Source organism: Capsicum annuum, chromosome 1 (assembly GCF_002878395.1).
Source record: "Capsicum annuum cultivar UCD-10X-F1 chromosome 1, UCD10Xv1.1, whole genome shotgun sequence".
Lineage (NCBI taxonomy): Eukaryota > Viridiplantae > Streptophyta > Magnoliopsida > Solanales > Solanaceae > Capsicum > Capsicum annuum.
In genome coordinates, this window is record NC_061111.1 from 176,046,233 (window position 1) to 176,118,321 (window position 72,089).

A 72,089-nucleotide genomic window follows, 5' to 3' on the forward strand; every position below is an offset into this window, starting at 1 on the left:
TATAAAAAAATCACTATGGGTACAAACATCTACTCTACAAATAAATCAACAAGTTAAACCATGGAGGATAGGTTATTATATTGACGGACTCAAGTTATAAAGATCTGATCAATGTGGACAAGTTGTTCTTCATCTGGTGCTATGAAATTTGGTTTTGGTCGTCGTGGATCTTTAACGCCGGTTGCGTACAACTTCTGAGCTTTCGTTTCTCCATATTTCAATAAAAGAGCAGCATATCTTTTGCGGAGTAATTCGGCATCAAGTCCATCATTTGGTACTTGTAATCCATTCGCTCAAATACTCGGCATAGGTGGCAACAAAAGGACCGCAATCCCTGCGTTATAAAAAAATAGATAATTCATATCTTGCAGTTCATGCAAGTGTTGTGAAATTTGTGAAATAAAACTAAATCATGACACTTAAACTTACAGTCTACCAATGGTTTGTTGATAAATTCCGTCAATATATTGTACATCAAATGGATTAGCCATTTTATCCCGATATGCTTCAATCGTCGACCAATCAGTATGAACCTTTTGGTCCAAAAAGCCACTCATATAAAGGTAAGTAGGAAATATTTTGGCCAGATTTTGTATCTCAGATGATGGCCCAAAACATCTCCTTCGTGACATAGAGTCATAAACTCGGATGCGCCTCTCTTTTAGACGACGACAACCAACACCCAATGAATTTCATCACCACAATTAATTGAGATGTATACTTTGTCGACCAAATTCTAAGTTAAGCCAGCCAGAACGCTAAAAACTTTGATGATGTTGATTAAGTATTCCTCATTTCGGAAAACTTCTGGCTGCTGTTGCAACACCTATCGTAGGCATTATTGATGTAAACTTTGTACAAATAATTATCTGTTCTGTATTTGTATTGTTCTTGTATTTGTAACTTGGCCTTCTTTCAGAGGTAATAAAAAATAACATCGATGTGCTGCACATATTATCAAATATTTTGAATTACGTGATAAAAAAATCAATACACAGATGTAATTAAATAAAGTATTAATTAATAGTAATATGTATGACATTTAAACCTTATCATTCCAGCAAGTTTGGGGCTGTGACATCAAATAGAACTAATTCTTCATTTCGGGATGTGCAACAACAAAGTCGAACATATCAAAACTAAGACTCGATTTGTTCACTTTGTAGGGCTCGTCATTTTGTTTTCTACATGTTGATTTATATGTGTTAATGTCAGGTTCTTACAACAAGAATTGTATAAACCAATATCTATAAAATTAATTTATGTACCTGCCGGTATGATGTTTTAACAACCCATCGGCAATCCATTCTGAATAGTTATTGATCAACTGTGTTAGTTTTTTTAGAGCCTCATCCGAGATGTTGAACCCTTCAAATGGGTAATTCTTTCGTTCTCCCAAACTGATAGGATCCACTTTTTCTTCATATTTGGAAGCAGTTTATGGATTATCAACTATGATATTATGCTTTTTGGCAGTAGCTGTGACATCCACCTGGAAAGCTAGAATTGTCAATGCTAAGTAGAGATATACAACAGATTTTCCATCTATTGCAATAGATGAGTCTTATGTTGCATCAGATGGATTATCTGTTGGATAAATTCAAACAGGTAAATCAGAGCAGTACAATAATTTTGAACAGATGACGCATCTGTTGCAATATAAGACTCATCTGTTGAAACAACTAACGAATCTGATGCAACAGGTTAGATAACAGTTGCAATAGATGTATATATCTGTTTGATAATTTTTAGCAGATGTATCATCTATTGAAACAGGTATGTGCCTGTTTATTTTTTAGAACAGATGATATACATTCACTTTCTTCAGTTCATGCTACTCTCCTGTGGCCTTTGCACACTGAACATCGGTGCAAGACAAAGACAAAGGCGTTGCAATCTTGTTTTTTTTATGATTAATGATGCCTTGGAAGTGTCTTTCCTTCTCCTCTTAGCCGCCTTGATCTCTAGTGGAGTGTCTGGATATGAAATCCTCTTTGATGGAATGACACCCCTCTTAGATGTTATTTTCTTTTCAGAAGCAGTTAGTGCATTAATAGCATTAATCACTCCATCGTATTTTGCCTTGCAGTCTTGACATTTGCATGCAGAATATTCGCTAGATGCGGAAAAATATGGAGAAAAATCTGTACAACCATTATGATCATAATCATAATGGCTTGTTATTTCAAAAACTGTAACAGGAGCATCATTAGCCCCACCCTTCAAAATCATTTTTCTTATGATGGTTGTTGCTCTAAACAATTCCATTTTTATTCCATCAACGATCTTAGGGTCCGATAAAGTTTGCACAGACCGTAAAGTAAGAAAAAATGGCATCTTCAACTCTCGGTTGGTCAGAATAAGCCACGGATAGATAATCTAAAATAAATTAGTACATATATTAAGAATGATGATGAAATCATTTAATCATTAATTAAAACAAAAACTTGATTAGAATTGAACTTACTGCTTTCTTGGGGGAATTGAAAAGATCAAGAAATTTTACATTTTTAGCGGTTTTGGCCGACAACCATCTCAGAATTCTTGGACAGAAAACTTCTTCCAGGTAGTTCACTTGTTGTCTCAAATAAGGAATGACTTCAAATGCCCAATCCTACAACATAACGCCAATAAATCAAAAGCATTATTGAATAAAAAAATGATGAATCATATCATGATAAAAGAAATATTTACCATGAAGGCCCATGGAAAGCCATATAAGTTGACTGTTTTTGGCATTAACGAAGTCAACAAATATTCGACAATCATTTTGAACCTTTTATAACCCCAAAGATAGCTGTTAAATGCCTTAAGATCCTCGAAAAGATTTATTAAACCGAGGTTTATGTTGTTGTTAATGTCTCTACCCAAAGAACATTATGTACAAACCAAACCAAGAACAATGATTGTTTGTGCTTCTTTGAAAATCCTTTACCTTTCAATGCTTCTATCAGATTTTTGTTTTTGATGCTTGGACCAACAATGGACACGAGATCATCGTGATCACTCGACTTGCCTTTTCCTTTTTTGGGTGTGTGGGGTGCTCTTTTTTGGGTCAGAGTAGGTATAACTTGAGAAGGAGAAGGAGGATAACATTTTAGTTTGGTAACTATGGCAAACTCCTTCCAACCAAAACAAACAGACATGCCACAATAATTTATCCACACTCCATTTATTTTATCTTTGTTTTCATATATAAACCTGTGCTTGAGAAGATCATATACCATTTTCATCTGTAAACGAGCATTGTTGTCCTTCGGCAAATCAAGATATTGCCCAAAGCAGCTTTCCCTGAAATAAGAATCCAATTTTTATTCTCGAAGTATTTTTCTGAAGACGTCGAAAGATTTTTCCATGACTGACTTAACCACGAGATCACCTATTAAATCTGTGGCATCATTGCACTGCATTCTTACAGGATAACAATCAATGCTGAAGGTTTTGACCAACTCTTCAGCGGAAGGGCTATTAGCATTTAGATCTTCTCTTTTGAAAGATTTCTTCTCCCCATGTTCATTATGTTCTGCTCCTGATTGAGATAACGCTTGTAAAGTAAGCTCATAGAGTGGTGGATATAGCTAAGCTACTGCACTTGTTCCTTTACTTGGACTTGATTCAATTTTTTTCTTTTGGGAGCCATGTTATCTTAAATTAACAGGAACATAACATAGATTATAATTGATTCATGCATAACCGTAATATAACAGTTCCAACAGACAACTAATCTGTTGCAACATATAACCGACCTGTTACAATGAATGAGTAATCCGTGGGAACCATAAAAACAACACTAATCTATTGCACCTAGTATTTTATCTAATGCAACATATAATCAACCCGTTGCAACGGATGAGTAATCCATTGGAAACCATAAAAATAGATCACTAATTTGTTGCACCAGGTATTTTATCTGTTACAACATATAACCGACCTGCTTCAATGGATGAGTAAACCATTGGAAAGAATAAATATGGATCACTAATCTGTTGCACCAGGTATGTTATCTGTTGCAACATATATCCGATCTGTTGCAATGGATAATAAATCATTGGAAAAAATAAAAACAGTCACTAATCTGTTGCAAAATAAAGAGTAAACCATTGGAAAGAATAAAATTAGATCACTAATCAGTTATCTGTTGGATCAATATTGTTTAGATTTCTTCCAAACAGAAGAGTCGTCTGTCGCAATAGATGAATGATCTGTTAGATTGTTCACCTGTTGCATCAGATTTTTATAGTTACATTAAATTTTCATCTGTTGTATCAAATTTGCATCTGTTGCATCATATGTTTCATCTGTTAAATCAGATATTTCATCTGTTGTAATACCATTTTTACCAAGACAAACAACAAATCAATCCAACAAAACCAACACATCACACACACACACACATACTAAGAACATCAACTGTGACAAAAAATTACCAATAAATTCAAATCAACAGTACGACAACAAGAAGAAGAAATATCAGAAATTAGGATTTTATTCAGTCCACATTTCAATACTAGAAGAGTAGTTGGCTCAAGTTTCTCTGTTTCTTCATAATTTTTTACTTATGAAAAAAGAAATAGGATGACGAAGAACTCAAATTTGTTGTCGCTGGAGAAGTCTTCATGTATATTGACGATTGAAAGTCAAAAAGAAACTCGCCCGGATATTTATCATCGGAGGTTGAAGGGAGAAATTTTACAGAACTGTTGGTTGGGAGAGAGTTGAGAGAAGCTGGAGAGAGAGAGAAAATGGTTGATTTGGATTGAAGAGGGGTGTGGGTTGAGTTGATTTGTATTTTTGAAAAGATTAAAAAGTTTTAAAAATATTAATCAAGTCCACAATTAACTTAATCAAGTTTCCTAATGATGTTTGACCCTTTAAGTTGGTCAATGTCACCAATCCTTCATTCAAGACTTAAAAGACACCTTTTCTTCAATTTTCTCTAGTTACAACCTCTCTTAATTTCATCTTACTTCTAATGTGCTCTGTATAGACCCTTTTTTTTCATTTCTAATGTTGCTCTATTAAATGTCTTTGCAACTTCTAGATTTTTAATGTCACTTTTCTAGTTCTATATACTAAATTAGGGTACGTGTGTTGTGTGTTTCACATCAATCAATAAAATTTTATACATAATAATAATAATAATAATAATAATATAAAGTACGTAACAATTGACGTTAAAATAAAGAAAAAATTACAATGCATAAAAACAACGAGGCCATAATTACAAAGCATAGCTATTGTTCAACAAAATTACCTAACAACTATATGTATGGTTTATAGCAACTCCTCTCTCTCCCCATCTCTCCTTCTCTCATTCATAACTCTCTTTCTCTCTATCTCTTTCTCTCTCGCTTTCATCTCTCTGCCCTCATTTGCTCACCTTTTATTCCTTAATCTTGTCCCTTCTCTCACTGTCTCTCCCTCTCTCTCTCTTTCTCTCTCTCTCTCTCTCTCTCTCTCTCTCTCTATATATATATATATCTTAGTCGGAGAGTTGTATATGTATATATCTATTGTATATGTATCAGATTTAGAATTCTATTAAATTTCGATCTCCAATAATTTCTCTGAATATATTTTAGAATTGTTTAATTTTTCAATAATTAATAAATAATTAGAGAAAATAAGTAAAAATACAATTTTATCTATTGTGGAGACTTTTAATGTACAAAAAATTCGAATCTCTTTTCTAAGGGTCTTCACACTTTTAATATATAGTAGATGTACCATTCTTTTACTCTTTCCGTTTCAATTTATAATGCATAGTTGTAATTTTGAGAATTGCTAACAATTTTTTCTTTTAACCAAAATTTATTTCTATATCTATTAAATATAATACATAAACATGCCCTTTAACTTGGCGTCAAATCACATCTATGACCTCCAGCTTTGAGTGTGCACAAGTAGACACTTAAACTTGTATAAAGTTGAATACGTAAACACATATGTCCTATGTGGCGTCCTACGTGGCTAATTTTTGTCCTACATGGCGTCCTAAGTGTATCAAGCCACATAGAACGTGTATGTTTACTTGTTCAACTTTATACAAGTTTAAGTGCCTACTTGTGCACATCCAAAGTTGGTGGTCATAGATATGATTTGATGTCAAGTTAAAAGGCATAATTATGTATTATACCTTTAAATTATTCATTATTGTGGTTTATAATAGTATAATATAACTTTTAAATGTATAAATTTTATTTCAAGAAAAAGTTAAAGCTTCTATGCCTGAATTCATAGTCAAAGTTTAGGGGCCAGTTTGGAAAACCACCCTAGAAATTGAATTTGGTGTAATTATATAGTTTGACATGTTTGGTTGAGTAGATAATTACTTGGTCACCAGTAGGGGTGGCAAAATGGGTTTAAAAAATGGATATCCATCCAATCAATCCATTTAAAATGGGCTAGATATCCAATCCATTCAAAATAGATTTAAAATGGGCTGATCCGTATTATCCACCCAAAATATGGATAATTGATCAGATAAAATGGGTAAATAAACCCTAAAACCCATCTGTGTTTCATTTTCTAATGTAAAAACTATGAAACTTTCTATTTCAATTGCTATTTTTATACATTTAGATCTGCAGGAACTTCAAGTTTCCTTTACTGTTGACAGTTCAAGTGAGAAGTCAAATATTTTCATCCATATGGATAGCCTTTAATTCTGAAGCTGATCTTTTTCCATCTTCTTAAATTATAAACTATTTTCTATAGTTTAGTTCCTTTTATGGTCAAACTGAAACCAGAAAAAAGACAGAAGTATTTGTAACTGAACACAGTTCTTTATTCTCTCAATTTTGTGTCACTCCCAGATTTCTCATCCCTCTTTTGTTCTTATGACTTTATGTTCTTCCTAAAAGAGTAGAGATAAATGAATGACGTAATAACTTCATCCATTATCTATTTAATGACATTGTGGTTCTGTAAACTACGTAATGGTAATAGAAGTAGTAAGAACTGATTCAAAAAATTCTGAGGCATAACTTCAAAAATTGTCTTGGAAACAAGAAATTAAGTTGGTCTAAACTGCCACATGGCTTTGGGCAATTCCAATCAGGTTCCATGACCAACGTTTTGTTGTTAGTTTTAGAAGATGAAAAGACTACAAATGAGAAAACTGGGTTGGAGTTTGCACATGCCAATAGGCAGTTGATAACTAAGCATTAATATTCTGCGGAACATGATGGCTATGGATCATATGGATATCCATATATATCATCCAATAGGTTTATCCATTTTTATCCATATCAAATATGAGTCGGATTGGATAATCTATCCATTTTTACTTGACCCATTTTTTATCCGCCCATATCCGGCTCGACCTGCCCGTTTGCCACCCCTTGTCACCAGATAATTGGGTGTATTGGCCCCGGTAACTACACTCCAATTCACGAGGGGAGGAAGATTTGTGAATTGTTGGTAATTATATGATGTAATTACAAACTGATTACTTTTCAATTTCTTCCTTTTATTTTTATTTTTTTTATTTTAATTTATTTTTATTATTTTAATTTTGTTTATTTTTATAATTATAATAATTTTTAAAATATATTTTTATTTTATATTATTTATGTCTCATTTTCTTCTCATTTCCCAACCTTTACTTCTAGTATTATGTTACCTCTTTTTACTATAAAACAAAGCATTTAGTGACACGCACTATTCGTCGCTATCATATGAAAATTCATCGCTAAATAGAAATAGCAATGGAATAGCAATAAATTGTCTTTTGTCGCTATATTACTCGTTGCTAGCCTCATAGCGACGAAAAATTAATTTTCATCGCAAAATATGTGACCCCTTAGCAACGACATATTTCGATTGTTTCTGTTATCGACGAAATATTCCGTCGCTATTACCAAAATTTATTTTTGTCGTGGCTAAATTTACGATTGAATATTTTATTGTTGATCTATTGCAACATAGTTTGGTCGACTGAGTAGCCATCTTTAGTGATCAAATTTATCCATCGCTAAAGTTATTCAGTAGCAACGACAAAAGGTAGTCGCTAATTTTTTGTTGCTAATAACAACTATTTTTAGCAACTAAATTTATCTGTCCCTAAAGTTTTTCAGTAGCAATGACAAATGTTAATCACTAATTTTTTGTTGCTAATGATTTTGTAAGAAAATAATTGAAACACTTAAATTATAGAATAATTAAAATAAACTAATGTCAAACCAACATCCATCAAAATTAATTAGTATTTGTTACTACATAAATGTTTTGTAATTTCAAACAAAATAGTCTATCAAAAACGCAACGATCAAGGACTATGAGTACTATGAAGCTAGGAATCAACGTCGTCATCATCATCATTAGTAGGAGAAGGATCAAGTACGACCCTTTCTTGTACCCTAATACCACCAACACGCTCAATAACTACCAGAAGAACATGAGTAGTAAGTGTCGAAATCAATTGCTTCACAAACTCCTCCAAACTTGTTGTCGGTAAAGAAACCAAAGGTGGTACTGATGATGTGGAGGCATTATAGGCATAAATTTTTTCCCCATAGTAACTTTCAGCTTTAGACGCAAGACCAAATAATCTTTTCTTCTTTGCTCCTCCCGTAGCTTCATAATATGATTCCAATTGATCAATTTCAGATTCACGCTCTAGTTTTTTTCCATACAATTTCTTCATACTTTTCCTATAACAAGTAGATTTATTAAAATAGACCCAAGTTCATGTCAATAAAAAAGAAAAATAAGATAGTTTAAATGTCTATCCGAAGACTAAGATAGTTTAAAAATAAGATAGTTTTTACTTACTCAAGACTGTCGTGGGGAAAACTTTTCAAGTCTCAAATGTCTATCCGAAAACTAAGATAGTTTAAATATTTAATTTTTCTTACTTCCTTCACGATCTTATGTTTTGCATCTATGTTTTTAGTATAATTTAGCTTAAGACCTGGAAAATTTTACTAGTTTATGGAGTCTTTTGATTTCTAGTAGTACAATTCTCTCTATATAAGCATACCTTGTTTGTTTTAATAATCCTAAGTTATTTACATTGTGAGGTCTCCAAAGCTGCTTTTGTTTTGTTCATTTCATTCTGCCCTTGTCTAATTAGAGCAAACAATGAAGGAACAAAATGTTGGGCTATCAGCCGGGCCGGCCTTGTTGGGGTAAAGGGTATATGAACTTTTGGGTAAAGTCAATCGTGAGTGGTGTTTAAATTATGTCCTAATATTTGCTGTAGTTCTTCTCTTAGTTGGTGATTTTCATGAGCAATAGGCTTGTATTCAAGCTTTCTATTCTCTTATTATTCTTATTATATCACTTATGATTGATATCACTTATGGTTGTGTATTGTATCGAGGTCAGGCCTAGCCCCCCTCTACCCCTTTTTGCTAATAAATACGACTCAGAGCTCATCTGGATAATTGATTTTTTTTAAAAGCAAGACTACTTCTAGCACTCAGGTGCCTGTAATTGTACACAAATTTATGCCATCTATACCGGCCCATAAAACCTGAGACAAGTCTTTCATAAAACAATATATCTATATGTGTAAATTATAATATGATGTATATGCATGCTGACTGAATCTAACTAAAGTTAATATGTTCTTGTGCTCAATCGCCAAACAATACTGAATTTTGTGCATGAATTGTATGCATAGACTACATAATGATCTATTACATAGACATATTTGCAATCAAGGCTATAGTCCAGTGTGCGTGTGTTTGTATAAAGCTTAAAAAAAAATGAAGTACACTGGTGCTAAGGAAGGAAATTGAAATCTCTCAATATAGAGCTAATTAGTTTAGTTGAAGTTTCCCTTAATCATGATTTGTTCTGTATTAATACTAGACCAGTACATATGTTGTTCCACCTAAAGCTAATCTTGGGCTGTGACTTTGGATTTAGTCCATTAACTAGCTAGACACAATAAAGTCATCATAGTTGTGACTCAGATCTTATAGTTGAATTCGACATAGCGGACAAAAGTTTTAGCGAAATCCCTTTTTTCCCTCCGTTCTAAGTTCTGTACTAAGAGATAAAGTTTTGGCCATTCAAAGTGATCATCCATGGAAGAGCAATTCAGAAATATCATCCCCTTCATTCAACATTCATCCAAACAATTCAAAAGAGAGATGATGTGTTGTTTTTCAATCTGCTTTTTTTAAACCATTAATCCTTTTGTATTTTCCAACTTTCACCAGATGGGTTGGGGGTGTTGTCTTGAACTAGTAATTAATTTGATCTGAATTTGACCCAACCTAATCCGTCTCCTATGTAATTAACAACTAGTATAACTACTACAGCCCTATATTAACCCACAATACACACAACTATAACGTGTATGGACACATTAAACAAAGACAAAACCAAGGACATACACAAAAACCCAGGAAAACAACATGCAATAGAATAGAAAACTAAATCAAAGATACCATAACATACAACGAATAACAAGAATCAGAAAAGAAACAGAGAGAGAGAACGAGGTTTTGCTTTCGCGGTTACAAGTTGGTGGCTACTAAAGTTTATGGTCCGCATGATACTATTTTCTTGCAGAAGAAATAGAATCAATTTATCAGAAAGCAGCTACTTGACTACAGTTCACAATGAGGAACAAAGCACTAGCTTAAAATGTAGTTCAAAAGGGTTCACTAAGTACAACAATGCACGTGAATTCAAATGATGAGGCAGTAAATGAATACAGAAGATTGTTTTTGTAGATAAATAAAGGTGAAAAGATGATTCATTAATCTAAAATTTTAAGCTTCCAAGCAATGTAATTCGCCTTCCTATCAAGAGAAAAAATTTTGATCCTGGATTACAAAAAATTTGTAAATAGAGGAAGAACTTTATAGATAACATCAGTCTATCACTATTAACATTACTTTCCTTTTAGAGCTAGCCCTTCTCTTTTTATACAAAAAATCTTTGTTCAACTTGGAAATATCAAAGACAAAAGCAGATTCCACCAATAATCATTTCGTGTATTTTACCTCTTTTCATATGGGTCGTCCTTTGACATTTGACAAACAGAATTTTATCACCGGTCAACTGTCTAATCTCAAATTCTATCCAAAAGGTAACATAGCTATAGACCTAACAATGTTGAGCATGCACTTGCCTATCTTCTACATGCAACAAATTAGGAACGTTGAGGAACCCATGTAGCTTCCCTTAATTTCATTTGATACACAGATTCTCTCTCTTGAGAAATAGGAATATTCAGATAAGTTAGCCACAAATTGTTGAGAGTTGTGACATAAAAACAAGAACAAAAAGCAAGGTTCAGCTGTGCTTTTATAGCTCATGTGTGCTTGCAAATTAATATGAAAAAGAGAGATCAACTCTAAAAGTCGTCAAGGCACCATTACTTTGGCCTTTAAATGCCCCAAATGGTAATTTTCTCCACTGAAAATAGAAACAAAATATTTGGGCACACGTTGATCATGTCCAAGTTATTGTTTAGCACTTCTCAATCCGTAAGCCGGGAGTGTACATCACTTGTTCTTACTTTCAATTCCAAGCTAAGACAACTACTGAATATGTTCCTTAAATTATTTAAATAAGACTTGAAGAAAACATAGTCAGCTTTAAAGGGGTGCAAGAGTGCAAAAAAACAAAAGGAATACATGGTGTTCCACCATCCCACTCAACATTGTTTTTGTATAATGTAAAGAAATAATTATCATACTTTAAAGGAATTAGGAAGTTGGTGCACAGGTTCAAATACTTTGACAGATATAGTCTTACATATAGCTGATGAGTGATTTCATTAACTAACAGGTAGAGAAGGTAGACGAGCAAACATATACTTGTTTAACCAACAACAACAACGTACCCAATATAATCTCACTCAGTGGGGTCTGAGGAGGATAAAATGTATGCAGTTGGCCTTCCTTACCACTAACTCGGAGGTAAGGTAAAGAGGTTGTACCCTATAGACACCCGACTCAAGATAGAAACAATCTAGATAAAGACATAATATAAGAACAAGAAGTAGCAGGAAGTAGCTAAGAACCTAAAAAGTATGTTTATATAATCTGCCCTGGGATTAGTAAGGCGAATGAGACCACCCAGCCTACTGAGAGATCTAACATAAGTTATCGACAAGATACGCTCTGCTGGAAAGATTTTAATTGAAAACAAACCACATCTTATCTAGTTGAACTATCACCCCTAGCCACGCAAGACAATCTTATTTTTTGCCACATACGTGAGTTCAGTCTTCCATGACATGTCAGAGTTCTGTGCTCAGCGAAAATACAAAATTGTGATACTTGCTAATATTTATCATAAGCGCCATTAAAATTTTGAAATTCTCTGAATCCTAACAGTTAACTATCCTAGCCCCAAATAAACCTTAGCCCTAAATGCTTCTATGAACCCTAACCCCAACCGATTGCATGCATCCAAAACCATGTAAAGTAAGGTAAAATCACAAGATTCACCCATTGTAAAGTAAAATCATGGACAAATATCAAAACCAAACTGTTTCTTGAAGAAATTGATAAGTTAAAACTAATTCAAGCTTCAATTTGAATAGAGAGTGAACAATAATTTAAAATCGACTCAAAAAATTAAAGAAAACACAAATTTCAATTCGGATAAAGAGTGTACAGTGGAAGCAAATACCTTTGAATGCTTCAAATCGGTAAACCAGTGTAAGATTGACCTCCAATACATGCAGAAATGCCTTCAATTCATGTAAAAATTCATTCAAATCAGGCAAAAGGGCCTTGAAATCGTGAACATGGTTCTTGAGAGAGAAAGAGTAAAAAGAGAGTGGGGCGAAATGAATCAAAACCCTAGAAGCCCCCTTTTTCTATACTTTATTATGAATTAAAAAAGTAAAATGAATATTTTACGACGGAAAAGTTGGTCACTAAATAAAGCAATTTTTTAAAAAAGAAGTTGAAGCGTGCCGATGAATATTATGTTCCTAAATCCGTTGCTACAAAATAATTAACATAGCGACAAATATTTTGTTGCTAATCCGTCACTAAATTTAGGCGCTAATTTTTGCCTCTATTATTTTGCGACAGAATCGTAATTCGGTCACTGATTCGTTGATAATAGCATACATAAAAATTAAATTGCTATGTATGCAACCAAATTGATTGTTCTGTTGCTAATCCGTCGCTATATAGTGACGAAAAATGATCTGTCAGTAAATCTTGTCGCTAAACACAGTTTTTTTATAGTGTTTATTTCGAGTTTTGAACTTATGTTATATTTTTATTTTTAATTTATTTATTTATTTTATTAGTATTGACTTGATATTTTACATTGCAAGTTATTCATCTTTTTAAGTAGAATTGATAGATTATCTTTTGGTCAAATGTTTTAGTAATTTTATGACATTATATTTAGGAAAAAGACATAAAATCCTCCCGAACTTGTATGCTTAACTTATTTTAACCCTTTAAATTTATGTATAATTATTTACCCCCCTAAACAACTTTCAAGTGAATTAAATACGGCCTTAATTGTATAATACCGGTCTCATTGTAGAAAGTGCATTACATGCGCTTCATGGTGTTGACACGTTAAGGCCACGTCAATAACTACTTTAAAAAAGGTGCCCATTAAAGTGTATACTATTTAATAAATTTAAAAAAATAAAATCCACCCCACCCCCCGCCTACCCCTCGCCTTACCCCTTGAAAGAATAGTAGAGACTTCACAATGTAAAACAATTCGAAAGATTTTAATAACACCGAAATTCAACTAATTTCTTTGTTTTCTTAGCCGAAACTGTCATAGTTTTTGTGCTCTTGACAATTTTCTTTACCGGAGTTTTCTTCACTTCAACAACTACAAATTTTTCCATCAGAGTTTTCTTTGATTTCATTGGAGCAATCACCGCTTCTTCACTTTCGTTGCTAGTATCTCTGCTACTACTTAGGATTTCTTCACTACGACTTTCTTCCTCTTTGGGGTCACTGCTTTTGCCTTTGCACAACCAACTCCGATTATGGCGACGATGATGGATTTCTTTTTGACAGCTTTGCGATGGTGACAAGTTTCATAAAAGGGCCGACTTTATAATTGCCCTTTATTTTAGTGAGTTTGTCTAAAGCAACAAAGTTTTTCAATTGAACTAATTAACATGAGTTTCTTAAAGTTTGAAGGCAAATTCTTTTGTTTTTCCTCTATGAACTTGAAGGTTTGAAGGTGAAGAAAGGGGCCAGGGGTTGAAGAGAAAGGGTGACATGGTGTTTTTCTTTTTTCTTTTTTAATTATATTTAAATATAATATTAGTGAGACCATTTTAAATAAAAAATTACACGCTTTTATTTAATTTTTATGACTGTCAGTATTAGAGGGTGATATTAATTCATTTGAAAGTTGTTTAGGGTGTAAATAATTGTTCACAATGTTAAAGTGTTTAAAGGTAAGTTAAGCGGTCAAGTTTAGGATTTTTTTTTAATGTTTTTCCCTTATATTTACAATATTATTTTTTTTGTCAAATATGTATTTCATGATATTCTTAAAAATCATGCACTTTTAATTTTTATGATTAATTTAATTAAAATATACTAATTTGAAAAATATATACCAATTAAAATATACTAATCTCACGTGCCTCGTACGTGTAACGTTTGATTATTTAAAATTAAATAATTTTATTTATTGCGGAGATTTTTAATGAAGTATAAAAGTTTATATCATTTTTCAAAGATTCTTCACACTTTAATATATTAATGTAAACGTAAATATATATTTTAGTGTAAGCACATATTTTACCATAAATATATTTAATTAATTCTCAACTCTTAAATATTAAAAAATAGTGAAAAGACGATGTTAATAGAGAAAAGAAAACACCACCTCAAATAATTTTATCATCATCGAATAGAAATCTTCAGTTTGTCATACTTAAAATGTTTCTATAATTAAGAAAATCTTAATATTTAGAATTATAAAACCAATTAACACTTTACATTATATAATTTTTTCCTTAATTAAAAAATCAAAAAACCTATATCCCACATAGAATAATTGGTTAGTACTAAATACGAACATTAGATTAGTACATTGAGTTCAAATTATTGTTTTATTCTGATCACTTCTTCCTTAATTCTGATGACTTCTAATAAGGAAAGATTTTATTAATTCTGATGACTTTTAATAAGAAAAAGTTTTATCATTAGCATATTTAATTATTTTTCAATTTATTGAATTCTCATGACTACTAATAAGGAAAGGTTTTATTAATTCCGACGACTTCTAATAAGAAAAGGTTTTACCATAAATATATTTAATTATTTCTCAACTCTTAAATATTAAAAAAAAAAAAAAATGAAAAGACGATTTTGTCTAAAGCAAATACTTTTAATGAAGGGCAAAAAGTTCAAACAATATTTTTAAGGTCCTTCACATTTCTAATATATTATACATTATACATACATTATAGATATAGATAGATAGATTAAATATTTAATTGAGAAAATAGCCAATTATCCTCCTGAACTATACCCAAAAAGGCTATGACACACCTCAACTTAAAGGGGGTCTTATTGCCCCTGAACTAATTAAAAATGTAATTTTGACACCCTTAGTGCCTACGTGGCACATACATGGCACACACGTGTGCCTATATGGACACTTCAGTATTTTGTGCCACGTATGTGCCACGTAGGAACTAAGGGTGTCAAAATTACACTTTTAATTAGTTCAGGGGTAATAGAATCCCCTTTAAGTTGAGGTGTGTCGCCTTTTTTAATATAGTTCAGGGGGGTAACTGTGTATTATCTCTATTTAATTTAATATCATTTATAAAGGCTCTTACTTGTCTAATATAAAATTTTTGCTTTTGATAATTAAATTTTATTTAAAAATTTAATATGACCATATAATTAGACTTGTACAATCAAACAGTACTCTTGTAATTACATTGTGACAAACAAACATGTCATGATAATTACCCGGTTGTGTAATTACTAACCTATTAATTATACTAATTCTAATTATCAGACGACTTTTCAAACAGAATCTAGAAATTTTAATTTTAAAATTTTTAACTATGCCACATAAATTCAAATAAAAAAATCTAATATTATACCAAAAACAAAGATTTGACAATAACACAAGTAATTTTTTTTTAAATTCCTCTTTTTAACAACTAACACAACATTCAATCCGAAATAAATAAATATCATGAATCTAAATCAATTAATAGTGTCCTAACAAAAGATAAAATTTTAAAAAAAAACTTACGAATCAGAATCTGTTCCATTCCAAAACACACGTGTTGTGTTTAACAACGACTACTTAATTAAAGCCCTTCTGTCAATTCCAGAACTCTTGCAAGATAAGGATCAAAGTAATTTTAATTTCTTGATAATAGCCAAAATTTGAAAATACGAACATAGTGTACGTGTTTTGTACATATATCTCGCATTAATTAATAAAATTATATATAAAAATAATTTAATCAATTTTGTGCATTATTATCCTTTCACTCTAATTTTTTGTCAATAATGTAGAGATATTACATAACTCTTCAATAGATATATATATATCTATTGAAATTTTGACACTTTTAAAATAAGTTGAGAACAATAAGATAATTAATATTCAGTTCATTCACAAATTTACCATATCAAATCTTACAATCTAACAAAATTAGTAAGGTGTAATTAATATAAATATTAAAGATTAATTAATGATATATACTTTAAGGGGGAAAGGTAAAAACACACATATTTTTATACTTTTGAATCAAACGTTTATCTAATCTGAGAAAATTTAATACTTTTTGTCTAACCAAGAAAATGAACTTTTAAGTGTCCGTTAAAGCAGTTAATTTTTAAGATTTTTATAAATGAACAAATAAATATGATTATATATCTAATTTCTATAATTAGTATGATGTAGCGGATATAATATATAAACATTCATAATAAAGATAATGATAAACAAACCTAATGTAATAAAAAAGAAAATCTAAAATCTAAAAATTACAAAATTATGTTGAAGATTCAATAACGAAAGTTACTTCAAACATAAAAAGTTGTTTTGTTGTTCTTGATAGATATAACCAATGTAATAGAAAAGGAAATCTGAACCTAAAAATTAAATTAAAAAGTTACGTTAGAGACTCAGTAACAAACGCTGCTTACGAACAAAAAATTGGATATAGATATAGATTATAGATAATCTTCAATTAATTTTTAATTAATTGGATAAACATCATCTAAGAAAGCTGAAATTCTTATCTTTTTAAACTAAAAATAAGGTAATTAATTGTCTTTGTATGTCTTTTAATGTGCATAAAATACATATATACAAGTTATTGATAATTATAAAACTGTTATTATAAAATGCCTAATTATGAACTTAAATTTGCTATTTCTGAATTTTTTCCTATTTAAAATGTTAAAAATTAAAGAATCAACCTAATTTTTTCTAGTTAAACCTCATTGATAGCATCTCTTGTATGGTCGACCCATTTTAAGAGGATCAAATAAAGAACTGAGTGAACTTTTAAGGAATTATTGATTTTGATTTTGAAATATTGTTTTTCTAGACGTTTATAGATGTATCAGAAAACGGACCACGATAGCTAACTAAGCAAATTCAATTGACCATAAAAACTAAAACTCTTGAAAGACGATAAAATTGAGTGCTTTAATTTGGTGATCAACCTAGGAGCATCACTTTGACGCTAGGAGCTTTCTTTCTTCCCCTTGTTAGCAATCCTCTTTGGTTTCTTACATGACAGCTTTCGAAGCAAGTTAGTCAAGCTATAACAGCAGAATCAAGGAATGGTACGGGAAGAGCCACCCTTTTCCTAATTTCTATAAATAGAGAGACCATACTCCCTTCAAGAGAAAAGCCAATCACAAGGATGTCAAAGGTCGCTTGGTACATGAAATAAATAAACTTTGAAATTAACTTAATTCCATATTTGCTATACGACTATTGTATCTCATCATTTATACTGAAATGATGGAAGTACCATCTCATATTGAAGGTGGCATAACATAATTCTATGGGATATCCAATCGATGGAATATCTCTACTTATCCCATCCCTTGTACAAAAGGGCTCCTTATAGAATAACCACAAGAGCCCGCCCTCAGTACCCTTAGAAACAAGTGTAGGGCTTTAAACTCTTAAGAAACTGAAGGTGATAGAATTAGTAGGAGAGCACAAAGAGAAGGTAACATACAGGTGACAAAAATGAAAACCAGAACACTATTATCAATCATAATACATGAGAACCAAGACATGACGCGAAAAATCAGACCAGTTAGCCAAATAGGCTTTAACTTGACAAGATTAAAATCTTCAGTATACAAAGGGAAAGAAAGAAATCACGCTACAGCAGAATCGACTGGTGTTTGGACCAACCATGACTTTTGAGACACCTAAAATGAGAATTATTTGAGCACCTACTACACATATTGTAGGCACACTCCTTCTCCTCATCCAGCCTAGGTTAAAGGTCATTTTGCTCAGAAACAGAACATGAGTGATCGACAAAAGCATTCCTGGACTATATGCACTTTGGAAATAGAACTAATACTTTACCAATAGGAACTGCTAAAAAATGATGGCAATTTCATTATAAATTGCCACACAGCATCAAATATGTGGCTTGCACTTAATATATCCTTTGCTTCACTCTTCTTCCATTCACATCAGTGCCATCTAGAATGTGCCCACCATGTACATAAGAGATGATTGAATGTTCATTCATCCCAGCAACATACTTCAGCAATTCCGTGATGACCGAAGGGCAACTCTCCTTCAAGTGATCAAATCCCTCCGATTGCATCACAGCTGATAACAAATTAAAGAAAAAGAGTCAGATTCAACTAACAGGTTCTATGATCATTCAACAGGACAAAAAGCTGAAGTGCAGACAGATAACATCTAGCCAAAAGTTTGTGTTGACAGCAGTGTAAACAAGATTTTCACACCAAAGGGTCCAACCAGGAAAAAGAACTTCTGACAGCCCATTCAAAAAAAAATTCACTTTTTCCACAGTATAATTTCAAGGTCCAGCTGCAGAAAAATGAAAAAAATGACGATACTGCAAGCTAAAACGAAACTAGTCTGAAAATTAAGAGATATTAGCAAGCACAAGATCACCAATAGATGAGTACAATTCTCAGTAGAGGAAAATATTGAAAATATTTTGCTTGGTGGATGACAAAAATGTGGTCAGAACAAGCAAGATCATTCATACAACAACCAAGCTGAAACAAACCTTTCACATCAAGCCAAAATGAAGAGGTCACAAAGAAATCAATGTTCTCCTCAAAGTACTTCCAGTGATTAAATGGTCGTTCAATTATGAAATTGATAAAAGAGTATTTTTCCAATTAATAGGCGTCCAGTATGTCACCTTTCAAATTTTCAGGCATCGCAATGAACTTAAGGCACACAGATTTCAGTTGGACACAATGATGCTGATCTGCCAATGCTAAAGTTGTAGCAACAGTATTGATTGTAACATCCTCGCAAAGTTTAGCCTCACAAAGTGCTCTCAATCTCTCAAGACCATACTGATCAGCTGCAGCAAGCAGATGCTGAGCCATTAAAGCAACTGCCCATTTTGTATCGAGACCCACAAGCTCTTGTAAATCAGGGAGGGCATCCCAATAGATGAAGTGGAGCAACGCCTGAAAAGAGAACCAAAAAAAAAGAAGAAAAATTCTATCAGATGCCAAAATTCTTTTTTCCTTTTTATAAAACCAAAAATCACAGATGCCAAGTTCACTATGATCGAACCTAGAAATATAAGTGTAAGAAAGAGCAAGAGCTACTTGATGAAAAAATCTGCAGAGATATCTGAATGCATAAAGATAGTAATATAACGTAAGGCATAGCAAAGCATAAACAGAAAAAAGTCATTAGCCTGATGAACTCTAAAGAGGAAAAACAATATGGAGATACTTTGCATAGCCAAAAAACTAGAGCCAAAAGTGCCATAGCCAACATAAAAATCACGAGGGAATATAACAGGAGACAACCAATATTCTGATGTTTGAGCTCAACTCCAGTATAGCAAGCCAAGATAGTCTCAAATACCACTAAGATTAACCAGTCTTGAGCTCGATGTGTACAATTAAAACACTTGAGCTTGATTTCATTTGGCCAGCCTCCCTTCTTTGGTCTCAAATTATGTTAATCTAAAAGATATGTAATATTTTCTGGTCTGAGAACTAAAGAGAGCTTGAGGCATTCAAGTTAGGGTCCTAATGTGTATGCTCAACGTGAGTTTGAGAAGCCCATATAATAAATAACACAATGTTCCCCACTGGCTCCAACAATTTGTGGTTCTAACCTTACTGCTGCTAGTAAGGAACAGCAAAATGGACCTCTCTCTATCTCTCACACTCTTTCCAGATTTTAGGGAGCCATTACCTGCTTTACATGTAATTTCGTGAGAATAAATAGAAAATATGAGAGAGGGGGTCAGCTCCTGTTCTTTCAGTTTATTAAAGATAACTGTAGTTGTGTCAAAGGCTCATTAGATGCACCTTAAGCCTCAAAGTGCAATAAAACCAGGTTATGCGCTTTGCCTCACTTAGTTGGCATTATAGGATATAGGCGCGAAGCAGCACTGTCAAGCTCATTTAAAGGTGGCACGCTTAAGCCTTGAAGCTCAGAAAAGGTCAGGGAGGGTGCTTCGTAGGCATGTGCCTCATTGCCTAGGAGTCATATATCTTGAATCTAGCAGTACAAAACAGCAAATATGATCAGCAAATAAGCGTATCATCAGTTGCTGATCATATTTGACAATAGCAGCACTAAGGTTCTACGGCACATCATAGCGGTTCTAGACAATAGATATAATTGGCAAATCAATATGTTAATTGTGAAGAAACTATATAAACAAATATTTAGTGATTAAGAGATTAGAAAACTAGCTCCAAAAAGAAAAAAGAACATCTTACCTAAATCAGAAATTTAAATTGTTTCTAACTTAACTGACACGATTTTACGGCATCGATTTCTCTTAATTGGACATATTTCAATTCTTTAGTCCTAATAGTATTGTTGTGCCTATTAGTTCCTTTTCCTTGCATTACATGTATTTGTTATTATTCCTTTATCACCTTTTTGTGGTTGGACAACCACATTTTAATTCACTTTGAACTTAAACCCGTGATTGAGGTTGGCGCTTTCTGCTTCTGACTACTATGGCTAACAATATACTAGTTTCTGAAAATTCAACCCAACGCCCATTACATAAACCCGGATGAGCATAAGCACGGCTATAAGACTACAAATAATCGTACGATTCCAACTTATCTTAGTAAACAAGACTAAGACTAATTGGATTCCAACATGTCTTGGTAAAGTTAACTTTCTCCCCCCCTGAACCCTACATACATGAAGCACATCCTATGAACTGCAAAAAATTAATGACATACTTGCACGTAGAATAGACCCATAGTTACCCTGATATGCATCATCATTTGTCTGTTAACTTGCGCAACTTCCCAAACAATTTCATGAGTTATGATGGTAAGCGTCCACTAAAAGGGTACAAAAACCTTCACCAGTACTTTTTAAGGAGTAGAATGGCACAGATCTAACATCCAATAACTATTATGGTCCCAGAATAATGCATGCAAAAACCATATACCCCACTGTTGATGGCTATTTTCGTTGGGAGTAGCAGCATTTTTCTTTGGAATCTAGTAACATTATTGGGAGTAGCAGTATACAGAACACTTTAATGCCTTGTTGATATATTTTTTCAAGTGCCTAACTATTGTTAAGCCAACTCCAAATTTCAGCACCAATATTACTCCCTCCATCCCATTTTATGTGAAATTAGTCCATCCGTTCCAATTTATGTGACATTGTTTGAATCAGCACGGAATTCACGAAAGAAATGAAGAGTTTTGAAACTAGTAGTCTAAAACATGCGTAGCATTTGTGCGGCCAACTTTTGAAACTTGTGGTCCTAAACTTGAACATTTGTGTGGTCATTATAGAAAATTTTTCATCAAGGATAAAATGGAAGTGTAAACTTAATTGTTTCCAAATTCAGAAGTATTTTAAGAACAGACAAAAAAGAAAATAGTCACTTAAACTGGAACAAAGAGCAAGACGGAAAACAGACTTCTAAAACTTGTGGTCTACGTTTCAAAGCCATAAAATCACATCAAAAAGGGTAAATGGAAAGTTCAAAGTTAAATAGTTTCTAAATATACGACGGTATCTTCTTTTAGGGACACTGACAAATGAAAGTATCCACGTAAAAATGAGATAGGAGTAACATACAACACAAATCAAATGCTTATACATAGTTTCACTAGGATAGCAGATTAAAAGGTTGTGGAAATACAATCTCCAAAATCTGCTGATAAAAAATGTAAACCCTGCATATTTATCTGAAAAAGTAATAATAATAATTATCTCAAAAAAATATAACCCCAGCATATTGTAGCGATAGCAACAAACGTTGTTCAGGAAGGGAAGTGGAAACAATCAAGTACATGTGAATCTATCAGCATAAAAGACATAAAATTGTGAACCAAAAAAAAACCATAATAGTTATTCATTGTACAGACATGCCATGTGTATTACTATAATAGCTATTCGTTGCACAACCATGCCAGGTGCATTTACCAGCATTATTTTGTTTTTAGATTGGAACACACAACACTTAGAATACTCTAATGGGAAAAATACTTCCCTTCATAAAGAATAATACAACAGAAGGGTCAACAAACATGCGAAAGAAAGAGAAGATCTCAGACCTTGAATACTGGAGCCTGTATTTCTTCAACTTTAATACTTTGTATGTTCTCTTCCTTCAATGGACCAAAGAGTTGTGCTCGAAGCACAGGGGAGCGGGCAGCAAGAACCAACTTGTGTGCAGCAAAGACTTCACCTTCAACTTCAAACTTTATATCAGCTCCCTCTCCACTCTCAAGGAGCTGCCCAAAATGAAGCCCAATGTCTGACGGTGGCACAGGCAGGGAGAAAGTCTTCGGTGTTTCATTGTATGATCTAACAACACCAACAGTACACTGGATCAAGAGACAATCATCTTTAAGATAGTCTGATGTTTCCAATAATATTCTCCTGAAAAAGCGTTTATAGCCCCTACAAAGGCAACCATGGAACTGGAAGGGTCAATACATATACTGATGGAAAAAGTAATACAAGAGTACATGTACCATAGAAGTAAAATTTTCCAAAAATGACAATAAGCTAATAAAAAGAGTTTGCTGCATATCCCTATCATAGATATGGCTAGTCCAAAAAAGAAAGTACAGTTTTGCAACAAGAAAGTTCTTTCACGCATTACTTCCAGCAAAGCAAAAGTGTTGTTTTATATTGTAAACACCCCCCCACCCCAAAAAAAAGAAAAAACAAAAACCAAAACCAAAACCAAAACTCCTCCCCAGAAAAACAATAGTTTCTTTTCCTATTCCCCCTCTTGGTAAATCGATCACAATCATAGTTGGAGTGTAGGACTATTTGCACCACCAGCCGATCACTCTACTCTCGCAATGAAGCAAATGTTGAGCACTATCACTCAAGCGTGTCTTAGGACCTCAATGAACTCATGTGGACAACCCTCAACCAAGAAAATCATTGAAATAAAAGTTAAAGATGTCGTTGATCCATTTTTCTTTTTCTTATTTTCTTTTTCTATCAAATGAAATATTCAAGTTGCAATAAGGTATTTACAGGTGCATGCAAGTAAAGAACACTTCCAAATAAATACTAATCCAAACAGAATGCATAATCCTAAGAGTGACACTCACTTTTGCTCTTTTGAAGAGGACAAAACCACATTAAGGGCGACTCGAGGACAATGTGATTTAGAGGCTGGTCCTAATATTGCGCCTACAATAGGAGGGGTCCAGTTTGGGAAGCCGTATGGGACGATGAAATACAAGGTGGCCTTAATTAATGACATGCCCAAGGTGGCATGTTTCAACGAAAAAGGTGGATTGTCTGTGAAGGGAAGAGGAGCAAAAATATACACTGCATAGACCACACTCAAAAGGCCCAAATAAAAAATAACAAGATCTAATAGGGACCTGCCTTGAACTTTTAATTCAATACAATCCTTCCACTCTCAAAGCATGCCCCAACTTTCAGAATCTCATCTACCCCATAATCAACAATATAGATGTTTATATTTTCAATTTGGGACAAATTGCCTTCTCTTATACTGTCTACAACAACAAACCCAGTGTATTCCTACAAAGTGAGGCCTGGGGAGGGTAAAGTGTACGCAGTCCATACTGCTACCTCCAAAGAAGTAGAGAGGTTGTTTCCGATAGACCCCCGGCTCAAGATATGGAATAATAAATAAAAGCGTAATGAAACATGAAGCAAGATGGATGGCATCACATAAAAAGGATTAAGACATAAATATAAATCAAAGCAGTATGAGATAAGGTAACCAAGTGCAATGTGCAATAAGAGATAAGAAATAGGGCATCTGAAAAACGACACCCACCTAGTAGTAACAGACACTCACAGGCCAGAGACACCCTCCACACCCAAATCCTCCTGACTACGAGCTCTTACCTATGGACACAGTCCTAGGATTAGTAACCTGGCTATACCAGGGCTCTTCTAACTACTAGCTACAGCCCACGCACACAACCTATCCTTCTACCCTTATCCGCGACCTCCACACCTTCCTATCTAGGGTCATGTCCTCACTAAGCTAAAGCTGCTCCATATCATGTCTAATCACTTCCCTCCGATACTTCTTCAGCCTACCTCTCCTCCTCCTGAAGCCATCCAACGCTAGCCTCTCACACCTACGAACTGGAGCATCCGTATCCCTCCTCATCACATGCCCAAACCATCTCAGCCTTCCTTCCCGCATCTTGTCCTCCACCAAAGCCACTACCACCTTCTCCCGGAGTGTCTCATTTCTAACTCTATCCCCTCTAGTAAGCCTACACATCCAACGCAACATTCTCATTTCCTCCACCTTCATTCTTTGAATGTGGGAGTTCTTGACTAGCTAACACTCTGCTTCATAGAGCATAGCTGGCCAGACTGCCACTTTGTAGAATTTACCTTTAAGCTTAACTGGGACCTTCTTATCACACAACACTCCCGATGCGAGCCTCCACTTCATTCAAACTGTTCCAATACGGTTAGAGATATCCTCATCTATCTCACCATTCCCTTGAATCAAAGACCCAAGATACTTAAAACTATCCCTCTTACAAACATCCTGGGAATCCAACCTCACCACCACATCTTCCTCCTGCCTCAAGTCACTAAACTTGCATTCCATATATTCCGTCTTGGACCTACTAAACCTGAACTCTTTAGATTCAAGAGTTTGCCTCCAAACCTCCAATTTTTCATTCACCCCCCTTGCGTCTCATCAATCAACACTACATCGTCCACAAATAACATACACCAAGGTACCTCCCCTTGAATACTCCGCGTCAACACGGCCAACACCAACGCAAACAAAAAAGAACTAAGAGTCGAACCCTGATGCAACCATGTCTCGACTAAAAAATGCTCTGAGTCACCCCCGTCGTTCGCACTCGAGTCTTCCCTCCAGCATACATGTCCTTAATAGCTCTAATGTACATCACCGGGACCCCTCTTGCCTCTAAACATCTCCAAAGAACCTCCCTAGGGACTTTGTCATACGCCTTCTCCAAATCAATGAACACCATGTGCAAATCACTCTTGCTTTCCCTATACTGCTCCACCAATCTCCTTACCAGGTGGATTGCCTCCATCGTCGAACGACCAAGCATAAAACCAAACTGAGTCTCTGAAATAGACACGAGCTTCCTCAATCTCCGCTCAACTACCCTCTCCTAAATCTTCATAGTATAGCTCAACAGCTTGATACCCCTATAGTTGGTGCAACTCTGAATATCGCCCCTGTTTTTATACAAGGAATCATCATACTCCACCTCTAAGCCTTAGGCATTCTCACCGTCTTGAAAATGTTAAACAAATCAGTCAACCACCTTATACCTGCCCTACCTACAAACTTCTAAAATCCACCGGAATCTCATCAGGCCCCGTTGCCCTTCCCCTCCGCATTCTGCAAATAGCTTCTCCGACCTCCTTAATCGTAAAACGTCTACAATAACCGAAATCACGTCTATCCTCCAAGAGCTCCAGCTCTCCTAACTCAATGCCTCTGTCCCCCTCCTCGTTCAAAAGCCTCTGAAAATACTCCTGCCATCGCTTCTTAATTTGGACATTCCTCCACCAAAACTCTACCATCCTCCCCCTTAATGCACTTAACTTGGTCGAGGTCCCGACCCTTTCGCTCCCTAGCCTTAGCAAGCCAAACAGCCTTTTTTCCCCACCTTGCTCCTCTAAACCCACATACAAGCTCTCAAACGCTACTGTCTTAGCAGCAGTAACTACTAACTTAGCTTTCCTTTCTTGCTACTTTGTAGGCCTCCCTAGTCACCCGCTTCTCCTCTGCATCTTTACTTTCCACCAACTTAATATACGCCCTTTTCTTATTCTCCACTATCTTCTTAACTTCTTCATTCCACCATTAGTCCCCCTTATGACGACCTGCCCAACCCTTCGAAACATCCAACACTTCTCTAGCAGTCTCCGTAATGCAACTGGCAGCCTTATCCCATATAGCATCCACGTCCCCCCTACAATCCCACACCCCCAATCCCGCCACTTTCTCCTCTAACTCCCGCCCACTAACAGGCGTCAAACCACTCCACCTAATTCTAGGTCGACCCCCTCCAGCCCTCTTTTTTTTGCTCTTCGTAATAATCAAGTCCATCACTAGAAGCCTGTGCCGAGTCGAAAGATGCTTATCGAGATGACTTTACAGTCCTTACATAAAACCCCATCCCCCTTTCTAAGGGCAGAAAGTCAATCTGAGTCTTGGCTATCGCGCTTCGAAAGATAATCGGTGATCCTCCTTCAGAAAACTCGAATGCACCACCACCAACCCAAAACCCTCGCAAAGTCCAACAGAGCCGCTCCTTCGTCATTTCTATCACCGAAAGCAAAACCTCCATGCACATCGTCATAACCTCCCGGCTAAACCCCAATATGCCCATTGAAATCCCCCGCTGTAACAATTTCTCCAAACTAGGCACGCTTTTCATCACCTCGTCCAAAGCCTCCCAAAACCTCGCTTTCACCTCCTCTTTCAAGCCCGCCTGCGGAGCATAAATACTACACACATGCAACGTAAACTCCTCAAAGACCAACTTAATTATTATCAGCCTATCACTGACCCTCTTAACCTCCACCACCTGCTCTCTAAGCTCCTCATCCACTAAGATCCCCACTCCATTCCGATGCTTGTCGCTTCCTGAGTACCACAACTTATACCCATCCACATCCCTAGCCTTAGACTCTACCCACTTAGTCTCCTGAACACACGCAATATTAATCTTCCTCCTCTTAAGAATTTTCACCAGCTCTATGGACTTACCCTGAAGGGTCCTTATAATCCAAGACCCAACCCTCAACATATCTTCTCTCGCCTCGCGCCTACCTCTACCACCCCTCACCGCACCAACCCTGACACCCGAACTAGCACCCACACCCACCCTTGCCCTCCCCTCTTCACCCCACCTAAAATCACCCCCAACCCCCCTATTCCACCATCAATCACTACTACCACCACTTAAGAACCAAACCAAAGCCCAAACAAAGCCCCCCAACCAATAGACAACCTAACAAAGCAACAATAGAACAGCAGGAAAACAGGAAAGTATTAGGGAAACAAAAGGCGCGCACAAAATACCCTATCAGGCTTAGCAGCTAGAACCACACAAAAAATATCCACCAATAATCGAAAGCAGACAGTTACACTATACTCACAAAAGACAACACAAAACAAACAAAACGGTAGAGATAATAACTAGTAAAGTATAAATATATGTAACGGTATTTAAATATCAAAGTTTAGGTGTCACCAGGGTACTCCTGCGTGCTGATGGTACCATCAATTATGCTTTCGGAGTTGATTGCTAAAAATAGCTTCGCTGGAAAACGGCGACTGGAGCATCGCCTGTTGTCACTGTACCTGTCGCTGGATCTTCTACTATGCATTACCAGATCTGCGCTCTGGTGGCCATCACCGTCTACTATGCATTACCAGATCTGCGCTCTGGTGGCCATCACCGGAGTCAAGCCGGCGTAAATCCCCGTCTCGCCGACGATTACAGTGACTAGATGGCAAAGAAGGAGGGGGAAGGGGGAAGGAGAAAGAGAAGCAGCTTAGGAGAGCTGGAGAGAGAGAGGGCTCGAGGGAGAGGCAAAAAAGGGTACTCTTACCTGTTGCCGGCGCCGGCCGACCAATCAGAGAAGAGGAGCGTTACTAGAGCGTTAGTGGACGAGAGAGAGAGACGTTAGTGGAAGAGACAGTATATTTTTTCCCTTCTCTCATACTGTGTAAAACTCTTAAAGGTGCATATAGTGGAATACCCATAAGAGGTTAAAAAAGAAGTTTTTTACATGAAGGACAACTTTCTTAGAGATGAATCTATCGAATATCCACTAAATTGTCTTCTTCTCCCAACTCTAATAGAATTGGGCCCACTCTCTATTAGACCTCTTCCCTTGGAAATCTCTCCAATAGAGATCTTTGGAGACACACGCGGGCCATGTATCCAATTGCCTTGGGCTAAAGTGAGGAATTTTTTGATTTCTTTAGGAGAAGGCTTATTAGGAATCAAAATAACTTTTTCAGGTTTTGCCCTTCGCTTCAAATCTGTGCATCACTATCTATACAATCTCCGATTTCCTCTATAGTCAGGGTTATTTCAAAGTTTCCGAAATGAAAAACCAATTTTTCGTAGTCCCAATATCCAATGAAACTCCCTCCCAAACAACTAAAATACATCATCAAATAGCTCAAATCTTCATCGAATAACTTCAGATTTTAACAACTTCAAATGATATCCCCAACAAACCACAATCATAAATTTGTCAAAAATTTCACAAATCACAAAATCCATTTGTGAGTTTTCAAGCTTTTAGAAACACCAACAATTGATTTTTCACTTCAATGCACCCAAAAATGTTTAAATTTGTAATGATAAACATGAATACCACTCAATCAGTTTCTAAGCATCAAAAACTGGAAATCAGTATCACAAACTACGGAATCATTGTGTTTTCCCCAAAATATTCTAAATTATATACAAAATGTGCTAAATAGGGTAAGATCTGAAAACATGAGTTCATTTTGGTTATAAGAAGCTTGGGCAGAGTGAGAGTACAAATATCAAAAAGAGAGCTTAAAACTGTAAAGAACCAAAGTCATTACATGTTAAAACAAGAACTTGACTAACTTTTTGATAAGTAAAGAGATCTCATTAATAACGCACTGTTGGGACCTCATGACGCAACTCTAGCTTAGTCGGGCCATAAAATAGCACCAGACACCAGGTGAGGAGCCTTAAAAAAAACATCGCACCACGTTCATTTTTGTGTACCAGAGTAAGGTTTACATCTGAATTCCAAAAGATCCCTTATGCACCAAAAATATAAGTAAAACAAAGGAAGCTTATGATTCTCCACAATGTTATAAATTTCGAACCTTCCATATTTTACAAACCATTTATCCTCAACCTTTGCCATTCAACATTCAACTTCAGCTTATGCACATTAACACCCAATTCACATGATTCAAAAATGTAAATGTACCAACACAACTCATGATGTAATCCATTAAATTATAAAAATACTTTCCAGATGAAAAAATTCAAGGACTCTAACTAATCCATAGTAATACAGAACTCAACTACGCCTCAATCTAAAGTAGCTGGGGCTTGAGCATCCCCTATATCGATTCTATTTTCGTGAACCTGCTTTGTTACTAATGAATTGTCATTTATCATATCACTTACTTCGCGAAGACATGAACCTAATGTAATGGTAAACCAACCAATGTCAACAAAAATAAAAATCAACTTAACTAGGATTAAAAGGAAAAAAAAATTACCACATGCTACCGCGGTATTTGAGCGTGTAGGGACCGGTCTCCAACACCCTACCAAAGTGGGTATGCACCTTATGCCTCTCATTACCACTCTGATCCATAAGAGACAGCTCAAACAAAGCTCGAACATCGGTAGCATCACTAGCAAGGGCAATGAAGAGTGAAACATAGGTACCATTATCCTCAGCACTTTTACCATCTGGGTAAAAGTAAACAGCCCAAGAATGACCACCCACCGTGAAAATCTCCGAAGTTACATATTTCCCAATTCCCATACCTTTCGACAAAGCGTAACCTTCAACCTTAAATTCATGAGACCCATTAATCGTATCGATCCGAGACGTTGATGTGGTGGTTGTGAGCTGAGAAGACGATGAATTTTGGGGCTTTGAAGGTTCCGATGGAACCCTGAATGTACCCATATGGTGAAAGATCGAATTTTTTTAAGGGGGAATTGAAGGTAAAATTGAACCTTTAGAGTAACGGGTCGGCGAAAAATGGGTGAAAATGAGGAAAAAGATCGAATTTTTGGGGCAAATTGGTGAAATTGAAGGAGCAGATCGACTAATTGGGTAAATGGGTGGGTGAAAATGGTTGGAATTGGAAGAAAAGGGAGAAGAATAGGTTTACGAAAATGGGAGTTTAGGGTTTTGGAATAATGGGGAAAGAGGGGTGACGGTGTGAGGGAGGTGATCGGTCAGAAAAGAAAGGGGAGGAGAACGAGTGGAGGATTTATTCATATTTATAGAGTACAGCTAATATGTCATCACACTATTTATTATAAAATAAAATGATTTATTAAATTGGTAGTATAAAAATATTACGTAATGGAGTTCTCCGTGTTAAAAATATTAGATGGGAAAGTTTGGAGGCTGCACATTAAGATGAATTGTTAGCTGATAATCAAGTGTTTTTCACTTCTCTCATGGACAGATTTGGTGGTCATTTATGATATTATAATTTTGGTATTGTTATTATTTTTGTTATTTTGTATTGAATAGTATTTTTCATTTTAATAGTTTGTGTTGTATTAATTTGTATCTTTTTTTTTTTCAGATTATTTTGATCGATATAAGTAAAGTTGAGAATTTATTAAAGACATTCTCTCTATCTTTTACGAGTTAGAGCTAAAATTTATATATAGTCTTCGTCCTCACATCCCACTAGTCAAATTACCGAGATGTTGTATTTGTGATATCTATATTAAAATCTGATTACTTTATACTCCCTTCATTACAAATTATTTATCCCAAATTTTCTAATTTGATTTCTCATTTTATTTATTTTTTTTAATTAATTAAGAAGAGACAAAAGTTTTTTTCCATGTTTTACCCTTAGAATTAATTATTTTTTTCTTTAAATTAAAATATAAACATCATTTAATAGAAATAATATGGTAACTAGTCATGTTATTAATTATTTTTCTTAATTAATATGACATCTTAATTTGAGACGGATAATTTAGGATGAAGAGAGTATTTACACCGAATATTACTTTGTCGAAAATTCTTTTCACATCTAAAATTAAAATCAAGATTTATAATTGAAAAAGTAACAATCTCATTCGTTACCTCGCGTCTCTTTGGTGGTTCATGTGAAGACTAATGAAAAAGCCTTTCCATTTGACAAGGCTTTCGTTTTTTTCTTTTGTGAATTGGTTGGTTGACGTAATAAATTACTTATTCCTTAGATTAGATTGGAAATGGGGCCCTTTTTGTTTTTGAGGCAGCTCAAATAACAAGGTCAACATTTTTCTTACACACAAGTTGGTCAATCACTTGCTCCAGCTTCACTTGTTTTTTACGTTTTCTTTCTTAGATTTGGGGCATTCATTATCCAAAAATCATTCATGAATTAGGACTGTCAAAATAAGAACAAATACAAATGACCCATTTAATTCGTTCAAGATTTTGTAAGTTGGACATGAGATAATTTGGGTCAAGTTATAACTCATTCAATAGTGATTACATAAACATAATTTTTTTTAAAAGAAAAAATTGTTTAAAAAATATAACTATTTTCAAAAATTTATATAAATACAATTTATTTTAGTTTTAAATTTTTAATTACTTCGTGTACAATTTCTTTATATTCTTAGAATATCTCTATTTACCATTTTTTTGGTACAATTGAATTTGTACGTGAGTCAGGAGGACGCATTACGTTCTTTGTTTTGGGTTAGTAGCATAAGTTTGCTAAAAGATAAACAATATAAAAGATGAAATAAATAGAACAAGCAGATATTAAGAACAAATCTTTATCGTAGGCCAAGTGTTAATCTTTTTAGCTCAAGTCGGAGCGTGACTGAGCTCGAGTATTACAGTAAGAAAGCGATAAACAACTAAAGAAAAATAATAAATGCTTAAGAAATAAGCTAGAGAAATTTTATTGCTTAGAGAGTAAGGATGAGCCAGAAATATGATGCTTTACAATGAGGAAGAGGGTGCTTACTTTTACGGAAAAAAAGTGCCTCTTGATTAATGGGATGATATTATTCCCTAAGTCTATAGTAGTTCGTCCAATGCCTCTTGGTCATTTGTCCTCGAATAGTTAGGGGATGCCAATCTAATATTGTATTTCTGACACGGTTCAGCCGAGAGCCGCCAAGCACTTACATAGCTTGACATATTTTCCTCTTTGTTGGTCCTTTGTATGTAGTCATCATCCCTAGCTGTTCTCGGGCGCATTTAGTCCTTGCTCGAGTATGTGCCTCACCGAGTTGGCATTGCCATAAAAATAGTAACATTGCGACCCGACTCTACTCATACCCAACCCAACTTAGCCCAATTAGCCCAAACGTATCCCAAGATATTTTTACCCCATACAGGTAGTCCATTCGTCTCTCGTGCACAACATCAATGTGATCGGGAGACGAAAAGAATCCCTTCTGGTGATACTTCTCATGATTGAGCTAAACATTATCAACCCAGAGAGGTCTTTTCCCCTATTGCAGAGACTTTTAAAGAAAATCAAACGTCACGCTTCTTGAGAAATCTTAAACTGTCGGCTTATTGATCTTGAGGTCATGCTGTTAATACTGTGACCTTGATTTTTGTCGCATTAATCAAACATGCATATTCTTATCCAATGTCTTGTTCATCACTGTTAATATCAATAAGACGATGACTCTCGACGCTTTGGGTTTAATGCACAGTCGTATATTTTAAGGGTGGGCTTCCACATATCACCCATCCATGTTTCTTTTCTAGGGACTCTTGCCTATTAATTACACCATTGCTTAACTTCTTTTGCACACATTTTTTCTTTAAACGATATTCAATTATGCAAACATCAAATCTCTTTAGATTCGAAGCATTCACCCTTTGCATTCTCTATAGTCCTTGACTTATTCTTGTCTTTGACCCTGCCAATTCAATTTAGAGGCGTCTTTTTGGGTTGTTAACGAGAGTAAGGTAGGGACTATAGAAAATTCCCAAGATAAAGGTAGTAGGTAGCGCTTCGACCGACCACTTTTTTCTATAGCTGCCATGGTTTTTCCTATAATATTAATGCTTATGTGTCAATCAAAAATACCTAGCTGTTGTGGGGAACTCCTTGCTCCAAGGGGCTCTTACTGGCTTTCAATGAGAGAACCTAAGGCGAGGAGAGACATAGGCTCTCCCTACATTAGTAAGGATATATTATAGCGAGGGCCTCCCTTGGAGTCCGCTTTTTTTAATGACCTTTTCTCCTAATCAAGAGGTTTCTAGACTTCTTTTGTCACCATCAAGAGAAGTGGATGAATTCATATTGGAAGCTTTTTGTTCGAGATGCATACTGATCAGAAGGTGCAGAGGTTGTTTCTTGTGTTGTGATCTGAGGTTCTCCCCTTTTTCCTCTAAGAAGGGGTCAGTGGGGAAGGAAATTTCCCTAGCTTATCAAAGTGGAAAAGTAATTTCAGTAGATGCATGCTTGGATGCTTTCTCCATTCTAGCCTTGTTGCATATTTGACTTAAAAGCCTTGTCTTTTCTCAAAATTTATCGTTATTTTACTTAAAAAAACCTTTGTGTTGATGAGACAATTTTAGGGTAAGCAACTTCACCCAAGTCACTAGGTAAGGCCAATTTTTAATCATCTACAGCAAGACCATTGGGCACCGTAACCCTTCATCTGATCTCATCCAAAGTGTCTATCCTCATAAAGGGTTGAGGACACCTCAGAGTCCTTAAAAATAAGATGTCTTTTTCTGTGACCCTCCAAAGAGGTTTTAGTAATGTTTTTGACATGGACCAGTTAAGGTTTTATGAAGTCCCAACCCTCTTTTAGTCTTGTGAAATTTTCTCTTTTCAATGGTGTTCACCATTTCTCTCACTTGAGTGTCTTCGAGCCCTCTTAGGGTTGATGCGAGTGGGATAATGTTGGCATTCACCAACCTAGCCCATAGTGATTTACCGATCCTTTTTATAGCATTGGGCCTGACCTCATTTATGCAAAGCCTTACGTCAGTTATCTGGAGTTTGTTTATCTTGGGTAAAAAAAGTGGTATGAATCTTCAGATTTTTCATGGGATAAGAGATGCATTAATTATCAAGTAATACCCTTCCGTGTTCTATTATGTTCGATTAGACCAAACATGTGGCAATCATTCAGGATATTTCATCTCTCTTTCATTAAAGGTCTTATGGATATAAATGCGTAACTTTAGCATTATGTTATTCCCCACATCTTTTTTCCATGAAGCAATGGTCATTAAGATGGGACGATCTTCACTTTTATGGCATTTTTTTGGGTTCGCTCATATTTTTCATTTTTGTTCTCGAGTTTTTCCACAATTTTTCCTTTATCCTTGTTTTTGATCCGAGAATCTATCCTTAAACAATCTCTCCTTGGTTTTCAATGAGGGTAAGGGAAAAATTATAAGCGAGGCTTGAGGCAAGAGAGAACTATAGGGAATGCATCTGTTCTCATTCTCCTTGGACTTTTTTTGCATAGGGGGCGCTCAGTTTTCTCATCCCTGCTTTGATAGTTTTAGACGTAGTAGCAAGAGGACACATGTCTCTGTCCTTAGTACCCACAGACAACTCACTCAAAGACAGAGTTGACAAATTAAAAGTAGGAGAGGCGATTGTTTGTCCTAAACTCTTTGGCTTTGCAGGAGACCACAACTCAAACCAAATCTGAGTTTCTTCGATGAGGATCAATTAATTGACTTCTAAAATTTCAAGAAGGATATCATATTGTGCCTAGGTATAGGGTTTTGGCGCTCTTTATGTAATTTTAGGCATTTTATATTTTTATTTGTATATTTCTATTTTCTATATTACATATTATTTTAATCTTCATTGATTTAGCTTTTACAATAAATATTGCATTTGAGATGCCTCCTGGGGTGTCATCCTCTTCGAGGACTATGCACTTAGTTCCAAGTTCGCAAGTTTTGAGTTTAAATTGATGAGTGAGGCCATTCACTAACCAATATTTTTATTTCACATGACTCTTGCATCATTTTAGTCAGTTTTAATTGGATTATTAGATATTTCATCCTTATATACCCCCAACATACTGGGAGGGATCCCTTTTATTTCTTATATTAATGTGCGTCTATGTCTACACATCTCTGAGACAGTTTAGCATGTAAACTTGAAGCGTTAAGCTAAGAATAAATGGCATCATCCTTAATAGACTTTGGGCGCTAATATAATTTGCCACATAATTATTTGTGGCACCTCACGTTCGGATGTCCTTAGCTCACCTTCATTTTGGTGCCAATCCTTTTCCTTAACGTATGATTAGTCCGCGTGCATTCTGTGGTAAGCTTACGAGTAATGTCGTATGTCTGGGGCCTTCGACTGCAGAATCTACTTCCTAGTCTTAGTATCAGGTTATGTAGATTTCTTTTTAATATTGGTCTATGTAGACTTCTCTTTTATTTTTGCAATCCCTTTGTGCATATCCTGAAGTTGTAGCCTCATTTCCCTTTTAGGGTTTAGGAAGGTCGCCATTATATTCTACTCCTTATGTCTCTCAAAGAGATAAAATTCTGGCCTCCGGGGCTCCAAAGACACCTTGTGACTTAACTAGTAATTTATTTTCAAAACTAAGATATAGTTCAAAATATAAAGCATAGACAAACCTTAATCTCTTTATGGTTTTTCATTCATTCTTCTATTATCAATCACTATTTTTACAATTAGGAGAATGAACAAAAGGTTTTTCCTAATTTTCCCTGGAAGTCCTTACTACTACCTCGCTAAAAACCTTGCCAAAAACCCCTTTTTGGTCTAAAATTGGTTAAAGGGAAAAAATTGTAACTTGTTCTTTCGACTCTTCTATCGTCGCGCTCTTCCACCTGTGAAGCATGCTTGTGAGAAAACTCAAAAGAACTATTAAATAAATAGAATTCAAGAAGGAAGGATAGTTACATGTCTGTAAAGTTGTGGATCAATTGATCGTCTTCCACAAAGTCTCTTGCACTACAGACATTGACTGCCTCCATCACATTTCCCATAGTTTCTCTTAGCCGCCTTTTAACAATTTAGTAATCGCCTCTTGAAGGTGGCAATAGTCCATAATATTGTGGCCATGTGCCCCATGGAATTCACACCTGAGACTTTTGTCCCTGGAGTCCGGGTTCATTTGAAAGGGCTTTAGGAATTTGTTTTCCATAATTTCTTGGATTGTCGAGGCTAACCGTTTGGGGGCTAACGTTAAAGTAATATTTAAAGAGTATGGGCACGTCATCAATAGTGTACACTATAGGTTTCACCGCCTCTTGAGAGTGTAATTATTTTTGCGACGACCCCTTCTCTACCCTTTAATTATGTCGTGACTATCCTAAACGTCGATATTCACTGCCACCACTGTCATTGGCTTTGACTTCCATTGGGTAGAGAGGTATATTGCCCTTAAACCAATCCCTTTGAGTCGTTCCAGCATTCAAAGCTCCTCATTGACTTGTCCCTTAATCCTCATGAGCTTGGGGCTTCAAATTACTCTATGCCTGTAGGGACTTTTTATTCATCCTCTTTCAATCATACTTAATATGGATATTTGACTCTTATCAATTGTTCATATCGTCACCGATCATTTTCTCAAACTTAATCAAGCTTTCTTTAAGTTTGAAAGAAGTGACCAAGCTTTCAGAATTTAGCCCCTTGGTGAAAGCCTCAACTACCCAATCATTGGGCATCATCAAAAGCTGCATCCTTTTCTTCTGGAATTAAGCCACAAACTCTCGAAGAAAATTATTTCTCTTTGCTCAATCTTGAAAATATCCCCTCAGCGAGGTTGCACATCTTGGCCCTAGTAAGTGCTCTTATAAAACTATATGTCAATATGTTAAATGAGTCTATAGAATTTTCAGAGAGAAAAGTGTACCATATTAGTGTTACCCCCAAGAAGGTTTCCTCGAACTTCTTCACTATTATTGACTCGGCCTCCTTCTTGGTCATTGGGTTTTTAAATAATTTTTAGTCGTCTTTTAGAACATTTTATTAAATGAAATCAAATGGCAAATCAGGTCCAAACAAATAAAGCACAAATGTCGGCCCAAATTTTGATCCGATCCAAGTTAAGGAAGTTGAAAAATTTCCTATATTTCTATATCTATCTGACAACAAAGAGTATAAAATATTTCTCTCTTGAGCTCATTGTCGCCGCCTAGACCAATGTTGCTGGATTATTGTCGGTGGAACTCAAAGCTACAACTCCTTCTTTGGTGGGTTTTGTTCCAGCTGGTGCCAATGACAATTATGTCAGAGCTCTGTCTATATACTTCACTATTACCAGGTAAGCTACCTTTTGTCTGATTTTGCTTCTTTATTTTTTGCATGTCCCTTCTTATTTTTATTTTCATAGGTGGCTGAGGGTTCTTCTCCAATGGTCGAAAGTAAGCCTGATCTCCTAGATCTGTCGCTGTTGAAAGATGATGCATCTTTTCTTCTGCTTCTACAACTGGTGGTCCAGGGTAGTGCATCATACGTCCCATTCTTTTTTGGTAAAGATTTTTGATGGCTAGAGTTACTTTTCTAGCTTTTAGGTGCACAGTTATAATGTCATCTTCCGGGCATACTCTTAAACCTTTATTGTGTTGTAGCTTTAGACTACTTGTAAATCTGTAGCTATTTATGTCTCTCCTTGCATATTGATTTATGACTTCTATGTTGCTCTTCTTGTGATTATGTATGTGAACCAGTTTGTTGTTGTGGTTTTGTTCTCTGTGTCTTGATTCTAATTTGAGGGATTTGTGCTTTATCAATGTTGATTAACCTTCTTGCTTGTACCGGGAGTTGTTAAAAATAGAAAAATTTCTTTAGCCCTTATGATTTCACTATCCCATTGGCTAAGGAATCTGCTGCAGAATTTTCTTCCCTGAATGAATGTTTAATTGTAACTTCCATCAATTGATTGTTCTTTATGATATCCTCAGTCACCTCTGCTAATTCCCATGAAATTTTCCATTATTGTTGAATCATTTGCTTGAGACTTCGAGAAACTTTTTGTAGAATAAATTCTTTGAAATTATTCTCATAACAGTACTCTAATGCCTCTTTAATAGCTAATGACTCTGCCATTGTGTGTAGTAAATCACAGACCTTTAGCTCTAGCATATATCACATATCCTTGATCATATCGTATATAAAAACCATAAGAACTTAGTCTAGGATTACCTCTACTTGCTTTATCTGTGTTGCACTTGACCTAGTTGCGTCCTGGTTTTTGCCACACAACACTGTAACAGTGCAACTTGGGCTTGTATGCTTTTATCTTTTCCACTATTTCGAGCCAGCTCCATGTCATCATCTTTATCCAGGGACAAACTCTTTATCGATTTCTTTATAGCTTCCTGAGTTTGTATCACCATCCACGTGAATATCATTGCTCCACCAGGCTTTAAAAAATTCCCCCTTCTCCATAGAATCCACAAAATAATGGCTGGTACAACTCTGAAAATAGACTTTAATTTTGGCACAGTGTCTTTAGTCCACTAAGATATAATTACTTGCTGCAACTACATGTCCTTCATGATGTGTATACCTACAAAAAGAGCAAAAACTGCCTCCACAACCTCATGGCTGATGGAGTTGTTAGAAAAATACGTGTCATTGTTTCTTCTTTCCTATTCTCACAACACTAATATCTTAATACCATTTGAATTCTCATTCTTTTCAAACTGTCATCTGTTGGTATTCTTCTCATCCACAGTCTCCATAAGAAGAAATTAAACTTGAAAGGCAATCCTTTGGTCCAAATATAATCAAATTCTCTCCTTTTTTGTGTCTAATTATCTCCCAACCTAATTTCACTATAAATTGCGCACTTGTATTTCCTATCTACCATGGTATGTCATTTAGATGACCCTCAATTGGAGGTCTAATTATTTCTATAATAAGATTTACCATTTCTTCAGAAATCACAGTAAGCAATAAATTCTCATGCCACTCTCTATTTTTGACAAAAAACTTTACCTCAACTTCCTCCTCCTTAGCATTTCTCCTTCTACATAGTACAGAGCCTTTGTTTTGTCCAATTATTAAACCAAAAGCTGGAATTTCCTGCTTTCACCTGCCACCAAATGTTATGTTCCACATCTTTCCTTAAATTTACCATTTTTCTCTAAACATGAGATGCTCCCACTCCTTTAGACAATAAAGGATGAAACTTCTTGCAATACTTGTTCCACATAAAAGATCTCCATATTGAAGCAGTGGATGTTCTACAGTTTCACCATAATTTTGCAAAAAGAGTGTTAGACATATCATGTAGTTATCTCAGACCTAGACCACCATCTTCCTTTAGATAGCTCATTACATCCCAAGCCACCCAATGCTTATTTTTGGAACCTGTGGCATTACCCCAAAAGAACTTTGCAAAAATTTGTGCAATTGATTTACTATGCTAACTTGTGGATTCATGGCTGAAAGCATATAAATAGGCATTGACTGCAGTACTTGAGCAATTAAAACATACCTTCCTTCATAAGATAATAATCTATTCTGCTAGGAATGTAACCTCTTATAACTTTCTTAATCAGCTCTTCATAATGCCCCTTATTCTTCTTCCCATAATAGATTGGACATACCAGATAAGTGAAAGGAAACAAGCCTTGTCTTATGCCTGTTATCCTCTTAACACGGTTATTTACTACTATGGGGACCTTTTCATGCATGTACACCAAACATTTATCTAAATTAATTATCTGACCAGAAGCTTCCTCATAGTTCCTCAAAACAGTCATTTTCTTTATTGATGTGGGATGTCTAGAGCAGAACAAAATTGTATCATCAACATATGAAAGATGGTTAATATCAGGGCTCAACTTAGGCATTCTATATCCTTTAAATTTAGGATCTCTGAATAAAACATTTAAACTTCTTGATAACACTTCTGCTAAAATTATAAAGAGAGTGGGTGATAAATGATCCCTTTGTTTCAAACCTCTAGAAGACTGGAAGAAACCATAGAATTGACCATTCATTAACATAGAGTACCAGTTATTACTAATCAGTTTGACTATCATATAAATGATCCTCTCTGAAAAACCAAACCTTCTTAATACTTCTATCAAATACTTCTATGAAACTCTATCATAAGCCTTAGCCATGTCAAGTTTCACCACCAAATTATGTAGTTTATTTCTTCAATTAATATCTCTAATAATTTTCTAAGCCAACAATATATTCTCTGTGATTCTTCTACCTTTAACAAAACCAGACTGGTTCCTAGAAATAATTTCAGGCAATATATCTACTTTACATATATGAATTAGTTTTGATATTATATTATTATTAAAGGTACTTAAACTAATAGGCCTCAAGTCTCCAAAGGTATTTACAAATTCTTTCTTAGGAATAAGGACAAGGTTAGTATGTGTGATGTACTTTGATAATTCTTTTCCACAAAAAAAGCTTTGACCATATTAGTAATATCTTCTTCTATTATGCTTCAACAACTTTTAAAGAATTATCCTAAGAACCCATCTGGTCCACTGGCACTATCCCCATTTAACAAAAACACCACCAGCTTCACTTCCTCCTTAGTTGGCATCCTATCCATCATTTCATTTTGTTCAGTAGTAATGGCCCTCTTGATACATTCGAGCATATCATGATTGACATAGCTTTGTGTTTCCTTAAACTGGTCCTTGAACACATTCACTGCTTCTTTCCTAATATTCTGAAGAGATGTTATTATATCTCCCTGACTTGTCTGTATCTCTATTACCTGAAGCTTCCTCCTTCTTTCTTTAACATAAGAATGGAAAATTTTTATATTTTTATCACCATCTGTAAACCATTTCATCCCTGAATTTTGCTTCCAGAACTTCTCTTCTATTTTTAAAAGTCTTCTTAAATCTTTCTCTGCCCTTCTAAGTTCTGCTCTATTCTCTGGAGTTGGGTATATCTCAAACTGAACTTCCTTAACTTTAATCACATCTTCTAATGTTATAATTTGTTGGAAAATATTTCCAAAAGTGCTCCTACTCCAACTAGCTGTGGCTGTCTTTACCATTTTCACTTTTTCCTGTACAGTTTGAAAAGGAGAACCATAATTTCTTCCACTCCAACTTTTTGTACCACCTTCTAAAAATCCTTATGCTTAGTCGAAAAATTCAAAAACTTAAAAAGCTTTATGATCTGTTCTTGGGATGAACCACCTATCACCCATAAAGGTGCATGATCAGATCCTTGCCTAATTAGGTAATGCATTTCACAGTTAGGTAACACCTACATCAAATCATTATTCATAAATACTCTGTCCAATCTTTTGAAAATACACTCTTCTTTTATTCTTTTATTCCACTACGTGTAATTGCTTCTAGTGTATTTCAATTTATTTAATGCACATGTGTTCACACATTGTGAAAAATCTAAAGTTTCCTGATGTGTTACTGGTAGGCCTCCAAGCTTTCTTGCATCATTCAATGTAGTGTTGAAATCTCCTCCGAGTATTCATGGACCTTGATTGTGGCATGTAATTTCCTCCAGATCCCCCCACAATTCTAATCTCTTCAAAGCACTACATCTGACATACACTACAGTCACTTTAAAACATTTATTGCCCCCTCTTAGATTGTAATTCATTGTTAATTGTTGTATAGTATCTGTAGAGCCTACTTTTTCCCTAGATTCATATATGAAAACCCATATCTTAGCAGAACAATTTGCCTTAACATGTGCTAATCCAACTCTTCTTCTATAATCTTCCAATTCTGATGGGCTTTGAAATGGCTCTAATAAATAAATGTAAGAGTAGTGATTCCTCTTATGTAAATATACTAGTCTCTCTAACGAATTTTGAGTTTTAACAATCTAATATTCCAGTATAAAGCCTTCTTAATCATTGATCACTAGTAGACTTAGACCCTGTCTTACTCCTTGTATTTATTAGTGATTTACCAACTGTGTGTTTTTGAATTTTCTTATTCCCTCCCTTTAACTGGCTAATCTGTCTTGGAGGTAGATCTCCATCTCTTCTTACTTTCTTTATGTTTACTTGCGGATCCCCATCTTTCTCCAGGTCTTGCTTATTTTGTTTTTTCTGCTGAGACAATGTCTAAATTTTTGGTATTTCTTCCTTTTAATTAAGTTTTCTTCTGCATTTTTTAGCTCTACCTGATTCTCGTTTTTACCCTTTTCTGTTCATTCTGTTGTTTCTAATTCAACAATATCTTTTTCATTTTCTTCTTTATTCCTAGAATCTCTAACTGGACTTTGAGATTCTTTTTGTGCCCCCTAACATTGTTATCACTTTTGGTAAAACTATGTGGAGTCCCTAAATTCTTATTTATTTCATTCTCTGATTTACCTGATCCATTTTCTCTATGACCTTTTGTATGCATATTTTTTTTATCCCTAATTATGTCCTTCTGTTTGTTCCATTGGCTTGTTGTTGGTGATATCCTTGTGTTGCATTCCCCTTATTGCTTGTGTGAGTATTCTCCATGTGTTCGTTAGTGATGTTCTTCTTTTAGCCTTCTTTACTTTTGTCTCCCTCTCTCAAATTTTCATATTCCAATTCCCCAAATTTGTTATTAACAACTATTTCTATGTCAAATTTTTGCTGAGGTCTTGGATACTATTTTTCTCTCGTCTTTTTTATAATTATACCTACTGATCTGCTATAGAAATATAGAACTTACGATGCTTAAACTTGGAGAATATGCATGTACTTAAGGCTATTTTGCTGGATTTGATGTGTGTTTTGAAGTGTTTCGAAGTAAATTTGGTTTCAGATGCTAAATTTTAGAAAAAGATGAAAAGTGATGTTTTTGGCCACTTACTTGATCAATTTGGGTATTCATGACACTTTTCGAATGTACGTGACCAAAGCATCTGATGAAAGTTGAAGATTTGAAGCTTGGTTGCAAGTGTTGGAATTAAGATCCCGAGAGTTGATAATGCTTCAGTAATTTGGCTATAACTTTTCACGCCGATATGGAATTAAGGTAAAATTTGTATCATTGGAAAGCTAATTCAATTATTTAGCTGATTCTATGGAATTTTTCACTTAGTCTACATACGGACCACATATAGCACAATGCAGATCGCATGTGGGCAAAGCATGTGCTAGAGGTCCAAAATCCCAAGAGCATGCTGTAGGATTTTTTTGGTTTGAGAACATGCGTTCACCACATGCGCCCAGCCTCTGGCAGCATGTGGCACATGTGCCCAAGGCCTAGCCACATGTGGCGACCACATATAGCCACCAACCTCAACTTTTCTGGATCATTCCAAAATTATTTTCTAAGGTTTTCATGTATCCTAATTACACTCGTATGATATTTTTAAGTCCTATTATGCATGGGTAATTAAGTTTTTCTATTTTAATTAGGATTTGAACTCTCGAATTTCTCGTAATCTGTAAATACCCTTTAGGATTTTCTTACTTCATTCATTAGCTCATTCACATATTAAGGGATAGGCCTTTAGGGGCTATCTTATACTTTCATTGTTCTTGGTTTGATTTTGGTTTGTTATTCAATTTAATAATTTGAGATATCTTCTTTCATTATTGTGAGATTGATTTTGTAATTTTGTCTGTGGATTCCTTAATTGATCTCATAAATATGGGCGGCTAATTCTCTTAGCTAGGTTTGTAGGAACCCTGACGGATTAACGATATAGAGGAAGTGCCAAGTCATTCTAGATAAAAATTCTTGCATGTATTGGGTTTTCTTCTTTCTTATTGATTTCTTAGAGGTGACCAACATTAGGATCCTGCCTAGATTATTTCTACTTACCCCAAAAGAGGAGTAGTGTCTAGGAAAAGAGAATCACAATAGTAATTTAAAGTTTAATTATCGATCCATGCTACTAGGTATTATCTAAGTAAGATGGTTAATTGTCATCTAATAACTAGAGACTCAAAAGGTAATAGTTAACTGGGATTAAGATAAGGATTAGTAAGGCGACATCTTGAGACTCAAAAGGTAAAGGGTGAAATTTGTCATATCTTCCAACAGACTATTGATGGTACATAACTTATTGATTCTGCATGCAAGATATTAGAATAGTTTGATAGTGCACAATAAGCCTACTGAGTTAAGATTCCAGGGGAACATAAACCTAGTGTTCATCTTAGATTGTACTATAACTAAAAGCAACCAATCATTGTTACTTTAGCTAATTACTAAAAATCCCCACTTTTTACTTTTCCACACTGCCTGGTGATTTCAATAAGTTCAGGATAAATTTCTAACCTATTCTCTGTAGGATCGACCCCAACCTAGTTGGGTTATTATATTTTGAAAGCAACCACTTTATCATTCTAAAGAGGGTTAGTTGGGGCGTTAGCAAATTTTGGCGCCGTTGTTAGGAATACGCTTTGGAGTTCTTTATTGAAGTTGGTGGAGTTATCGGGTTTTTTTTTTTTTTTTTATTTGTTTTGTTTCCTACTCTTCTTGAGATGACAACCTAGCCAGAGGAAGTATGGAGAAGTATGGAGTGATGATGACTCCTTATTTATTGATCCTTTTTCCTTTGATATGATATGTTACTATAGGAGCATGATAAATATATTATTGGAACAGAATGAGAGAATGTCTGACACGTTGGCACTCTTGGCAAAAGGAAATCAATATCATATTTAATGGGTTAATAGGTTTGGCTTGGAGATCTACCACTTGTCATTGGAGCTATATGCAAAGGTTGTTGCATGTAACGCCTAACAAACTAGTTATAGGTGGTGTGAGACTGAAAGAATTCTAAAAAGCCAACTTGAGGAGCTAAAAATGGAGGAGTCAAAAATAGGTCGTACTCTTATGGATAGTGTCACGCTTAAGGAGAGCATACTAAAGATATATGGGGATGTAAAGAAGGACACAATTCCTCAGTTGGGGCGTATTGGACCTCATTCAAAGTATTTTTCCATATTGTGTTCGGATAGTCAGATCTTGATCAAGCCATCCAAGCTTGAAGAAGAGTGCGAGAAGGAGGAAGAATATGTCTATGTTCTTGAATTTGCTGTGCTGAAATCTATGAATTACATTCCTCACCTAAGGGCCAAGAAGTACAACATGCAGCATCTATTTCTTGGATCCTTTATTTTTATACCTCCACCCCATGAGAATAATAAGAGATCAAAAAAATAATTAAGGGTGCAGTTCATAAGCTCAAGGTGGAAAGAGAAAATTAGAGGCCAAACATTGTGCTACCTTGATAAAGTCTGAGTAATCAAGGTACCCATGGGCTTATTGGGGAAGTCTGAGTACCTAACGAAGTCCTGTCATGCCATGGCGTGAAATCAAGCACTACTTAGGAGGCAACCCAAGGTATGTTATTATTTGTATTCGTATTGCGTGATTGACGTCGGATCTCCGCACCTATGGTGCCATAGGTATGTTCCTAACTCTTTTGTTTTGTAGCAGTTTGATGCATTGGGAACAATGCCTTATTTTAAGTTGAGGGTGGGGCTGCTTGTGGGTCTTAATGTCTTCTTGGGGTTTTTGTTGTCGTGCCTCTTTTTCTCGGAGTTTCGTTCCTAGTAGAGCTGGCATATTTAGGCGTATTGTATTTTGTTTCATGATGTTTTGTGTTTAACTAGAAGAAAAATAAATATCTAAGATAGTTAACATATTTTTGTTGATGATACACTATAGTAGATTTTTTTTAAACTATGTGATATGTATATATATATTTGACTATTATGCATCTTGTTATGATATTAGAATTAGGGATATGATAGTCATTGCTAACAATTGCATGAACCGAATAGGTAGTAACTTGTGATGTAACTCTATTATATGTGTGTGATGTGCTACTTAGTCCCTTTGTGTGTTAAATTTAGAAGTCTTGCCTAGGTTTTAGGATAGTTGGTTAGGATAGAATCATATGCCATTTTTGAGTTTAGTCTACTTTTAGCCTAAATGACCTTGACATTGCAAAACAGTATCCCTTGATTAATGTTTTGAGCCTTTTAGCCTATTTCTTTGTTTTAACGTTTCACCTTCCCATTTGTGTTACATTGAACCTATTTTGGCCTCTGCCCTTGTGTAAGACCCCACAAAATTTCTAGCTTAATTCAGTCCTTTAAGCTTGTTGAGGGCTCCCAGACTTAGAATATTTTAGCCAAGTATTCAGACTTAGTATCATTTTAGCCTTAGAAAGTTGGCAATCTTATTTCATGACCTTTATGTCTATTAAATATCGATATTTGAGTTAATTTATGATCAGGAATATCTATAGGTGTTCTTGGATAAGTTTTGGATTTTTCAGAATTCATTTGAAGCACCTTTGGAATCCCAAACTAGTGAATCAATGCGATCTTGGCGCGCCGCATCGACTATCGCATTGATAAATGTTTTCCCTATCTCCCAACATCAAATTCCAGTGAACTGTGAGAGCTCGATGCGGCGTGTTGGCTATCGCGTCGATGACAACGACGTGGCGTGTCGGTCTACGCATCGATAGTTCAGTTTCAGTCATTAAAAACAGCGTTCAGAAGGGGTATTTGGGACATTTTTCTACTTTGATCCAGCCCCTAAAATACGAAATTCAGCCCCCACAAAGCAAGTTACACCCCCTTTTTCTCAAATTGCTCTAAAGAACTAAACCCTAGAACATCAATTTCAAGATCAATTCTCAAAGACACTCCATTAATCTTTAAGAATCCAAGTAGTAAGGTATGTGAAGTGTTCATCCAAGGGTCCCTTCCACCCTTGGAGACCAAGAAACCTTTTTAAACTTCTAGTATGATTGATTTTATGATTTTCTTGATTGGAATTAAAGTGTATTCATGACTATTGTTGTAATTGGATTTTTTCCCCATGAATTAACATAGATTTTTATGTGGAATCGATTATCATATGTATAGTATCATGTCAATCTGTGTTAAAGCTGTTGAATCGGGAAATTGCTAATGGAAAGTGTGTTGCTCACATGTTGTTTAATATTATGTGCATAGATTATGCCTTTCAAGTGTTTGATGAATTATCCATGTGAGTTAAATTATGGAATATTATCATGTTAGCATGTATACAAGACCATGCCATGCAAGTGTTTGATAAAATGTCCCTATAGATGCTTTATGAATAGAATGTGCATTTTTATGCTAAGCAAGATCATGTGATGCTTTATTTTCATGCTATCGAGTCCTGGGGGTATTTAATATCCGACAATTTAGCTGTTTACTTAGAGCCAGTGTCAGTTACGAAGTAATCTCAGTAGTGACTCAATCAGTAGAAGCCAACCAGTTACAGAAACTTAGGAACTCTTAATAGTGTTCGTAATTCAGTCACAGTACTTAGTTTACACCTCAGTAGCACTCTGTGCTTAGTCAGTTAACAGAATTCAGTAGTATTCCATTAGTCCACGAAACTCAGCGAACTCAGTTCAGTTCAGTCAAACAGTAATATCAGTAATAATTCAGTCCGGCCTAGTACAGACTATAAATCAGTTTAGTATCCATTCAGTTGGGAGTAGGATTCATCACCGAGTGAACCTAGGGATGGGGGCATTCTTGTCAACAGGGGGTTTGACCCTTTGTAGCAATCCCTGCATTACAGAACTACATAGCCAGCGTAGGTTGAGATATCTTCCTGCCAGATACTATGAGGGTTGATACATCTCATTTGAGTTTTCCTACCAGCAAAGGTTGACGGAAGAGCTTCTTATCAGAGATGGTTTAACTCACAGCTTGTCTTTACCCATGGCATGGTATTGATACCCTTTCAACTGGGGTTACAGGTTGGACCTCAATTATTTCAGAGAGGGTTATGTCGATTAGATGTTTAGTCTCAGTCTCAGAATAGAACTCAATTTAGTTCTACAGATTTAGGACTATTAGATATAGTCACTCAGCTCAGTACAGAACTCAATATAGTTCCATGGAATTAGGATTGTCAGATACAGTCATTCAGTTATCAGTATTACGGTACCAGTAAGCTTAGAAATTAGTTAATCAGTATTCGGATTCAGTATTCAGTGTTATCACGATCTCAGTTACATTCTATGTATTCATGCATGTACTCTCATTCAGTCATACTCATGTTACTCAGTTAGTATTTTTAATGCATATGAACCCATGTATTTCAGCATACCTCACTGAGCATACCAGTATATTCAAAGTACTAACGCATGCTTTCTTTTGTGCTATAATGTCTTATATCGTAGGTTCAGATGCACGAGCTCTTGAGCACCCTTAGCAGATTAGATTTTCAGCAGTCAGAGTCAGTGGTGAGTCCTCATAGTTTGAGGACATGGTTTATTTCAGTATTATTTTTAGTAGTTGGAGCTAGTCAGGGACTTGTCCCATCAACTCCATAGTTCAGATAGTTTAGAGGCTTTCCATACTAGAATATTTCAGATAGTTGTTCAGATTTTAGTATTTATGTTCAGTTTTGGTATTATGATACCTTAAGCAGTATTCATTTTAGATTTGAACCTTATGGCAAATGTTCCACCTATTTTCGTATATTTCAGTATTATTACTCAATTATACAGTAAGTACTAGTCATGGGTAGCTTGTGGTCCTTCAGAATTATAAGCATCGTATAGCATCTGGGGTACAGACTCGGGGCGTTACACCTTGGTTCTCCATGGACTTTTGCACTTCAACTTAGGAAAATTACCTAAGTTGAGGGTGTCTATTATAGGGATGTGTAATGTATAATGGGTATGAAGAAGGGTAAAATACAATAAAAAGAAATTAGGGCTGGCTGTGGTAGCAAAATAAAAGCCAAAAAAGAGAAAATAAATATGTTAAAAGAGAAAGAATAAAAAAATCACACCTAGCTTGAATGTTCTTTAAAATAAAAAGGGAGAAATAAGAGCAGAAATAATGTGAAAAATGGTTAATAAGTGAGACCCCAAAAATTAGTGTAGTGCCAAGGAGGTTTAGTCACTTGATATGCCCATATGTATTATACCAACCCCAAGCCTACATTACAAGCTGAGAAAAGTCCTATTGTGATCCTAACTTGGCTATCTGAAAGTTAAGGCAAAGAAAATAAGGGCAAGCCTATGGTATTTGACATTCATTGATTGGAATTTCTTTTTGAGTATGAGTGTATCTTGACCGTCCCTGCTTTGACATTCTTGATTTCATATATGAGTGAGGCGGGACTTCTTTGATGTGAGGGCACATGGGTTGTATTAATAGCTGTCCACTTGTTTGGGTAGTGTTACTTGTATATATGCATGGTTGTTTGTTGCTAATGAAATCCATTACTTGATTCCATTGTGTCACATTATTTTTCTTTATTAATACATATAGTTGGTTTTAAAATATTGAATTTGGAGAGGGTAAGGTGCTTTGAGATAAATTTAATGATTGACTGCCATAGATATCTTAGGTTTCTCTTGGTTAAGCATCGTCATATTGTTTTGTTATGTTTTGTTTTCTAAATACATACAATGTTCTAAGTTGAGGGTCTTGATGTTCCATATAAATATAGAACTTACGATTCTTAAACTTGGAGAATATGTATGTACTTAAGGCTATTTTGTTGTATTTGATGTGTTTTTAGAGTATTTTGCAAGAAATTAAGTTTCAGATGTTAAATTTAAGAAAAAGATGAAAAGTGATGTTTTTGGCCACTTACTTGATCAATTTTGGGTATTCATGACACTTTCTAAATGTATGTTACCAAAGCATGTGATGAAAGTTGAAGATTTGAAGCTTGGTTGCAAGTGCTAGAATTGAAGATCTCGGGAGTTAACAGTGCTTCAATAATTTGGCCATAACTTTTCACCCCGATATTGAATTAAGGCAAAATTGGTATCGTTGGAAGGATAATTCAATTATCTAGTAGATGATGGAGACTTTTGCACTTACGTATTTTACATGTATACCTCATGTAGCACATGCAGACCACATGTAGGCAAAGCATGAGCCAGAGGTCCAAAGTCCCGAGAGTAAGTTGTAGGATTTTTTTGGTCTGAGCACATGCAGTAACCACATGCTCTCAGCCTCAATACGTATGTGGAACATGCTCCCAAGGCTAGGCCACATGTGTAGACCACATGTAACCACCGACCTCAACTTTTTTGTTTCCTAAGGTTTCCATGTATCCCAATTACACTCCTATGATGTTTTTAAGTCCTATTATGCATGGGTAATTAAGATTTTCTATTTTAATTAGTATTTTAGTTCTAGGGTTTCCTTTCATCTATAAATACCCTTTAGTCTTTATTTATTTCATTCACTCACTCATTCATATATTTTCAGGGATAGTCCTTTAGGGGCTATCCTATACTCTCATTGTTCTTACTTTGTTATTCAATTTAAGACTTTGGGATTTTTTCTTTCATTATTTTGAGATTGATTTTGTAATTTTGTCTGTGGATTCCATGATTGATCTCATAACTATGAGCGTCTAATTCCCTTAGCTAGGGTTGTGGGAACCCTGATGGATTAACGAATGGAGGAAATGACAAGTCGTTCTAGATAAAGATTCTTGTATGTTATGGGTTTTATTCATTCTTATTAATTTTTTAGTGGTGGCCAACATTAGGATGCCACCTAGATTATTGCTCCTTATTCCAAAAGAGGAGTAGTGACTAGAAAAAGAGAATCACAACAGTAATTTGAAGTTTAACTATAGATCCATGCTACTAGGTATTATGTAAGTAAGATGATTAGCTATCATCTAATAACTAGAGACTCAAAATGTAATAGTTAACTGGGATCAATAGAAGGGTTAGTAAGGCGACATCCTGAGACTCAAAAGGTAATGGGTGAAATTTATCAGCTCGTCGAAAAGACTATTGATGGTACATAACTTATCAATTCTATAAGCACGACATTAGAATAGTTTGACAGTACACGATAAGTCTATTTAGTTTAGAAGCCAAGGTGAACACAATCCTAGTGTTCGTCTTAGATTATTTACAATCAAAAGCAACTAAGCCTTGTTACTTTTAGCTAGGTACTACAAATCCCCCCTTTTACTTTTCTGTACTGCCTGGTGATTTCATCAAGTTCGAGATAGATTTTTTACCTATTTCCTATGGGATCTAACCCAACCTAGTTGGGTTACTATATTTTGATAGTGACCGCTTTATCCTTCTAAGGAGGGGTAGTTTGGGTGTTATCACCTGCCCTTTCTATTTTTCTGCTTCCTTCTTTGTTCTTTGAAATCCTCTGCTGTTACCTTTGCATTTGCCTTTATCATCTCTATTCTTATCCCCCTTTTTGTTTATGTTCTTATTGTTGTGATTGGTTGTCTGATTTTGTTCTCCCTCCATATGTTCCTTATTCTCCTCTTTTTGTTCCTTGGGATACAATTCTGGATATATGACATAGCATTCTTATTCATTATGTCCTTGGAGCTTGCACTCTTTGCAGTATTTAGGCACATAGACATATCTTATGGGAATTTTTTCTCTACTACTTTTCCTGACCTCCTCCTCATGCCAATATTGATCCGTTTTGGAAATTCTTCTAACAAATCCACCTTTACCTTTACTCGTGCTCAATTAAGTCTTTTTTATTCTGAATTGCTAGATCAATTTGTAATGGTTTCCCCACTATTGTCGCTAAAGAAAAAATTGCTTTTTTCCCAAAAAAGTTTAGAGGTAACGATGGAAAAGATATCTATGCTACTGATGTTGATGTTTCTTCCTCTGGGTTGTCATTGGATCTATAAGACCTCAAAATTTTAGGCATTTTATTTTTGGCCTCCCCGTGCTCGAAACACCAATTTTTGACTTATCTTATGTTTAGATATATTAATAGGGTGTCTCGAAAGAGTTTTGAAATTTTCAGAAGGGGTTCGAGGCTATTTTAGAATTTTGAGGCAATAAGCCTCCATATTTTTGGTGTGCCACGATAGTTACCCTCTGTGATATTAACGTGGCATGGAGAGAATGTGTCTCAACGATATTGTCATATAATGAAGGATAATCTTCTTAATAAGTAATATGGCATGGAGGTTAGTCTTTACGATAAGGTCATGCAGTGCTGATGTTTTAAAATCATGTAGTTTTTATTTTATTCACTTGGGGTGAGGGGATTTTAGGTCTTTTCACCTACATATGACCCTTAAACATAAAATAAGTTCATTCCCTTTTGTTTTCAAAGTCCAAACCCTTAATTTCACTCTCAAACTCAAAACCTAAGAAAATCTTAAGGATTTCATTATGCATTCATCTTACAGGTTCCAAGCTTTAAACTGCTCTCAAATTCTTTTGTATCTAAGGCATAAATCTCTTTCCTAAAACTTGTTTTGCTAAAATCATGTGTTTATGAGCGTTATTATGTGATTTAATTGTTGATTTTGAGTGAGAGTTTAGGGATTTTGAGTATTATTGATTAAATTATTTTCCCATGGTTTTTATGAATAGTTTTTACTTTGAATGATGAACTTTAAACTAATGGGGTGCACTAGTATGGGAATTGGAATGGGGCCGAGGCATTCCCTCAAATTTATGATTTTGTTGGAATTTGGTTTTAGAAATTATGTTCCCTCATCCCATTGAATAATTAGACTCGATATATGATTTTTCACATGATTTGACTTACTTACCTATACTATTTCATTGAATAAATTGTTAAACAGATAAGTATGGATTTTTGGGCCTTGTTGGCCATGCTTTAGTTTAAATTGGAAGCTCAGGGGTCAACGCATTTCCCGAGTTGATTTTGACAAACAAAATGGGGTCAAGGCATTCCCCCAACTTAAATTAATAAACTAAAGGGGGCGAGGCATTCCCCTAATTTAATGGAATTGAAATGGCATAATTATGATTTTGCAATATAAAGGGTATAACGATACCTATGGTGTGGCTTAACGGATAATTCCTTGGTTCAAGCAGATGGGTAGTGTAAGTGTTTTAATTAGGCTTAAATGGGGTTGTATAGCTAAGCCATGAAGGTGGAGGTCCCGAAGGACCTATACTGGAAACTCACATTTGCGGTCTGAGGGTTGGTCTTGATGATCGTGTGTATGTATCACACTTTATGTTTTTGTATCTTGGATTGATGTATTATCGGGGCATGCACTGGTCTTCCTTGATACCTCTGTTTTGTACGGCTAATACACACTTGGGCCTTTTTAGCAGAGGAGATGGACCCATATAGCCCATGGGTATTTTTATGATGGTTGAGCTACACAGTCCATACTAATGTTTTATATTCATGTTAAACCTTGTTCCCTAATCCCTTTTATGATTATATTTTAGTGCTTATCACGCTAACCATCTTCGAATATTGTATCCCCATACGATATAGGAATCAGAGACACTTCTGCTTTTCCTGTGTAGTGATAGGTGATCCTTAGATCATTCGTGAATCATCTTGAAATGGTGAGCTTTCTTCTTTTGGAAGGCCTATTACTTCTTGGCTTAGTTATGTCATAGTTTGCTTATTTGGTTTCCCTTTTTTGGCTATTATCATGGGCTTGTCCTGACTTAGAATGTATTTTGGTTAGTAGAGGCTTTGTGGATTATTGTGGATTAGGATTTGACTTGGCAAAAGGGGGGTGGTCTTCAGTCCTCTATGGGCTTGACATACCCATCACGGCCAGGCCCTGGTTTGGGTCATGACAAGCTTGGCATCAGAGCACGGTTTAGAGTCATCGAGTATCCACAAAGCCATATCGAGTAGAGTCTCCTACATTTCCTATCTAAGATGTTATGAGTTGCATGATTCAATGTCACTAAAGCCAGGTGTGTCATTATGGTCCGTATGTACGTTTTTATAAAATTTATGATATTATTTATATTCTTACCATGATGTAGGTTCAGGTACTCAGCCACAGTCGCGACAGTGATATCCGAGTGCTGTATCTACGTTCCTTCAGTGGTGAGTCCTCATGGTTCGAGGACCAAGTTGCTAGTTTTGGTGCTGTTGTTTTGTGATCCCTTTGGTCTGTTGAGTCAGTTGGGGATTTGTCCCAATGACTCATTGATTTTGCTGTATAGAGGCTATGTCAGAATAGTGTATTGTTGGGTTGGTTTGTGTATAGACATTCCATATATGTACATTCTAACGATATTCCATGCCATGTGTGATTTGATATGATATGTACTTATATATATATCCTTAGCGTAGTGTGTATGTTGTTGTGTTGGAACCCAAGGGTAGTGTTTTGGCTTAAAGGGTTAGCTTGAGGCTACATGTAGCCTTGGGCACCGTGTGGCATCTCAGGATGATATTTCAGGGTGTTACATTCCCCATAAGGTGTTCTGATACTTTTCGTGTGTAAGAAGGATGGGTACCTTCGATTCTGTATAGACTATTGTCAGTTGAATAAGGTGACTGTGAAGAATAAATACTTTCTTTCTAGTATTGATGACCTCTTTGACTAGCTTTATGGTGCTAAGTGTTTTTTCTAGTATTGATCTTCGATCGGATTATCATCAGAATATTAGGGAGATGGATATCCCTAAGACTACCTTTTGTACCCAGTATGGTAATTACGAGTTTTTGATCGTGTCTTTTGGATTGACTAATGCTCCAACGACATTTATAAATCTCCTGAATCGGGTATTCAAACAGATTCTAAAATTGTTTATGATTGTGTTTATTGATGACATCTTGGTATATTCCAAGAGTGAGGAAGATTATGCCAATCACTTTTATCTAGTGTTGCAGACTCTCAAGGATCAACAGTTGTATGTTAAATTCTTTAAGTATGAGTTCTGGTTGAATGTTGTAACCTTTCTTGGTCATGTTGTCTCTAGTGAGGGGATCAAGATGGATCCCCAAAAAGTTAAGGAAGTTAAGAAGTGGTCTAAACCCATGACTCTAACTAATATTCGGAGGTTCTTGGGTTTAGCCGAGTATTATAGGAGATGTATGGAGAGTTACATTTCGATTGCTGCTCCATTGATTAAGTTCACTTAGAAAAAGGTAAAGTTTTTGTGATCCAATGCTTGTAAAGGTAATTTTGGAAAGCTGAAGAATAATTTGACTTTTGCTCTGATTTTGACCCTGCTCGAGGATATTGATGATTTTTTGGTTTATTGTGATGCGTCTCATGTGGGACTAGGTTGTGTGTTGATGCAGAATGGTAAAGTGGTGGCCTAAGCTTCTAGGAAGTTGAAAGTTTATGAGAACAATTATCTGACACACGATTTGGAATTATTGGCTGGCATTTTTACCTAAAGATTTGGCATCACTATTTGTATGGGATTCGCATGGATATCTTTTTAGATCATACGAGCCTGCAGTATGTGTTCACCCAGAAGAAGTTGAATCTTAGGCAAAAGAGATGGCTTAAGTTGCTCAAGGATTATGATATGAGTCTTCACTACCATCCATAAAGATAATGTGGTTGTTGATACTCTTAGCAGGCTGTCCATGGGAAGCTTGTCTTATGTGGATGAGGAAAACGAGGGTCGTTGAAGGATATTTACCGATTGTCTAATCTTAGGGTTCTTATTTTAGATTTTAAGAATGAAGGATTAATTGTTCAAGAGGTGGTTAAGTCATCTTTGAGTGGCGAGGTGAAGGAGAAGCAGATTTTGGACTCTATCTTAATACATATTAACGATGATGTGGGTCAGTAAAAGCTATGGTTTTCGAGATTGGTGGTGATGGTATTTTGAGATACCAAGGCAGATTATGTGTTCTTGATGTTGATTGGCTACGGGAAATAATTTTGATTGAGTCTCACGAGTAGAGGTATATGATTCACCCTGGTTCGACGAAGATGTATCATGATATGAAAGAGATCTATTGGCAGAACAACATAAAGAGGGGTATGGCTAATTTTATGGCTAAGTGTATGGTTTGTCAGCAAGTGAAAGTGGAGCACTTGAGGACCGGTGGTTTGTCCCAAGATATTGAGTTGCCCGTGTAGAAATGGGAGGTGATCATTATGGATTTCATTATCGATCTTCTGCGGTCTAACAATCAGTTTGATTCGATTTGGGTCATCGTGTATAGGATGACTAAGTCTGCTCGTTTCTTTCTAGTGAGGACTTACTACTCTGGAGAAGATTATGCTAAGTTGTTCATTCAGGAGATCATCAAGTTGCATGGTGAACCTATTTCTATTATTTCAGACTGAGTACACAGTTCTCTTGTCACTTTTGGCATGCATTTTAGAGAGCTTTGGGGACTTAGGTGAAACTTAAATCTGCTTTCCACCCTCAGATGGATAGATAAGCGGAGAGGACTATTCAGGCTTTAGAAGATATGCTAAGGGCTTGTGTGACTGACTTTGGTGGTAGTTGGGCTGATCATTTTCCTCTAATTGAGTTCTCTTATAATAACAACTATCATTCTAGTATTCAAATCACTTTATTCAAGGCTCTCTATAGTAAGAGATGTCGTTCTCCTATTGGGTGGTTCAAAGTTGGGGAGACAAGATTATTTGGCCCTCACTTGTTCATCAGGCCATAGAAAAGGTAAAGGTGATTAGTGATAAGCTTAAGACTGCCTAAATACATCAACAGTACCATGCATATTTGAGACGAAAGGAGTTGGAGTTTGATATTAACGATTCGGTGTTCTTTAAGGTATCTCCCATGAAGGGAGTAATGAGATTCCCGTTATATTGGCCGGTACTTGATTTTAAAGAAAGTAGGTAATATTGCTTATAATCTAGAATTGCCTATAGGTTTAGGTTCTATTAATCCGGTGCTCCATATTTCGATGTTGAAGAAATGTGTGGGTGACCAATCTTTGGTTGTTCCTATTGAGAATGTTGGTATCTCATATTCCTTGTCTTACGAGGAAGTCCCAGTTGAGATTTTGGGTAGGTAGGTCCATCGTTTGAGGACTAAGGATGTGTCTTCGGTGAAAGTCCTTTGGAGGAACCAAAAAGTGGAAGAATTTACTTGGGAAGCTGAAGACGATTTGAAGGCTAAGTACCCATTCTTGTTCCATGTGTCGGACGAAGGTGCTTATGGTATGAGTTCATTTTTCTCTTGTTACTTTCCGAGTTTGTCATTTGATTTTGATGTATTCTTGTTATTCTTATGCTAAAAGTGTCCTAACATATCATTTAGGGACAAATGATCCCAAGGGGGGATAATGTAAGACCCTCAAAATTTTGGGCATTTTGTATTTGGACTTCCCATGTCCGAAATACCAATTTTTGACTTAAATTATGTTTAGGTATGTTAATAAGGTATCTCGAAAGAGTTTCAGAATTTTTGAAAGGTTCGGGGCTATTTTAGAATTTTGAGGGAATTAGCCTCTGCATTTTGGGTGTGCCACGGAGGTTACCCTCCGTGATATTAGCGTGGCATAGAGGCAGTGTGCCTCTATTATATCGCTATGTCACGTAGGATAATCTTCATGATAAACAATATGGCATAGAGGTTAGCCTCTGCGATAAGGCCGTGCCATGCTTATATTTTAAAATTATGCAGTTTTTGTTTTATTCACTTGGAGTGAGGGTTTTTTGGCCCTTTTCACCCATGTACAACCCTTAAACATAAAATAAGTTTATTCCCTTCGTTTTTTAAAGACCAAAACCCCCAATTTCACTCTTAAACTCAAAACCCAAGAAAAACTTAAGGATTTCACTGTGCATTCATCTTACGAGTTCCAAGCTTCAAATTTCTCTTAATTTTCATGTATCTTTTCCCCAAAACTTGTTTTGTTAAAAGTATGTGTTTATTATCACTATCCATGTGATTTAGTTGTTGATTTTGGCCAATTTACCATTTCTCACTTACTACTTACTCATTAAATACCAGCTAGAAATGAGGGTTGAGGGCTTTTGAGTATTATTGATTAAATTATTTTCCCATGGTTTTTTAGGAATTGTTCACGCTTTGAATTGATGAACTTTGAACTAATAGGGTGCACGAGTATGGGAATTGGAATGGGGGTCGAGGTGTTCTCCCAAATTGATTATTTTGTTAGAATTTGGAATTGGAAATTGTGTTCCCTCAAACCACTTGCATAATTGGACTTGAAATATGATTTTTCACATGATTTGACTTACTTTCCCTATACTGTTGAATTGCATTAATGGTTAAACAGATAGATATGGATTTTAAGGCTTTGTTGGCCATTCTTTGATTTAAATTGAAGCTCAGGGGTCAACGCATTCCCCGAGTTGATTTAACAAACTAAAGGGGGTCGATATTCCCCCAACTTGAATTAATGAACCAAAGGGGGTCGAGGCATTCCCCAAAGGTAATGGAATTGAAATGGCATTATTATGAGCTTGCAAGCGTAAGGGTATGCCGATGCCTATGGTGTGCCTTAATGGATAATTCCTTGGTTTAAATGGATAGTTTATGTGTACTTATTTTAATTAGGCTTAAAGGGGGTTGTTTAGCTAAGCCGTGAAGGTGGAGGTCTTGAAGGACCTATACTGGAAACTTATATTTGCAGGTGTAAGCGTCGGTCTTGATGACTATGTGTATATATTACACTTTATATATTTGTATCCTGGATTGACATGGGGTTGGGGCATTCCCTAGTCTTCTTTGATACTTCCGGTTCGCGCGGCTAACATGCACTTGGCCCTTTTAGCAAGGGGAGTTGGACACATATAGCCCGTGGGTATTTATATGACGGTTGAGCTACATAGTCTAGGATAATGTTTTACTTTCATGCTAAACCTTGTTCCCTATCCTAGCATGTTATATATATATATATATATATATATATATACGCCATGTGCATGCGGATTTTATTGTGATTTTGACTTGCCACTTGATGGGTGAGCAAATGCTAACACATTTAAGGCTTTTAACTGAGAATAACAAAGTCTTAAGCAACTTTTGTCATTATTGATATATATATATATATATGTACGCCATGTGCATGCGGATTTTATTGTGATTTTGACTTGCCACTTGATGGGTGAGCAAATGCTAACACATTTAAGGCTTTTAACTGAGAATAACAAAGTCTTAAGTAACTTTTGTCGTTATTGATAGTTTTCTCTTTGATATAGCAGTAAAAGTCAAGATGCAAGAGAACCAACAATAATAGAAGTAAAAGAGTTGATTTCTGAGCTAGTAGAGAGGGAAGTATAGCTAATGACTTGTCTGATAAGTCGTTAACCTTGTGATAAGTTTCAGAGTTACCATTAGCCTTAGACAGAGAATGAGCTTTAGCTGGAATTCGTGACGACATCTGTGATAGGCCGTCAGAAGTGTGATAAGCCGCCAGGCTCGTCGTTAGGCTTACGTAGGAAATGGGATTTGAAGTGAAAAAGAAACGACAATTTTAATAAGTATCACATGTCTGATAAGACATCACGTCTCATCATCAACCTAAGGCAGAGATTGTCAAAAATGAAGAGGAGCTGACGACATTCTTGATAAGTCGTCAGACTCCTGATAAGCCATCAGACACATCATCGCCTGTCCGAGAAAATACTGTGATCTATGATTTTGTTTCCATAATTAGATGAAGTATTTAAAGCATATGTTAGGGTTTTCTAATAAGAAGGAAGGGGCGGAACATCTTGAACTTATTCCAAAGGAAAAGACACCTCTTTTTGGGGCTCTAAACTTAGAATTTAATTTTCAATTCTTTGATTTAGTTGTGGGATATTCTTCTTGAATTTGGGAAGAGAATCAATTTCTGACTACATCTTTTATAAGTTTAATCACTTTGAATTATGAATTCAGTTATTGTCATTGTTTTCTCTTTCGTGTGGAACTAAAACACACAACTAGGGCTGTGGGATCTATGATTACTCCTGTATTGTCTTAATAGTTGGTTAGGGTTTGAGTTATTGTGGGAACATCTTGATAATTCTTTTGTTTTAATTATTTTTTGTTGGTTGCAAACAATAAATCTCGCCTTATGTTGATTTGCTCAAACTGAGAAATAAACTAAAGGTAGCGAATTATCAACAAGGATTTGGGAAGGTTAAGCTCCCATCTAATGATTAATGCTGTAACAAGATTGATCAACATGTGATAAAATCAGTATGAATAGAATGATTTCCTAAGTTCGAGAGAATTAGGGAGTTGAACATCTAGGCAGGTTAAGAAACAATTAGATGGACTGTCGAAACTGATAATTTGGTGTTTCCCACAAGTCATGAGAACCCAATACTACAGTTATTATTTAATGGGGATTAATAATCATAGTGATCACAACCATAGTTCCTCCCTATCACTGACTTAAACCATTGAAATTTTAGTTTTGAGCTCCGAAGCAAGTCGAAACTTTAATTATTGTTTGATTGATAAAACCCCCATTTTATCTTTTCGTATCGTTTGTTTAAATTTAACTTCTAGCTATAGTTTCAAATTAGTTTAATCACCACTCATATTGTTCCTCGTGGATTCGACCCCGACTCCAAAGTTGGGTAAATATATTGACGAGGACCGCCTTGCACTGAATTAACGTGTAATTTGAGCGTTATAAAAAATGGCGCCGTTCACAGGGAACAATTTGGCGTATTGAGTTGGTTTGGAATTTTAGACTACTTGCTTGAATTCAAACTTGTAAATATTTGTTTTTAGTTTTCTTTTATTTCTTGTGTTAGGTAGATTTTTATTTTAGTTTACTTATTACGATGGCATCGTGGAATGAACATGAACTTGGTGGTTGGAAATCTTATCTTGATGATCCATGTCCATATTGTGATGGACCTCACTTTTGGCAAGATTGCAGATACGCTCCCCGAAGAGAGATGTGCACACTATCTCGATCCTACAGGGAGTATGGTTGTTCTTTATATGGTGGTCAAGATGGACATTGGAGTGATTGCCCAAATGCCCCTTCCCCCTATTGTGCTAATCCATATTTTAGTTCTTCTTATGAGTTTGATAGGTCTTATGGTCAAGAAAAGGAAGAACGAAACACCTATAAGAGTGACATTGAAGCTATGTTTCAATAAATGTTGGATTTCCAGAATGAAACGTATGATATCATATGTGATATGTGTTAAGACTGAAGCCAATCATTCATGAGGAGATAGATATAGAGGTTAATTTTTCAAAGCATTCTTCTATATTATGTTTAGATGATATCTTATCCGTGGAACCGTTTAAAATAATGGAAGAGTATGAAGATGAGGAGCAAGAACCCTATATTGATGTTGAGCTTGATGATGAGCAACCCTCGGTGATTTCCCAACCAACAAAAACAACCATGAGAGATGATGCCAAGATTAAGGAAATGGTGCTAGAGGCAAAAGAAGAAACTAAGCCAATCTCTTATAAAGACTCTAGCCTAATTCGGGGTGAAGAGGCCGAGAAGGATGCAAATCCAAAATTAGGGAGAAGACCTCACTCGAATCACTTTTCAACATTATGCTTAGTGGATGTAATGAAAGTCGAATCACCCAAGCAAATGATGAATTTTGAAAATGAGGAGAAAAATTCCTTCATTTTGAAGTTTGTCTTTCCAAAAGGGTACAATACAACCCCATTATTAAAGGCTAAGAAGCTTAAAGATCGATGTCTATTTAGTGGATTTTTAAGATTCTCACCGGTGCCTAATGAGCCTACACAAAAGTTCGATGAAAAATTAGGCAAGCGGTTCAAGTCTTCGAAGTGGCGTGATAGAAATTCCCTTATCATGCTCTCACATTGGCCCAACGTACCTAAAAGATGTAAAGATCAAAAGATGGGCCGATGATTCAAATTATCTAAGTGGAGGGATTAAGGATGAAGCACTTTTATGGTATCTTGATGAATTCTGAGTAGTCAAGATAACCTAGTCGTGCTGCGACATTAAATCAGGCCCTGCTTGGGAGGCAAACCAAGGTATTTTATTGTTTGTATTCGTATTATATGATTGACATCAGATCTTTGCACCCATGGTGCCACATGTATATTTATAACTCTCTTGTTTTGGTTTGATGCATTGGGGACATTGCATGATTTTAAGTTGAGGGTGTGGCTACTTGTGGGTGTTGATGTCCTCTTGGGGATTTTATTGTCGTGCCTCTTTTCCCCGGAGTCTTGTTCCTAGTAGAGTCGGCATGTTTAGGTGTATTGTGATTTGTTGTAAAATATTGTAGTTGACAAGGAGAAATACAAGTACCTTAGGCAGTTAACATGTTTTTGTTGATTTTTGAACACCTATCTAATGGTCTATTTTATAACTGTGTGATATGCATTTATGGGTGACCACTGTGCATCTTGTTATGGCATTTGTACTAGTACTAGTGACATGATAACCATTGCTAAATAATTGCATGAACCGAATGGGTAATAGTTTGTGATGTACCTTTGTGCCATGTGTGTGTGAGATACTACCTAGTTTCAGTTGTGTGTTAAATCCAGAACTTGCCCGGTTGGTCTTGCCTTGGTTATAGGATAGCGGTTAGGAAAGGATCATAGGTCGTTGTTGATATTAGTCCACTTTTAGCCTAAATGACCTTCCATGTGTAAATAATATCCCTTGATCCTGATTTTGAGCCTGGATGCCTATTCTTTTTATTATACCTATTACCTTCTCATTTATATCATAATGAACCTGTTTTGGCCTTGGTCCTCCTTGGATACTGTGCACCTTGACTTAGGCAAATGGCCTAAGTTGAGGGTGGCTATCATTGGGGTGCGTGATGTAAAATGAGTATAGAGAAAGATAGAATAAAAGAAAAGAATAAAAAGGTAGGTGTAGTGGAAAAGAACAAGAAAAGAAAAGTTATGAAAAAAGAAGAAGTGATTGTAGAAAAGAACACACCCATCCTGAATATGTGTGATCAAGAAAAGAGAAGAATAGAAAAAGGTTAATAAGTAAGTCCCCAGAAGCTACTGTAGTGTCCAGGAGGCTTAGTCACTTTAAATATCATCGAATGTCGTACCATCCCCTAGCCTACATTACAAGCCATAGAGAAGACCTATAGTGATCCTAGCTGACCTGTTTGAAAATCTTGGTAATGAAAATAAGGGCAAGCTTATAGTATTTGGCATACATTGACTAGAACTTCTTTCTGAGAGTGAGTGTCTCTTGACCTTTCCGGCATTGACATACTTGGTTCACATATGAGTGAGGAGGGACCTCTTTGTTGTAAGGGGACATTAGTTACATTGCTAGTTGCTAACTTATTTGGATAGTGTAATCTTGGTACATGCATGATTGTTGTTGTTGAATTGATGCCATATCTTAAATCCTATGTGTCGCATTGTTGGTCTTCAATAATATGCACAGTTGGTTTTTTTAAAATTAATTGACCTTGGAGATGGTTAAGATGTTTTAAGCTAAAATGGATGATTGACTGCCGAATGTGCTTTGTATCCTCTTAGTTATGTTTTAGTTGCTTGAGGACAAACAATTGTTTTAAGTTGAGGGTGTTGATGTGTGAGTAGATGCTAACACATTTGAGGCTTTTAACTGAGAATAATTGCAAAGTCTTAAGCAATTTTTGTCGTTTTTGATTGTTTTCTCTTTGATATTGCAGTAAAAGTCAAAATGCAAGACAACCAGCAATAATGGAAGTAAAAGAGTTGATTTCTGAGCAAGTAGAGAGGGAAGTATAGCTGACGACTTGTCTGATAAGTCGTCAGCCTTGTGATAAGCTATTAGAGTTGCCGTTAGCCTTAGACAGAGAGTGAGCTTCAGCTGGAATTTGTGATGATATCTGTGACCTTCAAAAGTGTGATAAGCCGTCAGGCTTGTTGTTAGGCTCAGGAAGGGAATGGGATTTGAAGTAAAGAAGTGATGATAATTCTAATAAGTCATCACATGTCTGATAAGTCGTCACGTCTCATCGTCAACCTAAGGCAGAGATTGTTAAAAGTGAAGAGGAACTGACGACATTCTTGATAAGTCATCAGACTCCTAATAAGCCATCACACACGTCGTCGCCTATCTGAAAAAATACTATGATCTATTATTTTGTTTCCATAATTAGGATGAAGTATTTAAAGCATATGTCAGGGTTTTCTAAGAAGAAGGAAGGGGCAGAATATCTTGAACTCATTCAAAATGAAAAGACACCTCTTTTTGGGACTCTAAACTTAGAATTCAATTTTCAATTCTTTGATTTAGTCGTGGGATATTCTTCTTGAATTTGGGAAGAGAATCAATTTCTGACTACATCTTTTGTAAGTTTAATCACTTTGAATTATGAATTCAGTTATTGTTATCGCTTTCTCTTTTGTGCTGAACTAAAATCCACAGCTAGGGTTGTGGGATCTATGATTATTTCTGTATTGTCTTAATAGTTGGTTAGGGTTCGAGTTATTGTGGGAACATTTTGATAATTCTTTTGTATTAATTATTTTCTCTTGGTTGCTAACAATAAATCTCGCCTTTTTGTTGATTTGCTCGAACTGAGAAATAAACTAAATGTAGCGAATTATCAACAAGGATTAGGGAAGGTTAAGCTCCCATCTAATGATTAATGTTGTAACAAGATTGATCAACTTGAGATAAAATCAGTATGAATTGAATGATTTTCTAAGTTCGAGAGAATTAGGGAGTTCAACATCTAGGCAGGTTGAGAAACACTTAGATGGACTATCAAAACTGATAATTTGGTGTTTCCCACAAGTCATGAGAACCCAATACTACAATTATTATTTAATGGGGATTAATAATCATAGTGATCACAACCCTAGTTCCTCTCTATCACTAATTTGAACCATTGAAATTTTAGTTTTGAGCTCTAAAGCAAGTCGAAACTTTAATTATTGTTTGATTGATAAAACCCCCATTTTATCTTTTTGTATCATTTGTTTGAATTCAACTTATAGATATAGTTTCAAATTAGTTTAATTGCCACTCACATTGTTCCTCGTGGATTCGACCCCAACTCCAAAGTTGGGTAAATATATTTACGACGACCTCCTTGCACTAAATTGATGAGTAAGTTGAGCGTTATCAACACTATTTTATTCCTTCTCTGAGTTACATGCTAGCGCTCATCCCACTAACCATCTTCAGACGTTATATGCGCACACGATGTAGGAGTCGGAGACACTTCCATTTTTCCTGTACAGTGATAGGTGATCCTTGGATCATTCATGAGTTAGCTTGAAGTGGAGAGCCTCTTTCTTTTGGAAGGTTTGTTACTTCTTGACCTAGTTACATCATAGACTGCTTATTTGGTTTTCGTTTTTAGCTATCGTCGGGGGGTATGCCCCGACTTAGAATCTCTTTTGGTTAGTAGAGGCTTTATAGATTACTGTGGATTAGGATTATGTTGTATTCTTATTTTCCTTTGATATAATCACTTATATTATCATGTCTGTTAGTTTGCTTCCGCTGTTGTTAGATATATTTGTGTTTTGTTTGACTAGGCAAAGGGGGGGGGGGCTTCGGTCCTCTATGGGCTTGAGATACCTGTCTTGGCCCGACCTTGGTTTGGGTCGTGATAGGATTCCATTTAAATGTTCTCATAGGGTATGACCAATAATTTTGAGTGATATTGAATTGAGGCTTAGATAACAAGTGTACATCATCTTTCAATTTCGTAGCTCTAATTAGTACATGCCTGTTGCTAATTAAACCAATATTGACTTCTCCTTTTAATTAACGTTGCTTTGGTATTAATCTTCTTAGATCCTTTATCTCTAGCCAGCCATATGAAAATTTACCTACCACTGCGTATTGTAAATTTTCACTAATAATCATCTTATTAGTTTCATCATTTCCCATATTATACGTGGTTCACCATGCAAATATGATAACTCTTTCAACTGAACAACTTGAAACTGTGGAGCATTCGCTTGAATGGTTGTTGCATATGATACTTTTGGTGCCACAATATTTTGATTAGCAATCTCTAATTGATCAGTCTTAGTCGGTGAAGGCTCGCCAACGGCCGGCGTGGCCATGAATTCCGGCTATGAAGTTTGTAGGCAATTAGGGTTTCTTTCTATTTTTTCAGAGCTTTTTTTAAAAAAATTCCATGCCTTGAAACTTTATATTTTTTCCTCGTTACTCATTGTTATTCAGTATTATAGTGAAAAACACAAGTGCTTTTGATGGTTTAAATTCCCATCATACTTTAGGATGTCTAGCATTTTAAACATCTTCAGAGTTTGTCTCATCTTTGAAGTAGTCATATAGGGTACCTTAGCATAGCTTTTGGAATTTGGTCCTTTGACCACTTGTGTCCGCCAATATGATTCATCCTAGACTGTAGCTCAATGTATTGTGCCTTCATCTTTATCCTTAGCAATTCCAACATAGATGTTGTTGGAGTGCATCCTAGAGTCTGATTTTATCATCTATTGTCGTCACTCTCTATATTTAGTCATCCTGATCTTGCTCCTCCAGGTCTTTCCGTTCCCTCCTTCTCGAAGTACCTAGGGTTACTTGTGCCGCACTTACTTGTAGTTCGTCCATCCTCTTATCATGTGCTTCCATCCGATCCATCAACTCTTTGTGGGTCATAGTAAAGTCCCTCATAAAGTCCTGCAAATCCCATATATCAAGCTTTATTTATTTTTATTAAGGTCAATAGTTCCTTTTTGCTTTTTTTTTTTGCATGTTCACGTTGGTTGTTTTCAAGTTGATAGGTATTTGGTCGTCCATATGATTCGTTCTTCCTTCGTACTCCTTAGGTGTAATGTCATTTGCCTTAGGGGACTGCTCAAGGTTTTTGTCTTTTGTGCTATCAATGTCATCATTCGCCATGATCTACTTTCTTGCAAAGTAGAAACACAAAAAGAAATATTTGAGAAGAAATGAAACTAAAAATCAACACAATTTCTCTGACCCTTTAGTGGGTGCCAAACTATTTACGATCTTTTTTGTATAATTGAATTTGTACTGGAGTAAAGAGCACACATTGCATTCTTAGCATTTGGTTAGTAGTGGAAATTTTCTAAAAGATAACAATGTAATTGAAAGATCAAATAAATCGGACTACAGAGATTAGGAACAAATCTTTAGCATAGGCCAAGTGTTGGATCCTTTCAACTTAGGTTCAAGCATGATCGAGCTCGAGTATTACAGTGAGAAAACAATAACAACTAAAGAAAAACAATCAATGCTTAAGAAATAAGCTAAAGAAAATTTATTGCTTATATAGTAAGGTTGAGCCAGAAATCTGATGCTTGATAATGAGAAGGGGATGCCTATTTATAGGGTACAAAGAGTGCCCTTCGCCAATAGGATATTTATATTCCGTAAGTCTATAATACTTCGTCCAATTTCCCTTGGCCACTTGTCCTCGAACCCATCGAGGATGCCAACCTAGTATTGTGCGTCTAACACGGTTCAGTCGAGAGCTACCCATACACCTATATAGCTTGACAAATTATCTTCTTTTTTTGGTCCTTTGTATGCAGTCACCATCACTAGCTAGTCTCGGGCGCCTTTGGTCCCTGCTTGAGTATGTGCCTTACTGAGTTGGTGTTACCCCCAAAATGGTGATGTTGCGGGCCAACTCTACTCATACCCGACTGATGAATATAAATTATTCATATAATTTAGTATATAAAAATTATATTTTAAAATAAAGCATGAATAATTATATTCTACTCTCACATATTTTTTGACGAATTCTACAGTAAAAAGAATACAAGGGAGTACTAAAATAAGAAATAAATTATTAAAGAAATAAGAGAATTCCATGGGTACAACTACAACTTCGTAGCCACGACTGTGAAACTTTTTGGAAGAAGTAGGAATGCTCATGGGTGATGATCATCACTTCAGAACTCACACCCGTCAAGTGAAAGAATTAAGAAGAAGTTACAAGTTGACGGTTATAACCACCACTTCAAAGGATACATTTATGGGGACAACACTATGATTTTCTATAAATAGAGGCATTTATTTGATAATTATGGATCGAACAATTAGCTCAAAAAGAAAAGAAATAAAGTGTTTGTCTCTTGTAATAGAAATTTTTCTTCAAGCATTTTCAATATATCTAGTTTCATAAATTAATACTTTTCTTACTACATAATGGAGTGATCTCTTTGTGCTGGAACCATTGAAGAAAATTGATATAATATTATAATATCAACCTTATTTTAGTTCTTTCTTGACTTGATTTTAAAAGCTAAATATTTCGTGTTGAAATACTTTTACTTGAAATTAGTGTTACTTGATATATTTTATATTATAGTTATAGTTATATTAAGTTGTACTTCCTACACAGAGTAAAACTAAATATACTACTATAATTATTTCATAAAATATAAGTAATAATAATTTTTGGACACTTGTTATTTCAAATCTTTGAGTTCACTTCTATTGATCTTTATCCTAACGGAAGGATTACTTCAAGCTATTTCTTAGATTTAAATCTTTATCATAATTTCTTCGGTTCTTATCCTCATGGAAGGACAGTCTCAAATAAGTTTAATGATTTGAGGAATCTCTATCTTATTTCTTTCAATTTGTATCCTCGGGAAGAGATTGTCTCAAGTAAGTTTATTGATTTGAAGATTACTCGCAAGAGATCTTTTTTCCTCATAAACATATAGGTCAAGTCTAGGAAGTTATACCTACAATTTTGTAGAAATTACTAAAATGATGATTTTATTATAATAAACATAGCAAATGAATTCACCAACCCCTCAACTCCTTCTTCAAGATAATCTTTCTAAAGCTATTTCTTTACATTTTTATTTTACAAACTTAAGAAATTACTCTCCTTTTATCAACTTGATTCTCAAATAGTAGTCAAAATATTACAAGTTTATAGCATAGATTTTTCAATCTCTATGGGGCGCTATTTCAAATTATACTAGAATTTGATAGAGTATGAGCAACAAAATTTTATATACATTGGACTCCTTAAATTTTTTGGTGTCGTTGCTAAGGATTGACATACATCTACTTCAGACTAAGTGCTTTGATACTACTTTGAGTTCTTACTTTTATATTTATTATTATCGCTATCTTCATTAATATTAACATTTTAACTTTTTCTGTAATCATCATATACACTACTTTTATAGTAATATTGTATTATTAATTTATTACTGTCTAATATTCTCCCTAGTCTCATTCTTGTTCTACTTATTTATTTTTATTTTTTGTTTTTTTTGAACTATTTTTTCTACTTTATAATTTTCAGGTAATTTATTACTCCCTCACCTATAAATAGCAAATTACGATCCAGAATTGGAAGAACAATTTGTTCACATAGGAAAGGACAAACATCAACTTCTCATAACTTTGACAAAATGAATACTGAATAAATGATGAAAATAACCCACTATAAATTCCACCACATGCTCTTGATGATCAGTTTGATGAAGTGGTGCCTAAAATCACAAATAGAATTCTAAGGAATTATGCTAAACTAGGTCACTTCAACTGTGAATCTAGTGTTAGAAAACCTTTAGTTGCAGACAATAATTTTAAAATTGTGACTGAATTAATTCGAACAATTCAACAATCATGTACTTTTTCTGGTGATCCAAGTGAAGATCCACATAGTCATTTGATTGATTTCTTAGAATTAGTTGAAACTGTGAAATATAGTGGAGTCTCTCTTGAAGCAATTAAGTTAAGAATATTTTTTTTTATTTAAACGAAGATGCCAAAACTTGATTACAAAGTTTGCCTCAATGGTCTATTACCACATGGGATCAGATGACTCAAATTTTTTTAAATAACTATTTTTCCTATTAAAACCACAAAGTTAAGACAAAATCTTTCTAATTTTTTTGCAGACTAATTCTGAATCAGTGTATCAGATTTGGCAAAGATTAAAAGCAATATTAGAAAAATTTCCACATTATGACATATCTAAACATATGTAATTTTATAATGTTTTATAATAAGTTAAAGCCTTCTTTTAGAAGTATGATAGATGTAGCTGCAGGAGGTTCCATCATGGATAAAGCCACAGAAAAAATACTGCAAATAATGAATAAAATCTTAGAAAATGCTATTCAATAGCCATCAGATCGCGTAATCATAAAAATACTACACAGAAAATTAAGAAGATGCTTTAAATACACAAACACAACAGATTGCTTCTTTAGCACAAAAAATTAAATCTTTTCAGGTGAATGTGCAATAGTCAATTAAAGTCGAGGCTTGTAACATATGTTGAGGAAATCATCTAAACCTTGAATCTCAAGAAACAAACCATAATCGCTTTTGATAGTCATACTCTTTTGATAGTCGCTTGACACAGAAATATCCGAACTTTCAAAAGAGCGACTCTAGTAGTGCTGAAAATTCTCAAAGCTTTCAAAAGCAATAAGTACAAGGTCCAATAGGATTCAGTATCAAAATCGTGGAACGTTAAATTTCAAATCATATCAGCAAATAACTTTATATCAACAAAGACCCTCACAAGCCCATCCTTGTATTAATGACTTATTGTATAAATACATCAAAGACTCTAATGAAAAAATGAAGAGTCAAAAGACAGCTTCTAAAAATTTAGAAATTCAATTAAGTCAATTGACAACTCTTGTGTCAGAAAAGATTCAAGGCCACTAACAAAGAAATACAGAGAAAAATTCAAAAGAGCACTTTAAAGCCATCGGTTTATGATCGGGTAAGAAGCTTGATGAATTTTATATAGATATTCAAATGAGAATCAGTCAAAACAACAGGTAAGTAAAGATAAAGATGCTTAAATACCCTCGAAAATACCAAAATAATTAAAGAGAACAATAGTAAAGAAATGACTTTTACCCATGTGACAATTTATTTTCCTAAAAAAATAAAAAAAGAGAAGTTTGACAAGAAATTTGTCAAATTTTTGAATATTTTAACGCAAATTCACATTAATATCCCTTTTACTTATGCTCTTTTATAGATACCTTCATATGACGAATTTTTAAAAGAAACTTTATTAAGCAAAAGAAAATCGGAAGAAACTTATGTAGTAGTGCTTACTGAAAAATATAGTGATATACTTTAAAATACGTTACCACAAAAGTTCAATGATTCAGGTAGTTTCATAATTTCATACACTTTGGGAGAGGTATATTTTGAAAAAGTACTGTGTGATTATGGAGCTTCAATAAATTTAATGTTATTTTTTGTTTTTAGAAAATTGAATCTTGGTGAAATAAAAAACACATATATTTCTCTTTGATTTTTAGATCAAAGTATTAAAAAGCCTAAAAGGAATAATTGGGAATTTTCTTATGAAAGTATATAAATTTATTTTTTTGTAGATTTTATAGTACTTGAAATACAGAAATGTCTTGATGAATCAATAATTCTGGGTAGACTATTTATTTCGATGGAAAGAGCAATCATAGATGTCCATCAAGGACAACTGATTTTGAGAGTAGATGAAGAAAGGATTATTTTTTATATGCAAAAATATTAAGATTTTCAAGAGATAAGATCTCATCTTCATGATTTCAATTGAATTAATTGAAGATCTTGTAGAAGAATTTCAAGATGACAAATTAACTATCGATTCCATGAAAAGAAATTTACTCAATTCTGATACACCACAAGATGATTCCACCATTAGGAGCGAGGCAAAAATATTAAAAAAATATTACAAGGATGAGAAAATGCAATCAGAAGGAGTTCAACAAAAAATTAAAGTCAAAATACTTTCTTCCCATTTAAAATATGCTTATCTTGAGCTTGGATTATTTTCAGTAATTATTTTATTTCTCTTAACTGCTACACAAAAACATAAGTTGATTAAAATACTGTGTGTGTATATAGAGGAGCCATAGGATGAACGGTGGCAGATATAAATGAAATCAATCTTGCTATTTTTACACACAAAATTCTCATGAAAGATAGATACAAACCCATAGTTCAGCCACAAATAAGATTAAATCCGTCATACAAGAAGTAACAAAAATTGAGATACTGAAACTTCTGGTAGCACGTATTATCTACCCTATTTCTGATAGTTTATGGGCAAGTTCTATTCAGATAGTATCAAAAAAGAGGTATGGCAGTCATAAGAAATAAAAATGATGAACTTATACCTACTAGAACAGTTACAGGATGGAGAGTTTGTATTGATTATAGACGTCTCAACGATGCCATCAGAAAAAGTCATTTTCCTTTATCATTTATGGA

General features: G+C 35.2%; 2 protein-coding genes across 2 annotated transcripts; both read right to left on the reverse strand.

Annotated features, from left to right (window-relative positions):
* Nucleotides 1-8,293: 8,293 nt before the first annotated feature.
* On the reverse strand, nucleotides 8,294-8,647 carry LOC107859604. Its single transcript, XM_016704662.1, has one exon. It carries the CDS (start codon nucleotides 8,645-8,647, stop codon nucleotides 8,294-8,296), a length of 354 nt encoding a protein of 117 aa, XP_016560148.1.
* A 9,498-nt stretch (nucleotides 8,648-18,145) lies between these two features.
* LOC107841513 (BTB/POZ and MATH domain-containing protein 2) lies at nucleotides 18,146-30,802 on the reverse strand. Its single transcript, XM_016685415.2, has 4 exons — nucleotides 29,897-30,802; nucleotides 22,704-23,052; nucleotides 19,331-19,607; nucleotides 18,146-18,762 (listed from the first exon to the last, which is right to left on the reverse strand). The coding sequence occupies exons 1-4, from the start codon at nucleotides 30,313-30,315 to the stop codon at nucleotides 18,584-18,586; spliced, it is 1,224 nt and encodes a 407-aa protein (XP_016540901.2). The 5' UTR covers nucleotides 30,316-30,802; the 3' UTR covers nucleotides 18,146-18,583.
* Between the last annotated feature and the right edge of the window lie 41,287 nt (nucleotides 30,803-72,089).

Excerpts from the sequence above, each read along its gene's own strand:
- LOC107841513 (XM_016685415.2), bottom strand. The coding sequence starts at position 30,315 with ATGGGTACATTCAGGGTTCCATCGGAACCTTCAAAGCCCCAAAATTCA. Across the intron at positions 23,053-29,896 it reads AAATACCGCGGTAGCATGTG|GGGCTATAAACGCTTTTTCA; the intron begins GTAATTTTTTTT and ends TTGCCTTTGTAG. Across the intron at positions 19,608-22,703 it reads TACAGGCTCCAGTATTCAAG|GCGTTGCTCCACTTCATCTA; the intron begins GTCTGAGATCTT and ends TTCTCTTTTCAG.
- LOC107859604 (XM_016704662.1), bottom strand. The coding sequence starts at position 8,647 with ATGAAGAAATTGTATGGAAAAAAACTAGAGCGTGAATCTGAAATTGAT.